This window comes from Microchirus variegatus, assembly GCF_963457635.1.
Source record: "Microchirus variegatus genome assembly, chromosome: 7".
Classification (NCBI taxonomy): domain Eukaryota; kingdom Metazoa; phylum Chordata; class Actinopteri; order Pleuronectiformes; family Soleidae; genus Microchirus; species Microchirus variegatus.
This window is the reverse complement of record NC_139808.1, coordinates 25,119,443-25,191,531: the sequence shown is the minus strand read 5'-3', so window position 1 is coordinate 25,191,531 and position 72,089 is coordinate 25,119,443. Positions and strand designations below refer to the sequence as shown.

Sequence of the window (72,089 nt, the reverse complement as noted above, 5' to 3'; positions counted from 1 at the left end):
TACTCTTGGTATAGATTACACCCAGACCACCTTTGTCTGTCTGTCTGTCTGTCTGTCTGTATGTCTGTCTATCTATCTATCTATCTATCTATCTATTAAAAGCTAGCTTAAAGTTAGCCAAAACAATTGCTGTTTATCTATTTACTAAAAGCTAGCTTAAAGTTAGCTAAAACAATTTCTATCTATCTATCTATCTATCTATCTATCTATCTATCTATCTATCTATCTATCTATCTATCTATCTATCTATCTATCTATCTATCTATCTATCTATCTATCTATCTATCTATCTATCTATCTATCTATCCATCCATCTATCCATCTATCTATCTATCTATCAGCTAGCTTAAAGTTAGCTAAAACAATTGCTGTCTATCTTGCTAGTTAGCTATCTATCGGTCTGCCTGTCACCCGTGCCACAAATGACACTATTATCGCTTCTGTACCGATGTACTATCTTATTTATGCGTGTATATTATTTTAATTTTGTATTATATACACTATGTAAATTGATTTTTAAATAAACAAATAAAGAAGAAATTCAGTTTGAATATGAAATCAACTTCATATATCTAATTTGTCTGGTGACCTCTGCTGAAGTCTACGATCCAGATTAACGCCATCATTAGTCAATTATACCCTTAGGCTCGTCAGTATAATATTATGAATGACCCTTTAAGTTGTAGACTTGTGTGTCTGGAAGCATCACTTGTAGAATCCTTGTGTAAAATTGCACAGGATGTCTGAAGAACCCGTCTGCTTTGAGGATATTCCCCCACTTGCTTATTGTCTTTTATCCATATTATTGCATGTTATTGCTTTGTGAGGCACGGATAAATCCCTCAAGTGCTGGTCACGGAGGACGAGCTGCAGTGTTTCGTCTTATCAACACAAGTTTTCTACCAACCGCTAAGTTTCTTTTCACTGTCTGCAGCAACTGAAGAGGGAACAAAAGCCATGTTTTATAACAGTCGTCGTCTATATCGCCATAAAGTTTTTTTGGGGGGGAGTGCAATGACTGCGCTCACCGCCTGCCATCTGTCGAGCCCAGCACACACCCCTCGTTTCACAGACTTCTCGCTTACTAATCAGAGTCCGACTAAAAATAGTGAAGTTGACACGAAAACAACATTTTCAATCAACAACATACAAGGTAAAGGCGTTAAAGGTGCCATATGCAAGAATGTGGCTAAAAACGGCTACTACATTCAAATTCAAAATACAGAGGTCTTTAAGGTTTCGTTTTCTGACGTAAATGGCAACCCATGGTTGCTCAGCGACTGAGACTCTACTGACTGCAATGACTGGTAGACCACGGTAGGTGGCGCCACATGCCAAAACATGATTTCAAAACATAAACGTGATTTGCAGTCTGCAAAATTTTTTTTTTTAATGCAAATAATGTGGCTGTACTGTTGTTGGTGAGTTCAGTTTGTCATATGAACATTATTCCTGAGTCTCTGTGACATATTAGGAGGATTTTATGGCCAGTTGCTTTAGATTTATTACATAATGCACCTTTAAATAAATAAATACGGCTGTTATATTGATTAGGTGATGTTAAATAATAAAAAAAATGGTGGGAATAAACATTAGGGCTTTTTGTTTTCTTTTACAGGTGTTGTTTTTACTTAATATTAAAGCACTTATTGTCCACAGGCTTGATATAAATCCTCCACAGAAAAACCTCTACATAAACGCCATTAATCACAAGTGATAAATGGACAACTGATGATTATGAGCAACTTTAAAGGATTTAAAGAGTTCAATGTAAGAGTGATGTTTCTTATTTGGCAAATATAAAGCAGTGGCGGCCTCTACTGGCTGTATACGCTATGAATTTATGTTATATATTTAATGCTTAGTAAATCAGTTATTTTACATACACGACTCCTCTTTTATTGGGTCAGAACAGCAGCAAGAGGATGAGTATCAGTTAGTGTTAATACAACTAGTATTGTTTTTAAATCACTTTAAGCTATAATCGCATAATTACTGGCATGATTCCTTTAATGAGTTACACGCATGTGAACAAATTCACTTTTAGGAAGAAAAACAAACCGACTCCCTGTGTTATTTTCTCCAAACAACTTTCTCCCTCTCTGTTGTTGTTGATGTTGTGCTGAGTGGTTTCAGATGTGTTCACGGTCTCTAAAAAACTAACCCCATGGCGCCCTCTACCGATATTTTATGGTACAGATGAAAATAAATTGTATTTTTTATTTGATATAGTATAAGAAGAGTGAGTATATGAACGAATGCAGTGCTGTTACACAAGGAAAATCTAAATAAATAATTACAAAGCTTCAAAAAAAATATGTACAAAATCTAAACATTGTTATGCTTATTTATGCATTTAAGGAGAATTTTGATTGATATTTGTGATGGATTTCTATAATTTGAGATGTTTAACACACTATTTTGTGGTCGGGCTGAAAAGTTCATAGGCTGAACTTGATCGAATTTGACCAAAAATAATTTTATTTATTTTATGTCTGCATTTAATAAACATGCCGTGCTTTTATTCTGAAGGACGTCACCCGGAAGTGTCAAACTGTCGTTGCCGGTGTTACGCCGAGTTCTGCGCGCCTGCCGGGAATTGCATGCCTCTGACGGTTACGCGCACAGCTCCGAGAACACATAAGCTAACTAAATAAAAACGTAATAAATGATACAATTATATGTATTCTTGTAAAAAGAAACTTGACTGTACAAATACAACATACGTAGGACGTTGCTAATTAAATAATAATGAAGTGATGCTACTAGCATAACACTAATGTGAACCTCTATAGTCTATAAAGTACAAACGGAGATTAAAAAAAAAATTAAAACACACAAAATATAAAATAAAACATATACAGAACTTGTGCCCTCGCCAGACAGGATCTAAAACACAAAAAGGTGCTTAAGACTCGTAAACAGCCTTAATTGCTAGTACATTTCCGCTCGTTTCAAACTTCCGGTATTTCTACCCTTTAAAAATAAAATTCGTATGAAGAAATGTTTGTAAGAAAAACGTTACTATCGTCCCCAAGTAACAGAAACCACATTATCATTAATAAACCCCCAAAAAGTATGCACTTCAAGTCATAGTTTGCCATAAAAGAGCATCATCTTTCTCGAAGCTTCAGTTGTGCGCGTTCCCGTCAGAGGGATGCAATTTTTCCGCCAGGCGCGCAGAACTCGGCGTAACACCCGTAAGCGGAAACCACGTGCTTACACACACGGGGAGACAGCATGAGCAACTGCCGAATGAGTCCAGATTATTGACCCTTTTGAGACGGTTGTCAGACTTTGGCTGCTCGGTGAGCTCCAGTACTTACTCGCACATCATCGCGCGGCAGCCGTTTCATTCATATACTGCGTCAGTAGTTTCAGTTTGCGCGAGTTTTTCCTCGTCGTATCCAACTTTTTTAGCTGCCGGAAGCTAACGTTAGCCAGCTGAGACTGCCGGTAGCATTCACTTGTAGCTGGTTGTGTTGTTCTTACGTGCACTCGGGTTTTAATCACGACCAGGGTCTTCCGTAGTGCGTGAAAATTATATTAACGATTTATTTTCTTACAATGTCCGCTTATTTTCCATTTCCATTCATTGTAAACGAGTCAAATACGGAACGTAAACCCGAGCACAGTGGGAAAAAAACTGTCTGTCCTCTCAATCATCAACACCTGAGTAAAGTGACAGGTGATTTAAATAATGACCCAGGGCTGGTGTCAGCCGCAGGCAGATTATAGGAAATTAAATATAGTCCCCCTAGTGGTTGGAGGGGGAACTCACAAATAATAAAGAGACATGGCTCCCTACAGTAAACAGTTTAAAACTGTGATTTACTAATGACTTTCAATGTGTAAGTGTAAAATACTAAAGTTTGAACACCTCTATCTCCCAGGTGACTGAAGCTATTGTCACGCCCATCACCAGGTTACAGGTGTGTGAATTGAGGAGCCCACACACACAACACAGACACCATGATGTCCTCGCGTGGAGACGGGGAAGCAAAACAAGGCGCCGAAACGGCCGAGTCATCACCGTGTCCCTGCACCGACACTGAAACTGACGCTGACACTGACGCCACCAGTGCGTCAGACGTCTTCACTGTCACTATAGGAGCCACCGTTCCCACAGGGTTCGAACCCACGGCAGCAGAGGAGGTGAAGGAGAAGATCGGGGTGGATGCAAGGATCAGCAAAGATCGTGGTCGTATATATTTTCCAGTGTCAACCGACAAGCTTTTCCAGGTACGATACAAAAGACTCTACTGGGGTTTTTTTCATTGTTCTGCTGCTGATCTTCTAAAACCAGGGTAGATGTTGTACTGACTCACAAGCATTTTCCAGGTTTCTGTGAATAAAAATGTCCAGATTCACAGACTCTCTGAGTGTGTAAAGTGTATAAATGCACAGATACTCTGTTTCTGCTCCTTTAGGTTCATCATCTGAAGTCTGTGGACAACCTGTTCGTCGTGGTGGAAGAATATGATCATTACCAGTTCAAGGAATCAAAGGTAATCCAGCTCATTTTTGGACCATGATAATCCTACTGTTGACTTTACTTTGGAAAAGGCCATATTTAAATTGTGTTTACAAGGGTTGCTAACAAAATATTCATTTCGTATTCCTGTTTATTGGCTAAGTTGTATGTTAATGACTCACATGTCATTCACTGCTACTAAAACTCAAAGAGGACGCTAGTATTTTGATTTATACCCCACATTTGTTAATCTGATTATTGCTTATTGTACACTACTGTTCAAAAGTCTGGGGTCACCTATACAATTGTGTGTTTTCCATTAAAAGTCTCACTTTTATTCATCAAAAGAGTAAAAAAAATATATAGTCAAGACATTGACAAGATTAGAAGTAATGATTTTTATTCAAAATAATCATCTATTATAATAATAATTCGCTAGTGCTAGCATCATTGCACAAGGGTTTTCAAGGGTTTTCTAATCATCTGCCATTAGCAAACACAATGTACCACTGGAAATGGGCCTCTATACACCTACATACATATTTAATTAAAAACCAGACGTTTGCAGCTAGAATAGTCGTTTACCACATGAACAATGTATAGAGTGTATTTCTGATTCATTTAATGTTATATTCATTGAGGAAAAAGTGCTTTTCCTTCAAAAATAAGGACATTTCTAAGTGACCCCAAACTTTTAAACGGTAGTGTATGTTAAGATCATGTCAACATGGCAGAATATATTATATTCTGCCATGTTGACATGATCTTAACTAACTTTTGTCTTAATTGGGTTAACATCAGAATGTTGCTGTCCATGTGTCAGAGCCTCAAACTTTGTTGTTTTCTTTTTAAAATACAGGAAGAGGCATTATCTGACTTTATGCAGCTCGCCTCCAAGCTTCCCTGGACGAATGCCCTCCAGGTCTGGAAACTAAATGGCGCTCTAAAAAAGAAGAAAGGACACCGAAAAGGAGGGAGTGGCCCCAAAGTAAAACCCAGCGGTGAGACCAGCGACGCCGCCGCCACCGCAGTGGCCAGCGCTGAGCAACAAGAGCCACCTGAGGCGGCGTCCGCCGCTGAGGGCCAGATAACATCTGAGTCCGGCACACAAGACACTGAAGAGGCGGCCGCGCCCAAGGCCAAACTCATTAAGTTTCGTGTGACATGCAACAGGGCGGGCGACAAGCACAGCTTCTCCTCCAACGAGGCGGCCAGAGACTTTGGCGGAGCCGTGCAAGATTTCTTCCAGTGGAAAGCGGATATGACAAAGTTTGACATTGAGGTAGGCGTTTGGAAGGGGGGACTGACGCAGAAGTGAATTCCACCGCAGCAGCAGCCAAAAAAAACCCAGAAGGGAAAACCAAATGCATAGTTGAGGGAGAATGACAACAAAATGACAACTTGGCTGCGTCATATTTTCCAAAAGAGATAAGTTTTTTTTGTCCACATGTGCGCTTGTTTCCCCTTAATTAAAGACTAGAATAGAGAATGTGACCGTTGCTGAAGTCTATCCATTATTGTTTTAGCTTTGCAGTCTAACAACAGCTTTTTTGGTCAAATATATTAAATTTTTCTTTCTTCATTGACTTCAATCTGTCGATTATTTACTCGTTTAGTCCATAAAATGTTAAAATCATTGATCAGTATTTGTCAAACCTGTCTTTTTGATGTTCTCGACTGTTTTGTTTTGTCCACAAACCAAAATTATTCAGTTTTAATGATTGCTTTGTTATGTGGAGCAAAGAAACAAAGAAAATATTCACATTTAAGAAGCCAAAACAATCAGAAATCTTGTTTTAATCATGAAAAAACTTAATAGTTGACAATTAATTTAGTTTCAGCTCTACTTTATTTATCATATTGCACTGTGTGTGCTTTTCTGCTGGCAGGTTTTACTGAACATCCACAATGAGGAAGTGGTGATTGGCATCGCGCTCACAGAGGAGAGTCTACACAGGAGAAACATCAGTCACTTTGGACCCACGACGCTGCGGTCCACCCTGTGTTATGGCATGCTCAGGTATTACTAAGTATTACTGGAAAAACACTATAATGACACTTTACACACCTGGTCAAAGTTATGGAGCGTGGAGCACTCAAGACAAGAATTTAAAAAGCACACATGACCGAGTTAGGCTTGCCCTGACTGAATACTGGAGTATCCGATATCACCGCACATGCCAAGAAAAACTGTTCTCTGTCTCACTGAAGTATTTATTTTAGGGATTAAACTGAAGGAACGTACGAAGATTTTCCATGAAGAAAACGCAACAGCATGACGAGTTAATAATTCCATAGATAATAATAGCATGAGAGATTATATCGAGGTTTGACGATGTTTTAATTTGACTTTTGAATGTGGCAGACCACATCCAAGCAGAAAGGGAACGTGGCGTGTGAGCGAAAGGTTGCTAGTTTAAGACCCTGCCACGTCAAGGGTTGGTCTCTTGTGTCGCATTGTGATTAGTCAGTGTGTGGAGAAGTTATACGGCCACTTCCTGTTTGTAGGCGAATGGTCCCAATGGTTGCCATCGCCAAACCCTTTAAAATCCACAAAACCTTTACGATAAAGTTTTTTGATGATGAATTTGTACATTTACGAAGCGAGTTATGGTGCTACTTCCTGTTCGTTGCTTGCATACATGTTTGGGGCGTTCCGCTGATCTCACATATGAAGTTTCAAGTAGATTGGTCAACGTACACCCAAGTTACAAGGCACTTCCTGTTTGGTGGCGAATGCTCCAAATGGTTGCCATGGCCGAAACCTTTACAATAACGTTTTGTTGATGATGACTTTGTACATTTACAAAGCAAGTTACGGTGCTACTTCCTGATCGTTGCTTGCATACATGTTTGGGGCGCTCCCCTGGTCTCACATATGAAGTTTCGAGTCGATTGGTCAATGTACGTCCAAGTTACAAGGCACTTCCTGTTTGGTGGCGAATGGTCCTAATGGTTGCTATGGCCTAATCCTTTTAAATCCATAAAAACTTTACGTTAACGGTTTTTGATGACGACTTTGTACAGTTATGCAGGGAGTTATGGTGTTGTTTCCTGATCGTCGCTTGCATACATGTTCAGGGCGGGCCCCTGGTCTCACATATGAAGTTTCAAGTAGATTGGTCAATGTACAGTCAAGTTACAAGCCACTTCCTGTTTGGTAGCGAATGGTCCCAATGGTTGACATGGCCAAACCCTTTAAAATCCACGAAACCTTTACGATAAAGTTTTTTGATGACGAATTTGTACATTTACGAAGCGAGTTACGGTGCTACTTCCTGATTGTCGCTCGCATACATGTGTTAGGGCGGGCCCTTGGTCTCACATATGAAGTTTCGTGTAGATTGGTCAATGTGCGGCCAAGTTACTAGGCACTTCCTGTTTCAGCAGCTAAAACTAGCCAAAATTCCCTTTTAAATCTGGCTCAGCACAAGAGAGAAACATGCTGGGTGCCTATGAGAATTGATTGATCCTGTATTCGGACATTTTTCATTGTTTTTTCATTGTCACAGGCTGTGTAACCCCCAGGCATCTGATGTAATAGTCGATCCAATGTGTGGGACTGGAGCCATTCCTCTGGAGGTGAGACATAACATCCAACCATGACCGAGACTGAATAACCATAAGGTGTATATATATGTAAATCGCTCTTTTATGACCTTAATGTTTATACAACCCAAACAGTGTCACAGAAACCGGAATAAAATAAATAAATAAACAAAAAATAAGCATCGTGTCATGATGACTTATCAAAATATAGACGCACCCACCAGACGTTGCATGGCTAGTTTTCTTTGGATAAAACACTGAGTCACATCTGGAAATTTCTTCTCTATTATTAAATTACATCTGATCCAAAAAATCTGATCCAACCTTGTATTCAGTATTTGCCAAGCTCTTGTGCAATTTCACCCATGCACAAAGCAAGCGTCAAAGCCTGGCCCAGTCCCAGTCATATACCTGTGAATACCCAAATACCCTGATTACTGGGTATTTTTGCAATTCTGGCTTCTGAGGAAGTGCATTTCTTCAAGAGGGTTTTTAATGATAATAATAATGACTAAGCCCATGCCACTAATTGCGTAACGCTTGTGCCATTTACCCAGGGAGCCATTGAATTCAACAGTGCGTTCTACATCGCTGGCGACAACAACGACATGGCGGTGAAACGCACGGTCAATAACGTGTGTCACATCCAGAAAAGGAGAGCAGAGAAGGGCAGGTGAGAATGGACAGATTAACATCTGGTGGGGCTCTGTTCTGACCCGGGATGATCCAGATTGTTTTTGAACTGGGTGTCAGACCTGTGTCTGTCCTCCTCCTCCTGGCTCCTTTGTGCCAAGAGCTAGCATAAGGCAACAGGATTGCTCTTATTAAAGACATTAAAAATGCAAACTGCCAACAAAAATGTTGTTAAACCTCTAAAAAACATGTTAAACAAGTTAATACCAGGTCTGAACAGAGTCATAAGGGCTTATTTTCACTTAAAAATAAAGCGAGCTGACGATCATCATCACGTTTGATATGTTTTTGGATTCTTCCAGTGTGTCTGCGTTGCCCATCGACACGGTGCAATGGGATTTATGCAATTTACCCATACGGACCAGCTCTGTTGACATCATCATCAGTGACATGCCCTTTGGCAAGAGGTACTGTAACAGCACATTGTTTTATGAGTCTCTGCTTTTGGACTGCAGGTCCAACACAATGCACATTTCTCAACTAAGTTACTTTATTCTAGGGCGGGGCACGTTAACGTGTAAACAACAGTTAACGTTGAGGCCATAGCGCTGCTAACGCAGCTAACAGAGCTAACTGGTCAAGTCCAGGCTAACGGTGCCTGGACTTGACGTTAACATTGGTGCCCAGCAATACTATATTCCTTATGTTTTTATAACGTTGACGCTAAAGAGCTAAAGCAGCTAACAGAGCTAACTGGTCATGTCCAGGCTAACGGTGCCTGGACTTGGCGTTGTTAACGTTGGTGCCCAGCATTACTTTATTCCTTTTGTTTTTTTGCAGAATTGGCTCCAGGAAGAAGAACTGGGACCTTTACCCATCCTGTCTGAGAGAAATGGCTCGCGTGTGTCGACCAGGCTCTGGAAAAGCCGCCCTGTTGACGCAGGACAAGAAATGCTTTGCCAAGGTAAACCTTATTACAGGTGGCAGGAATTTCAACAAAGGTATTACATAGTTTCCAGTTTCCAGAGAAGTAAGAAGTAAGATAACGTTACATGGGGTTGGCATTAATCAAGTGTGTGCTGACAGCCCTCCTAATGTGTGTGTGTGTGTGTGTTTTGTGTCTAGTATAAAGGCTCACCTTGTCAGAACCAGTCTTTACAACAAACACTATTGTTTGAAAACGGCACTGTTAGCTGGAGCCGGAGAGGCTGCCGTGGCTTCACATGTCGAAAGAGTTGAGCGAGATCGTATTATTTAAACAAAGATTGACTGGTATCAATGGGTCAAGTTCGCTGAATCACTGTTTCCACCACAAGCCCGGACGACTGGAGCAGCAAGGAAAAGCACAGGTGTTGCCGATCACATGATCAGTGGCTCTGTTCAAGTTAGGACAGCGAGGAAGTTAAATGGAACTCAGCCATCATTCATTTGCTTATTTACACTTGTAATTTCCTTCACAGTCACCTGTCAAAATGACTGCTGTACAAAGGGCCCATTGTGTCTCCTGAGATGATTTTTTCTAATCACCACCACATCTGTGAGAGTGATCAAAGATGTAAAAGCATTTGAGCTTGTTTACTTCACAATGGAGTGGCCACATTCCTGTTCTGCTTAAAAACAAGTGCCATTCTTGAACTGACTGAAATTCTCCACCGGTGTTTGGGGTCATGGGTCTCAACTTATCCTGAGACAGGTTTACTAATAACCCTTGTAGAATATTTCAAAATAAGCTGTTTAACCCTTCGAACACAGAGCATTTCGGCTGCTTTTTACCCATTACTATGTTTAAACATACAGTATATACAGAGGGTATAAGAATGTGCAATATAGAGTTTCTTATACCCTTTTTTTTTTACAGAAACCTAGCCAAAAAGTACTCAAAATGTTTAAAAATCGCATTGAATTTGTAAAATTTTGGAAATTCGTCACAGTTCAAAGTTTAAATGATTAAAATGATAACCATCATTTATAAAGTTGCGTTTTATTATGAAATGTTGGCTTTATCTGCCATATTTTGAAGTTTATGTGCCCTCTAATCAAGTCTTCTTTTGGCTTCTCCCTTCAGGAGTTGCCACATTGCTCTGTGCCTGGGGTGGTTGGCTGTAAATGAGTCGTACTGAGCACAGGTTGCTCTTCCAACTTTCTGGTTGGCTCTGCCGGAGTGCCCTTGGGCAAGACACAAAACACCAAACTGTTGCTGTTGCAGGTGTGCCAGCAGCGTGTCAGTCCGAATGATAGATGTGGGAAAGAAAAAGTGCTGCATATGAATCTGGGTGTGAATGTGTGAATGGTGCTGCAGTATAAATATAGCCCATATAAATATCGGCCATTTACGAGTCTGTTTAAAAGAATCTGTTTACCGTTTAGTCGTTTAATTAAATAAAACCCCTGTTTGCACTCTGATGCTAGTTGAAGTAGTCAGACGTTGCGTCACGTAAAGCGACGCGATTGTCTACGCAGGAAATCTCGTTTTACACGAAAACAGATGTCTCATTTGTTAGTTTGATCTGACAAGAGTGATGCATCCACAGGCTATTTCCAGGATGGGAGGACTGTGGAGGAAGCTGTTCACTGTTTGGGTCAACGTCGGGGGTTTACACGCCGGCGTCTACCTTCTCAAGCGGACGGGGGCCGTGTTTGGCCAAACCCCCGAGGACGTCTATGAATCACGAGGGACAGTTGATACACAGGTGGACGAGAAGCAAGAAAAGGAGCTCTCGTAATCTTCACCCACTCACCCCCCCCATGTTTACATTCTGAAAGTTTATTTGAGGCCGTGTATGATTATCAATGTTTTATTTTCAAAGCCGCAGCTTTGGTTTATAACATTTCGTATTTCACGTGTGGTGTAATGTGACAAAACGGCTTCTCTAGAAGACCGAAGCCTCGTGTTGAGCAGCAGTTCAATGGTTCTCACGCTGTTCCGACTAGTTTATTTGTGATGCTTTGTGTTGCTGGCTAGAAAACCCCACCGAAGTTTTCATTTCAGCCCTCAGGTCTGCCGTGTTGTCTTCACAGGAAGTTCATTTGTTCTGATTAATAAAGATTCTAACAAATTGTCAGTGTAAACGTTCACTCGGTCGCCGTGTGACGATGACGCACTCGCGTCGCAATGCCGAGAAGACAAGGGTGTGAATTTCAGCCGATTTGAAAGGAAAGTAGGTGAAAGTCGCTCAGTGCGAGTGTGTTCTTTATCTTCATGTTTTTGATGTCATCTTTCACACCTTCATATTTGGCATTCAACCATTTCAGACCCCGGAGACTAATATCAGCTGTCAAAACAGAAATATGTCTCTCTCTGTGTGTGTGTGTATAAATATTAGTAACTCAATCAAAGTGTCATATTTATGTCATCACATGCAGGCAGGAGTATTTTGAACTTCCTGTCGCTTTAATGAGAATAAGCCGACACACCCAATACCACACACAGGGTATTTCCAAGCAGGAAAAAAAAAAGTGTTGACAGACATGCTTCCCATCACAACAAATAACCTGTCAATCATTCTTGCAAACAAATCAGAGGCAATTTATTGTGTGGTCGAGGTGACCGACATAAACATGGGATGTTAGACTAAAGACGTTCAGATTTCTGAAAAAAACGAACAATAAAAGTAAGATACTTGAAGACGAGAGCAAACGTTAAATGCAAATAAATATGAAATTTGAACAGAAATACAAACATTCAAAACACCAAAAATATAAAGTAATTTCAAAGAGTTCCTCACGACACAAATGGACATCTCTGAGGATGAATTCCAGAAGTGAGGACATGGATATGTACGCAAACTATTATCATTTAACCTAATTGTCTGTTTTTGGAAGTGTGTCTTTTAGAGCTGAAACAATTACTCGATTACTAAATGAACCGTCAAATATTTTGATAATCGATTTGAAGCTTTTTTCATCATTAAAACAAGATTTCTGATTGTTTCAGCTTCTTAAATGTTTTTAATTTTCTTTGTTTCTTTGCGCTATATAACAACAAAGTCATTCAAAAACTGAATAATTTTGGTTTGTGGACATTCGGGAACCTCATAATTTTCCTCACGTAGCTATTTGAAAATATGAATCATAAAAACACAAGTAAGTCGAGTGAATTGAGTAAAATTGCAACCTTACATGTAATGTTTGATATAAAATAATAAGAGTATTATTAATATCTGTAGGTTTGTACAAATTATTTCCAATTTTCAGCACGCAAAACTATAGTCTTCCTATCTTAACGTGAGTAAAATACAAAACTTTTATTTATATTAATGTGCAAAAATAGGAGCAAATTATATATTTTATTAAATTGTCAACTTGAGTTAATGAGCTAGTACTCACGCAAGCTAGCAAAACATTTTATATTTCAATCTCATAATACTGAGGTTTTTTGTTATATCATCACTTATAAAGATGTTGTTTGGTGCAAATTTTATTTATATTAATGTACTAAGATAGGAGCAAATGAAAAAAAAAATTGTCAACTTGAGTTAATTAGCTAGTACTCACACAAGCTAGCAAAAAATGCTATATTTCATCTCATATTACCGAGGTTTTTTAGTTATATCATCACTTATAAAGATGTTGTTTGGTGAAACTTTTATTTATATCAATGTACAAAGATAGGAGCAGATGATTAAAAATAATAATAATTGTCGACTTGAGTTAATTAGCTAGTACTCGCAGAAGCTAGCAAAAAATGCTATATTTCGTCCCATATTACCGAGGTTTTTTAGTTATATCATCACTTATAAAGATGTTGTTTGGTGAAACTTATTTATATTAATGTACAAAGATAGGAACAAATGAAATAAATAAATAAAAAATAATTGTCAGCTTGAGTTAATTAGCTAGTACGCACACAAGCTAGCAAAAAATGCTATATTTCATCTCATTTTACTGAGTTTTCTTTTGTTTTGTTATTTCATCACTTATAAAGATGTTGTTTGATGAGGAAACAGTATTGTTACTCATAAAACATTAGGGAAACTACAGAATACTGAAATTGGTGTAAAAGGTGCAAGAGGTGCGACCGTAAAAACGAGCCAAGACGACTCATCAATCACGTACTTCTGCACAGAGGAAGTGAGCGGAGCTGAAGATGTGACGGTGCCCGAGTATCGTCGGTCGTCTACCGGCAGGAGGGAGGGACGGATGGGAGGGGAGACACCGAACACTGTTCGGCGAACAGTGACGGAGAGCGTGGGTGAGGGAAATCCCTTAAAAGTCATAGGAGAGGCGGGTGGGGACAACACAACAGTCTGCGGAGCCGGAGAGAAATCACGCGAGATGATCTGGACCGTTTTTCTGCTCGTCCACGCCGTGCTGCTTTATTTCATCCTCACACACAGAACCAGGTATGTCACCACCACATACACACATTAAAATCTTACCCTTCAACTTTAACCACCTCCTCAGTTATTACTTTCTACTTCATTAGAACCAGGTTTTGGTCTTCATGTGGACTCATAATCAGTGTTTATGTCTGAAAAAGTACTCAGGAGTTAGCACACGCATACACACACTTTAGCATTAAATAGTCAGCACATTTAAGCTAGGCACGCTTGCATTTTATCCCCCCCAAAAACGCACTTATACGTATATTTACGTCATAATTAACATGTTTTTGATGTATTTATTTTATATTTATTAAGTGTGACCCTTTCTCAGTCTTTACTGCTGACAATGTGTCATATATTATTAAGTTATTATTCGTTAAGTTGTCGTTCATTGCTGTTTTGCGTTACCATCAATTAGCCACTGGCTATAATCTTGTATATTTACATGAAAATTGTCTAGTAATAGTATGCCTGGTCCCTATTTTAAATAAATAAAAACAACACATACAATGTCATGATAATGACAATAATAGGCTACTAACTGCGTGAATGCAAGGTGCACATTTCATATCGCCACACCTGAGCGAACCTATTCTACTTTTGTCAGTTTGGTGTCCTGCAGTCTGAGGAGGAATGTGGTCCGACGAGAACATTGTGTCTTGCTCGTGTGGATACTTTTAAATTAGCCTACTTCTGAAAAATTAAAAACAGAACAGTGGTGTAAGAGGAATCTAATGATGATGCACTTATTATAAATAAGTTCATAAACACAGGTTTGCGGTCACGCAGTGAAGAGTTCAACCTGACCGCAACAGCAGCAGGAAGAATAAGCAGGAAGAATAAAAACATCCTTACTGTAAATGACAACACAGCATGTAAATTAAGATTATTAGCGTAACTGTCCTGGAACTGAGTGTTCAGTAGTGTCGGTGTGTTCTTTTTAACAATCGGGAGGAAAGAAGGACAACAAATAATACCACAAGAACCTCTAAAGATAATTATTTGATCATTTAAAGTTCACCTATATACAATTTCTTTTTCTTTTTAGGTCAAAGAGTGAGCCACCGCTTGACAAAGGAGTTATTCCATGGTTAGGCCATGCTCTTGAATTTGGAAAAGATGCGTCCAAATTCTTGAATCGAATGAAGCTGAAGCATGGCGACATTTTCACAGTGAGTAGAGGGAACGTAATGATGTTTATTTTGCTGAATCTGCAACTTTGCTCAATTTAGTCCTCACACATTTACAACTCTGAAAATACTATATATATTATATATATACAAAAAGGTTAGACAGAAATGTGATTTCTATTAGAGAAATATATGTAAATAGTGGGGTCACACAAACTCTCTGTTTAATTTCTGACAGAAAGTGCATAAAAGAAACAAAAACAACACATGTGAAGCCCCTAAAACAAATAAAATAATAGAAATAGGTCTTCGTATGACAAGAAATCATAATAAAGTATTAAAATAAGGAAGTTACAGCTACAAAACACAAGTGATATAAAAGTCCCCTTGTGCATAGGAGACACACCCTTATAAACAAAAGTCCCACATGTTTGTCGAGTAAAACAATGGGCAGCAAAAATAATACATGTACATATAGATAAATGCAGCTATAGAGCAGCCACTGAATGGCCTTTGTGTTGACATGATTATGTTAAGGCCAGATCCTTCAGAACATTGTTTTCCTGTTTATAGATTTCATGATGCAATCAAAAATGTACAAAAGATAGAAGTTGAAGTCACTTATTTTTTATTTATTACTTAAAGGGACACTATGTAGTATTTATGGGTTTATATAACCCAAAATCCACTTTTTTATACATATTATGTGCTCCTGCATTGTCTAGTCGCTATATAATAGTTTTTGTTTCATTTTCGTAGTGTTTCAAAAAGTCATGTAAAATAACACGGTCGCGGACCGCGGTTGCATAGCCACTGTTAGCAGCGAGACGCCATGTTTCTACGGGAGCCTGAAAGGACAAACGCGAGAGAACAAATCAAGCGTCTCTTTACTTGTAGCGGAAGTCCCACCTCCTCTCTCTCCGCTTCGTCTGCTACGGCCGCGGTAGCTCGCCCTCTCCCTTGCCTCACGAACCTCATCTGCTGACACGGAGAAAGACGACGAGTTCGACATTTGACCGGCTGCGGATACCGTAGCGCTCAGGGAAGGGAGGGGGTGAGCAGAGCAGCAGGTCTTTGTTGTAAATTTCAGCCTCTCCTCTAGATGACACTATAAACTACTTACTTCACCTTTAAGTTAAAGTCTTAAAGAATATGACATTTACTGTACTTTTTTTGGGGGGTATAATGCATTGTAGCACTATATAAATTATATATACAGACCATTACCAACTCTTCTTCTGATTTTATTTGGTAGTAGTGAGTAACTAAGATAGTTAGGGGAAATGTAATGGAGTAAAAGTACACAATTTATGACATTACAACACTGATTTAGACAGACACTTTGTTCTTATGTGCGACAGGTTGGAGTTGACTTGCTTTCAAGTCATACGATCACACATGGAATAAGACAATGAACCTTATTTGTTATAAGCATCGAAAACATGTCAGAGCTCAGAGACTGGAATGTAATATGCATGTAACGGCTTGTTGAAAGTCTTGTTACGCTGCATGAATTTGCATCAAAACACATTGTGATTCTCAGTTATATACAGAAACTAAGCACGTACAATAGTTGCATTAAAAAAAAAATTGAGTGCAGAAAACTTTGCATGAAAGAATAACTTCATACATACAATAATATAATGTCAATGATCACAGGTGCGTGCAGCTGGACGTTACGTCACTGTGCTGCTGGATCCACATTCGTATGACGCCGTCATCAATGACCCCCAGTCCCTGGACTTCACGCGCTACGCTCGCGTGCTCATGGAGAGAATCTTCAGCCTGCGGCTCCCACATCACCAGCCAAACACAGCCAAAGCCATGATGAGAAAGTATGTACTTGTTTATTAATTTATTTATTTATACTTCAAACTGAAAGGCTGTCCCGAATATTTTCATTTTCATTTCACGGTAATGTGAAAGCGAAATTGGTTTGTGAAAAATCACCTACTTTCCCCACATTTAGAAATGCATTCTTACAGCATCTTGTTTTCTTATGACTCTGTTGTTACTGATAGTTTTTACATTATTCATTTTGGTTTTTTGAACTGGGAAACAACATATTTTGCATCTCCCCAACTCATTCTGTTTTATTTCGGGGTCCAAAAAAAAAAAAATATTCGTCTTTCTTTGTATGTGTTTGAGTGAGAGTTCAAGTCACCGAAGAAGATTAGAAAAAGTCTGAGTCATGGTATCATCTTCTGGATTACAGTTCAGACAAATGAAGTCCTGAAATTGAGGATTTAAAGTGAAAAATAAACAAATGTCTCTTCCATCGAACTGTTGTCAAATTCACACAAATGCTGATTAAGCCGATCGGCTTAAACTGTGAATCACCCACGAAAAGATTCCTCCTAATCCTCATAATCCAGCCTCGCTCTCTCAGAAAAACCAGGAAAACTACCTTTAGTGTCTTTGATTCACTGCTCGACTTGTTCTACCTGCGTCTGAGCACATTTTTAATGTTATTTAAACTGAAAAGAGGAAAAACTAGAAATAAGGCAGTGATTCAATAAAGATTTGACCTGAGGCACAACCAGAAAATCACTCTCTGAGGACCAGAGAGGTCAGAACTAATTGGTGATTTAACAACTCACAGGCGTCGTTTGAAATGACTTGAGATTGCAGCACTGGTTTGGGCACTCGGCCCGACTTTGGGGTGGAATCCGTGTCGTGTGTTTACAGTTTCTCTGTCTCAGCGCCTCCCTCCTTTTGTTGTCACAACAAACGACAATCAACGCGACTTGATTTTGTGCGGAATTTTCACCCTCGTTCTGTGTTTTTCCGTCAAAACCTTTCCTGTCCGCAGGCACTTCATGGGAGTGAGTTTAACCACCCTCAACGGCACCATGAGCCGACACCTGCAGGCCCTCCTGAAAGCCGAGATGCCTCCCAACCAGAAACACTGGAAAGACGAGGGACTGTTCAACTTCTCATACAGCTTACTCTTCAAGTACGAAAGAAGGAGCCCACTCCATTTCTCTCTCTCTCACGCACACTAAACAGTTTACACACACTGGTCACTTCTAACATCTGCTGTTTGTCAACACAGCCGTGATAAATGTAGTATCTGTTAACCCTTGAGTTCAAAGTCACCTTTCCGGTTTGTGCGTGCACATAAATAACTTTTTGGCAGAGTGGATGTGAATGTAACCGTCGCTCTCTTTCTCTCGCTCTCATGATAAGATTCAATTAAACAATGCCAAGAAATCCTATATGACAGCTCTGTTTACGTGCTGTGTGGAAAACTACCAGCACAGAGCGGATTAAATAAACGAGTGGGCCGATTATCTTTCCATCAAGACAGAATCTTTCACCAGCCAGGGAGTCTCTCACGTTCTCACACCTTTGCTTTGTCTGCAGGGCGGGGTACCTGGTGCTGTTTGGGGGAGAACAGAACAACAACAACAGCCCAGATCCGTCCAGGGTCTACGAGGAGTACAAGAAGTTCGACGGGCTCTTAACCAAACTGGCGAGGGGCACACTGAAGCCAGGTGATGACCGGAAAACTTAATTTCTCAATTCCAAACTTTTCCATGACTCCTGAAATTACTCAAAAAACGTCCATGAGAAGTTTCTGAGGTCAGAGTAGCAGTTGTCGATGATGTAAAGTATTGTTCATCATCAGTGATACAAACCATGAGTCAGGGAAAACTTGTGCGTCTCAGCAAACGTGCCCTTACATCATCTGCTGTATACATGTTGTCTGGTCACCATGGTGACTCACACTCTGTCAGTTGGAGTGTGTTGGTGAGAACGTGGTGCGATTCGTCGCCCAAAACCCGATGTAATGTAATGTAACACTGTCACAGCACGCTCCCTTATGTCATGTCTCTGCTTGTGTGTCATTGTTTATCGTTTGCGCTCTCTGTTCCACCCAACACGAGACAATGGGTCCTGCTTCAATGTGCAACTCACCATTGTCCGTCATACCTGAACTATTGTTTGTCCTCCATCTGTTGCGCACGATACAGTAATATCTGCTCACATGTCCAGGATTTTATTTATTCGAACCCTTTAACGCCGAGAGTATCGCAAATGACACGTTAATTTGTTACTAAAGGGTTTGTGCTATCGGAAAATTCCAGCAAAATCCTGAAGGCTGAGAAGTTGCACGTCAAATCTAACGTGTGGTTATTACGGTAATTTCACTCACAGCGTTGCAGGAATCCGGGGAGTCAGCCAAAAAAAACGACTGCACATAGCTATTTTGTGACAACGAATTAGTATTTCATGTGCATGTTTTACCTATTTTGTGGGAACTAATTAGTATTTCTTATGCACGCTTTACCCAATCATGGGAACGAATTAGTATTTCTTGTGCACGTTTTACCAATTTGGTGGGAACGAATTAGTATTTCTTAAGCACACTTTACCTATTTCGTAGGAACAAATTAGTATTTCTTGTGCACGTTTTACCTATTCTGTGGGAAAAAATGTGTATTTCTGGCACATCCATCCTGTTTTTACACATTTTACACGCACAAACTGTTCAAATTTAACATTTAACAATTAAAAAAAAAGAATTTAATTGAGTTTTTCTTCATTTTAAACTGTTAATACACACGTACATGCAGTAAATTGTAAATAACAGCCAGATATTTAAAGTTATTCTTGAAAAAAACGGGCAAAAACACTTAGTTAGCTGGTATTTTTATGGTTAAAATTAGCAAAAAAAGTCCAGACAACAGCTTAGGTGTTAAAGGGTTAAAACATGTGAAGTAAATGATTTTAATGAGCCTTAATGTGTATTTAACCTATTTAATAATTGTTACTTGTTTACTTCATTACCTTTTATATCCATTTTTATAAAAACATGGACCCGTTTTAAACTTTATTTCTTTTAAAGCGCCTTGTACTTCTTGGCTTCGTAGTCTTCTTTACAAACAAAGTCGACTTGACGTATGTTTTGCCAGTGACTCACTCACTTACTGATGTTTATCTGTGCGTCACAGAGGAGAAGAGGACGGCACACAGGGTTCAACAGAGACTCTGGGACCTTCTGGCTCCAGCAGGTCTGACTGAGGACTCCGGCTCAAACCCTTGGCTTCACAGCTACAGGCAGCTCTTAAAGGAGGAGGGGGCGGACGAGGACGCGCAGATAAAGGCTCTGCTGATGCAACTCTGGGCCACACAGGTGAGAAAGAAGCATTCTGTTTACACATGAAGCAAGAATGTTTTTTAGATTGTTTGTAGAGATTAGACAAGTTTTCCCTGTTGAACTTGAGATGAACCTGATGTCACGTCACGTTTGTGCTGCACGTTTTTACCTGAACTCCTGAAGGGACCAGGTTAGAAATATTATACAGTCCCTGAGGCGCAGTACTCTAGTTTGGCACACGAGGGCGCTGTTCACCTCTGCTATCGCTGTTGTTAGTTTATGTCAGTTTTTTGTCAAGTGCTGATGGGGATGCATCATTTCAAGATCATAAAAAAAGAGCAGGAAACACTTAAATAAATAATAATTTGGTAATAATTTTGTTTAAAAGGGGTAATATTGTGGTAATACCATCTTATTTTGGTCATGAGATAATATGACAGTAATGCTATGTTATTGTGAAAGTGATAGCATGGTAATAATACTTTTTAATACAAAAATACAAATAAAACAGTAAAATACACCACAGGGTGGAATAAAATTGGAAAATGCTCGAGTCAAGAGGTTAAAACCCTGTTTAAACTTTAAAATAAACGAATAAACACAAATAAAACACAACACACTCTTAGAAATAAGGGTTCCAAAAGGGTCCTTCTACAAGGGCCGAGGTTCTATCTGGAACCATTTGCTTCTGAAAAACCCTTACCCCAAAGAAAGGGCTTTTCAAGGGTTCTTGGTAACACTAATGGTTCCATTAAGAACCATTTTGATCCAGAGAACCCTTTAAAAGCCCTTTCCTGAATAAATGGTTTTAAAAGGGTTCCATGTGGAACCTTTATAAAAAGGTTCTACCTGGAGCCAAAAAGGGTTCTCCTATTAGGACAAGCCAAAGAACCTTATATGGTTCTACTTAGCACGTTTATTTATAAGTGTACACACTGGCTCCCTTTAACATTTAGAGCTGACTTTAAGCTCCTCCTCCTTGTATATAAAGCATGTCATGGGCTAGGAGCTATATTGCTAACTCCGTTGTTAGCTAGATATTATACAAAAGACTTAAAGCTTTTTTTCCCGAGCCTTCTACTCACTACTTTTTATTCCATCATGCACTCTTAGAAATAAAAGTGCTAACTGGAACCATTAGTGTTACCAAGAACCCTTTCAGAAGCAAATGGTTCCAGGTAGAACCTCAGCCCATGTAGAAGGACCCTTTTGGAACCCTTATTTTTAAGAGTGTAGCAGCTAACAGCTAAGACTTGGACTAATATGCTCTCTCATCCTGGTTCTGGTTAATAAACGAGCAGCAGAGTATTATATTATTTATGCCCCACACGTTGTTATTTACCCTATATTATCATATTACTGCCCTACAACAACAAGTAGGAATATACTGTTACCGTGTGTTATTTTACTGTAAGATAAAAGTGTTGAGCACAGAGCCACTGATTTTACTTATTTATGGTGGTTGGACTTTCAAGTTTTATTCAAAATGCTTTCATCCTTGCTTTAATGTATATTTTAAGGTCCAGTCATGGATCAACATGCTCTTATTCACCACTTTTACACCTCCTCTGTAAGACAGAGGGAGAGAATCCAGATGGTCTTGTCTAAATGAGGACTAACTCTCACATCTACCTGTGTACAATATTGAATCATTCAGTATTTCTGCAGCACAGCTGGGGGGTAATGCTGTACTCTGCAGAATGTTGAATCATCCTTTTTTTTTGTACCCTTGTTGCTGTGATCTTGTTGAAGTTCTGAGATGTAACTTCAAGCTGTTTCAGAGCAAATTATTTCAAACATTACAAAGAGAATAGATAGAAATCCACATGCACTATTAGAATCTGTATGAGGTAACTTGTTGTTGGCGTCTTTTAATGGATACACAAGTTCGCTCAGCAATGCTTATGCTTATATGAGTAAACAAGTGCTTGCACTTTGTCGCAACTTCGTAGGCAATTTCAGGATGATTTATTCTCCATGTTGTGTTTCCGTAGCGTTGGCTACTTTGTGTGTTTGTGCTGCTGGCTCTGACAGCGCCGCGGCCTCGCCATAAAACTTAATCGCTTTAGAAGACGTTCTGGCCTTGGATGGAGGCACATGGCAGCTTCCAGTGGCTTCTCCTTTTTAAGTAAACCATTATCGCACTGTGCGTTTGCCAGGAGTGAAACTATCCAGAGCGCGACTGCCCTCGTTCCAAACACGTGGAAGGAAGACGCTCTTCTGTGTCTCATCAGCAGCGCCGGAGATTCATTTGTCTTTTTGATTTAACTTTCATTGAATCACACGCTCCGTTTGTCACCAAACAACCTGTTGCGGCGTCACTATGCAACAGTGCAGTGTCAACTTTATTAGCAAGCGTATTCATGTGAGTCTTCTGTTTGTTTCCAGGGTAATGTTGGTCCTGCTGCATTCTGGCTCTTGGGTTACTTGCTGACAAATCCTGAAGCTCTGACGGCCGTGAAGGAAGAATTCAGCCGTATATCACAGACGGCGGCATCAGAGACTCCGCTCCTGGACACACCTGTCGTCACTCCTGTCTTTGGTAAGGAAGTTTCAGAAAAATCACATGATACATGTAGATAAACTGTACTGAGCATGAACTGTTAACATACTGCAGCTTTAACCCTTAAACACGTCACCTAGACGCATTTTTGTGTTTTTGGCTTTTAATTTCTAGAATATTTTATCCCTTTCTGTGCATATTGTTAAAAGTTTATGCCAGGTTGTGGGTTTTTGAGTATTCTCAACATTATTTTTCATGCATTTTAAAATTTTTAGTCTATTGTAAACAGCGTTAACTAAAATACTCACATCGAAACCTGTTCAAATCACTATTTTTGACGCATGGTGACAAAAACATTGCAATTTAAGGGTTAAAAACTTTAAAAATTCATTAATGTTTGATATGTATGATGAGAACTGATAATAAATATCTATTTATTTATTTTATTATTTATTTATTTTGGTGCTCTAGGTGTACCTAGGCACCTGAAAGGCCTGATCAACGATTTAAACAATATTTTAGCAATAGAGCAAAAGATAAGTGTTTGGACGATTAAAAGCACAAGAAAACATTAGAATGACATTATATACAAGTACCAAACATCCTGCTATATGTTTGGTCATGTGTATCAAGGATAAGTGGTGCTTACCTTTTACGGTAATTTATCTATTTATCTTTTTTTGTCCCCTTTTGTAGATAGTGCTTTGGAGGAGGCAATGAGACTCACTGCTGCCCCCTTCATCACCAGAGAGGTGGTGCAGGAAAAGACCATCCACCTGTCTGACGGCCACGAGTATCTGCTGAGGAAAGGAGACCGGGTGTGTTTGTTCCCCTTCATCAGCCCTCAAATGGACCCTGAGATTCACAGTGAGCCGCAGGTTTGTTGTGCTGACTTGTTCAAACAAGAGCTCCCATGTTACCAACCTTTCCACTCCACCCCCCCTAGTGCTGCCAGTATTAACAGGAGTAATTGTCCTAGGGACTAGTTGGAGGCAGACTTGAGTGTAATTAGCATTGGGGGATATTTATGTAAGGCGGGATCAACGCCTACACACAGCTGACCCTGCATTACCCAGTGAAAGGTCAAACCCAGAGCTGTAGACCAATGAGGGATTAGCCGAGCGGAAGGAACAGAACCACAGATAATAGCCGTGGGAAGGACACTGCAAGGCTCCTTGAAAATAAAGTCTGCCCAACAGACGCTAAACAAAGAAATAAACAGTTATTGCTTTCATTTCATTTCTGTTGTTAACCCTTAGTGATCCCTGACGCGTGAGCACCCATGGTAATTTGCCCTGGAAATAACATACAACTCCTTATATGGACATCCTGGGGGTGTGTGTTTATAGGTCACATATTCAGGTTTTTAAAAAATGTGTTTGTTTTTGAGTTTTGAGTTCTTTCCTACGAAATAGGTAAAACGTGCGCAAGAAATACTAATTTGTTCCCACAAAATAGATAAAATGTTTGTAAGAAATACTAAATAGTTCCCACAAAATAGGTAAAACTTGCACACAAAATACTAATTAGTAGAAATGATAAGACAATAAGTAGAAAAATAAGACGTGTGTAAGAAATACTAAATAGTTCCCACAAAATAGATAAAATGTGTGCAAGAAATACTAATTTGTTCCCACGAAAAATGTAATACGTACGCAAGAAATACTAATTAGTAGAAATGATGTGCGTAAAAAATACTAAATCGTTCCCACAAAATAGATAAAACGTGTGCAAGAAATACTAATTTGTTCCCACGAAAAATGTAAAATGTGCGCACGAAATACTAATTAGTTACAACAAAATAGATAAGACGTGTGTAAGAAGTACTATTTAGTACCCACGAAATAGGTAAAATGTGAGCAAAAAATACTTTGTATCGCACATTCTTATAGCCTCTGTATATACTGTGATCTAATTGTTAATAAAAATGCGTTTCCTTTTTCGCAGAAGTTCAAGTACGATCGCTTCCTGAACGACGACGGATCAGCGAAGAAGGTTTTTTGTAAAAAAGGGAGACCATTGAAATATTACTCCATGCCGTTTGGCGCGGGGACCAATGGCTGCGTGGGGAAGAAGTTTGCCCTCCACACCATTAGAGAGTGAGTGTCTGAGAAGACGTTTAAAAAATGCTCCACAGGAAGTTGCTTTGTTCTCATCTTTTTCACCTGTGTTTACAGGTTTGTTTACCTGATGTTGACTCACTACGATTTGCAGCTGTGCGACCCAAACGCTCAAATGCCCGAGGTGAACGCCAGTCGTTACGGATTCGGGATGCTTCAACCGGACGGAGACCTGCGTTTCCGATACAAACCGAAGCTCACGGACAAAAACTTTTCTTAAAAAAGAACCAAAAAAACAACCCCAACTCTGTTTGTTTTTTGTACATTTCAGCACTTACATGTTGTCAATATGCCCTTTTGTACTTTTATATTCTGTATTTATATTTTACAGTATGTAATATTTATGGAAATGTGTAAATAATGATGCATTTTGTGATGATGTTTTGTTGTTAATATCTTGCCGTTTGGTGGTTTAACGGCCACAGACGCATGGTGTTTTAAGAGTAAAACTGAAATATTGTGACTACAGTCATCAGTGAGTGTGTTTGTTAAAAACAGAGCGAGAGCATAGTGAGGAGGGGGGCGACCTGTAGTGTAAACAGAGCGCGCACACACACACACACACACACACACACACACACACACACACACACACACACACACACCTGTTGTTTGCAGAGTGAAGCTGAGTGGAAAGTTCACATATATAGTAAACTGTGTCGTATGAAAAGCAGCTGATCACTGATGACGAGCAGGAGCGACTTCACTGCAGATGTTTTGCAGGTACAAAAGAGGTCAAAATACACAGGTGAACAGGGAAAACACATCAGGGCGGCCAGCTAAAACTCTACAGGAAGCAAAGACACGGAAACGAGAGGCAACGGTAATTATTTCAAAATAAAACAGGAAAACAGAACATAAGATTACTCAGGATGTTACAATGGGAGAGGGAAAAATAGGGACCATATTTCATGTTTGCCACGCTGGAAAAGAGGTCAGAACTTAATTAATCCGACCCCTTGAACTGTATTATGGTCTGTCTTGGACCCCAATATCTATATTATATTATATTATATCTTGATATTCACAGTTGGCATATAAATAATTATCTATATTATCTTATTAAATTATTATTATTAACATATACTACAAACACAGACAAGTGCTGAGTAACTTTCCCACTGAACCTGAATGTGTCATAAAACTATCAAAACTGAATTATAGAACGTTTATCTTTAAACAAAAGTATTTCCCAGTTTAATAAGCACTTACTGGCAGCCATGGTAAAAACTAAGATAAATAGATAGATTTCAGCAGATTTACAACATAGCTGACATTTGTTGTGTTGCTTTTGAGGGCATTATGAGTTTTAAAACACTGCAGATTTGCATTATTACACATTATTGTGAAAGATGCTGACTTATATGGGATGTGATAACATATATCATATGAGTGTGAGGTGGATGTGGATGTGGATTCCTGTGGTGCAGTGAGAGCTGTGTGTGGCTCGCTGGCTCTGTGAGGGTTAAACCCACACAGGCTGCGCAGCTCGGAAGGAGCCTCAGTGAAATGAGCTCCTCCAGGATCCCGCACACACTTCCACACACACACACACACACACACAGGCTCAGGCTCAGGCTAACACACACACACACACACACTGAGTGACTGCAGGTGGAAGAAGAAGAAAGAAAGAAAGCGAGAGCCTCTCAGAAGTGTGGACTTGTTGATTCACCGCTGGAGACACACAGTCATATTCGTTATAAAGCAGTTGGTGTATTATTATTATTATTATTATTTATTTTTTTCGACATGTCGCTGTAGGAATCTCATGATCATGATGCTTCATCATCACCGGACCCGAGACTGACGCGGACCTAACCTAAGTTATGTTGCTGCTGCGCGTCCATGAGCTGAACCTGGAGATGCGGGAGATGCGTATGTATCACGTTTATTATATTTAGCTTCTGACGTGTGGGATGTGTCTGTTTTTGGTGCGTCCTGTGGACACCATTTCGCGATTAACTACCTGCTATAGATATATATAACCAAATGTAGATAACTTTATATATCATTATATATATATGTATAAAAAACACTTTTAAAATAACGCTACCACGAACTTAGTTAGCACGTTCTCACGATATAACGTTTTATTTTGGCTACGAGTCATTAAAGAAGTTTGTTCAGCTTATTGTTCCTGGATCGATAGCTGTCCCACACGATCTGAGTGAGACGTTTCAGCACCGTGAGTCCGTGGACAGCGACAGTGTGAGTGACGGGGAGACTGACAGGGAGACAGACAGGGTTTCAGCACTGGACAGCGCTCACCATCAGTGCAGTCCACTTAATCAACTCTCTCTCTCTTAAATTCAAAGTCAAAAACAGTCTTTATTGGCATTGGGAAACACGTGTTTACATGGTCATAGCAGAAAAATAAAATACATGTACATATATTTACATATTATTGACATAAGTGAATGTACATGTATTAAAAGAATAGAAATACAAGTCGCTTCAGTTTAACCTGAAGAATAAAGTAACATAAACATAAAAGTGTCTGGTTTCCTGGTGGTTTCAGACCGTTGGCCGGTCCCCTCCCTCCCTCCCTCCCTCTCTCTTTCCGCTCTCTCATCCCCGTCAGCAAGAAAAGCGGCTGTGCCTCTTTAAAGCTGATTAAAATATCTATTTGCTTCTCTGATGAGTGGATAAACCACCTGACATTGCTGCTGTAGGACAACGAACGGCCATGCTGTTCCAACAACAACAGCACCAGTAGCAGCCATAGTGAGGTGCTACTAATACCATAACTGTTTATATAGTTATTATATAATTATTATTATATCTGTCTCACAGTGTGGAACATAGTAGACGCGCAAAGTTGGCTGTTCCATGTCCACGTTGGCACCTCATAAGGTTGACATTCTGCCTGATATTGGAATCCCCGAGGGTTTTTCCATGTTTTCCATGGAGGCTTTTTTCCAGCCGTGTTTGCCCACTTTCCAGCAGCCCAATGCTCACTTAGTTAGCACCTTTTTTCCAGGCTTCCTGGTTACTAAGTGAGGACGTAAGTGGGCTCGAAGTTGGCGAATTATGCAGGTGCCTTGTGGGAGGAAGCCCATGTGGGCTGGAGCCACCATGGAAACCATGGACTAACCCACTTGGGAGCCATATTGCTCAGCCAAATATAAACCATATGGAGGCCTAATTGACATGGGAAGTGTTAGCATACTACTAGTACTACTACTATATATATATTTATTCATATACACACACATCAAAAAAACCCGAAACATTTTATACAAAATTACAGTGGAATGTGTACTTATACGATACCATATATCGTAGGCATTTTATTGTTTAAAAAAAAGCAAAAATCTGTAAGAATACTAAGTTCTTTCTGTAAAATTACATCACTTTTTATGTAAATGTGCATTTGAATGTGAAATAGATATGTTAAATTACCTTTAAAAAACATAATAATAATGTCATATCATATTATGGTTAAAGGCGCCATATGTAAGAATGTGGCCAAAAACAGTTACTACACTCAATTTCAAAATACCGAGGTCTTTTAGGTTTCGTTTTCTCACGTAACTGGCAACCCGTGGTTGCTCGGCAGCTGAGACTCTACTGACTGCAATGATTGGTAGACGGCGGTAGGTGGCGCCACATGCCAAAAACATGATTTCAAAACATAAACATGATTTGCAGTCTGCAAAATATTTTTTTTAATGTGAATATTTTGTCTGTACTGTTGTTGTTGGTGAGTTCAGTTTGTTATATGAACATTATTCCTGAGTCTCTGTGACATATTAGGAGGATTTTATGGCCAGTTGATTCAGATTTATTACATAATGCACCTTTAATTACTTGTAAATCTTTAAATTACTGCTAGTGTTAATTTACAGTTATTACATTGTCTTATGGAAAATGGTCATAAACATGTAAAAAATACAGACAATTGTATGTCAAATTACAGTTAAAGATAACATAATATTAACCTAATCTTACTGTAATTTTAAACATAAAACCTATAACATTTCATTGTTTTATTGGAAAACAGTCAAAATATGTTAAAATTTACATAAGATTTCCTGTAAAATTATTATTTTTTTTAAAAGTATATATGTTTAGTGTAACTGTTCTTATTCTACACTTTAAGACACATGTTCTCCTTCAGTTTCAGCCTCAGAGACGGTGCTGGGACCCTGACGTGGTCGTCTCCAGGGTCATGTCCTCTTAATCAAGTCGAGACTGTAAACTCCCGGTCCTTTCCCGTGACCCTGTGACCCCGTGACCTTCAGGAAAAGATGATCAAAACAGGATTTCGCTCGACAAACGCGTTGCCGCCGGACACAGTGGACATCATCCAGGCCAAGACCCACACCCGCCGGGTGAGGCTGAACGTCGGGGGCCTGATCCATGAGGTCCTGTGGAGGACTCTGGACCGGCTGCCCCGCACCAGGCTGGGCAAACTCAGAGACTGCAACACGCACGACTCCATCATGGAGATCTGCGACGACTACAGCCTGGACGGCAACGAGTACTTCTTCGACAGGCACCCGGGGGCCTTCACCTCCATCCTGAACTTCTACCGCACGGGGAAGCTGCACATGATGGAGGAGATGTGCGCGCTGTCCTTCAGCCAAGAGCTGGACTACTGGGGCATCGACGAGATCTACCTGGAGTCCTGCTGCCAGGCCAGGTATCACCAGAAGAAGGAGCAGATGAACGAGGAGCTCAAGCGGGAGGCGGAGAACATGAGGGAGCGCGACGGAGAGGAGTTTACCACCACGTGTTGTTCCGAGAAGAGGATGAAGCTCTGGGACCTCCTGGAGAAGCCCAGCTCGTCGTTTGCTGCCAAGGTAAAGTCAACCGCGGGGTGAACGATCCCGGGGGCTGAGGGTCAGACACGTGTTACACAATCGTCTCAACATCACACTCTCACATAGAGCTGAAGCTTTGAAGCTTTTTTTCATGAGTAAAACTAGATTTATGATTGTTTTAGCTTCTTAAATGTGGATATTTTTCTTTATTTCTTTGCTCCACATAACAAAGAAATCATTAAAAGTGAATCATTTTGGTTTGTGGACAAAAACAAGACGTTCGAGAACATCGTTATTTCCAGGTTTGACAAACGGTTTTATTAATTTTATGGACCAAACGATGAAATGACAGATTAATCGATTATGAAAATAATCGTTAGTTGCAGCTCTGCGCTCACACAATCATCATCTTCTCTTATTTCCACCGTGAACACAAGTAGGAAGTTGTAGAAGAAGAGGAAATTAGAGAAATTAGAATGTAAATATACATATTTTTGCCCAAACCAATAGAATATACTGTATGCACTACATATTTACCATATTTAACAATCTCAACGCATAGATTACAGACAAAAATACATAAATATATGAGAATAAAAGAGTTTTAAGGCAGGATTTAAAAGTCTCTATAGTTCTAATTTACTTTAATTATGTTTTATAGTGTTCGAATTTCAAAATTAAGACGCAAAATCTGGTGTTCGTGCACAACTACGGTGTGTTTTTCAAAATAAAACTCCTTGTTTCTGTTAATACACTACTTTAACATGCAGTGAATTGTCAATAACTGCCAGATATTGAAAGTTATTCTGGAAAAACGGGACCTTTTCTGGCCCCAAATCCTGACATTTTGACGCTTGACGTGATAAAGGGTTAAGTTTTAAAGTTTAGGAAACAAAAACAAGAGCTCAACAACATGAGAAACTCAGCTGATCTTTCCTGTCTTGATCTGACGCTTGAAGCTTTTTAATCTGTCACATTCAGCAGCAGGAGGAGTAAAAGAAGGAGGATGAAGGAGATTCACCCAGAGGTGAATGTCAGATTTGTTGATGTTTTTGCTGATTCATCAGCGTTCAGAACAAAGCCAGACTTTGGGAAAACGACTCTTTTTATGAGTCGGAGGCATAGACGTAAAACCTTCCAGAGAGTCAATTAAAACCTTCCTCCTTTTTTATTGTGTTTTTTTAAATGACTCCACGACAGCCTTCACTTGTCTCCGTGTTATTGGCTTCACTCTGATCATTTTTTTCCCTGACCTTGTTACTGTGTCTGCAGCACGAGTCTCTGTGGAGTCAATGAATAGAAGTTTGTTTTCCACGGACAGCCCACGTCACAGAGAGAGAGAGAGAGAGGGTGAAGGAGTGTGTGTGTGTGTGTGTGTGTGTGTGTGTGTGTGTGTGTGTGTGTGTGTGTGTGTGTGTGTGTGACACCTATTGTTTGACTCTATTTTTGGACTGTCAACTAAACCAAACACACACACACACACACACACACACACACACACACACACACACACACACACACACACACACACACACACACACACACACACACACACACACACACACACACACACCGTCTTCATTAACCGCCCTCGCCTCATTTCCACCGCTCATTATCCAGGAACAAGAAATACTTCACTTTGCTGAATCGAATATATATATATATATATATATATATATATATATATATATATATATATATATCTAGGGCTTTTTTCTTAATGAATTAACTCTGCAAACGATGTCACTGGGTCAATATTCTACTCATTGTGTGTGGGAGTCCTTCATGACTTATTCAACTCATGTATTCATCGCTGACTTTGAGTAAAGTGAGACTCTTCTCTTATATATTCCTCATTCCTCGTTGCTTTAAAGGGACACTGTGTAGTATTTATGGGTTTATATAACCCAAAATCCACTTTTTTATACATATTATGTGCTCCTGCATTGTCTAGTTGCTGTATAATAGTTTTTGTTTCGTTTTCGTAGTGTTTCAAAAAGTCATGTAAAATAACATGGTCGCGGGCCGTGGTTGCATTGCCACTGTTAGCAGCGAGACGCCATGTTTCTACCGGAGCCTGTAAGGACAAACGCGAGAGAACAAAACAAGCGTCTCTTTACTTGTAGCAGAAGTCCCGCCTCCACTCTCTCCGCTTCGTCTGCTACGGCCGCGGTAGCTCGCCCTCTCCCTCGCCTCACGAACCTCATCTGCTGACACGGAGAAAGACGACGAGGACGACATTTGACCGGCTGAGGATACCGTAGCGCTCAGGGAAGGGAGGGGGTGAGCAGAGGAGCAGTTCTTTGTTGTAAATTTCAGCCTCTCCTCTAGATGGCACTATAAACTACTTACTTCACCTTTAATCACACACTGGAGTTTTTACAAGTAAATGAATCATGTGACCGAAGGTTGTGGGTTCTATTCCCTGCTGATGTGTCCTTGGGCAGGACCCTCAGGCGCCACGTTGATAACCTGACGACTGAGCGTGTGAATGGGCATGAAATATGTGCATGTGGGCATGTGTGAATGGCAAAAACTGCAGCGTGAAGCAGTTCAGAATCATGACGTGACATTTTTTAAGTGCCGACTCATTGCACACGATTCAGCTGCAGGTAAACATTTGCTCAGGCTCTGCTGCTCCTCACTGTCAATTATTAATAAAGTTCAGGCCTGAACGAACGTGACAATCATCCTTATATATTGTTTATTTTTATGATATGAATGTGTACACTCTTAGAAATAAAAGTGCTAAGTAGAACCATATACGGTTCTACGGCTTGTCCTCATAGGAGAACCCTTTTTGTCTCCAGGTAGAAGGTTCTACTTGGAACCCTTTTGGAGGGTTTCACCAAGAGCCCTTTTAAAACCCTTTATTCAGGGTTCTTTGGATCAAAATGGTTCTTACTGGAACCATTAGTGTTACCAAGAACCCTTGAAAAGCCCTTCTACAGGAAAGGGTTTTTCAGAAGCAAATGGTTCCAGGTAGAACCTCAGCCATTGTAGAAGAACCCTTTTGGAACCCTTATTTCTAAGAGTGAAGGCTCTGGACATAGCTCTGGAGATAGATAAGAAGAAATCTCTGACAGAACCAGACTCAACGATGTGCGGCCATCTGCCCAGACAGGTTGGGGTGAAATGACAAAATGGGGGGACCTGATTGTCTTGATGGTCATAAGTGGATTAAGCTTTAAGTTTTTCAGAAGCAAATGGTTCCAGGTAGAACCTCAGCCCTTGTAGAAGAACCCTTGTTTCTAAGAGTGTATTTACGTTCGTGACTGTGCGTCTTCGCTCATCTGCCATTGAACTCGAACACACAGTCAAACGATCCGTGACCTTCCGCCGCGCTCATGCTAGCAACGCCAACGCCGCAGCTCTGTGTACAATTAAGAGAGCAAAGAATTCTGTTATGAAAGAGACGGGGGAGGGAGTCGGCCTTTGTTTGACACAAACCCCCCTCACTGTTTATTTTCCCCTCGTGATGTAGAGTAGAGCAGAAACATTAATGTCAGACGTCAGATGCTAAATGGCAGCGGTTAAACGGGCGCCGGCTTCTTGAAGTTTAATTAAAGCGCCTCGCGTCTGTGAGAACGGCTTGATCACCCCCAAAAATCATTTACATTTCAGCGCTGATGAAACTTTAATGGCACGTTAATGACGCTCGGAGAGAACGAAGGTCTGACATGGAGTATCACGGAGCACCTGGACTTTGTGGAGTTACTGTATAACTTTTCCCACCCTCAAAATACAAGCTGGCATCAAGCAGCAAGTCATCATTCATGTCAGAGCATCAGTGAAGGACACGGCGGCCGCGTGCCGTTGCATTGAGGCAGAGGTGATTCTAGAGTCTGTAAGGGCCCTAAGCAAAAATTCCCAGGGGGCCCTTCCTTCCAACCAGTGTTCATCACTATTATGTTACAAATAATCTGACACCAACGAAAAATGTATGACTTCAAAATATTATTTTTTCCCGAAATAACATGGAAAAACCTTGTAATTAAAAAGTATGTGAAAATATAAATGTAAAAATACTGTAAATAGCTTTTAAAAAACTATATAAACTTAGTAAAAAAAAATACATTACACTGTCAAGAACCCACATTATAAAACAATATAAATATATAGAACAATAAAATACTGTAAATAACTGAAAAAAAAACCATATAAACTGAGTAAAATAGATATGCATTACACTGTAAATAATCCTCTTCATTTTCCAACTTGCAGAACGATAACTTCACACAGGTTAAAGTGAGGTGGGGCCCCTTTAGGGAGGTTTCCTACTGAGATGTCATTGCAAATTGCCCATTGTTGTTTAAGGGGGACGGGGGGGGGGGGGGGGGGCGGCTGGTCACTGCACATTTCAGTAAAAACAGCCCTCAGGCTCCGAGTGTCGGGGGGGACCCTATCGGCTCGGGGGGCCCCAAGAAGTTGCCTGCTTTGCCTGTTCACAAGCTGCGCCCCTGCATTGAGGGTGTTACTGGATCATTTTAAACCCACTTGAGTCTTGTGCGTTCCCAAATGTGGGCTTGTTCACTCAATTATTCAGCCTCGACAATATGGGCACTCTAGGAAAACACGGGGGGAAAAATCTGCAGGTAAATCACTGCATCAATAAAAGATCAGCGGCGATTGATGCAGAATTTGCTGAACGTCCACATTGGCCTTTAAGTAAGTGAACGCAGATTATGTGAAGTAATGCAATAATCAACTCTCTATAAGTCTGTTTCTCCTGAAGCTTTTTGGACACTCAGCTGTGGTTTCTCTTTTTTCTGAGGCTCTTTGGACTAATTGCATGGAAACGTCTCGTCTCAGTGAGACAGGCCGTGACTGCAGGCCGTGGAGCCGCGTTAGCTCAGATTTGCCATGTTGATTTCCCTGTGAGCACTTTGCTTTGTTGCTCGTGGAGAGTCTGAGATCCGCTGTGTCCTGTTCACTCGCTGCACACTCACTGTGTGAGCCTGGGACGCTGGTTTTATTCTGACAGTGTGAGGAAATCTGTGTGCAAGAAGACATTAACCCTTAGAACACAGAGCAATTTGGCTGCTTTTATGTTAACCCTTTAACACCTAAGCCTAAAAATGTCTGTCTGTACTTGTTTGCTTATTATAACTGTTAATATCTGGCCGTTATTTAAAGGTGCCATATGTAAGAATGTGGCCAAAAACAGTTACTACATTCAAATTCAAAATACTGAGGTCTTTTAGGTTTCGTTTTCTCACGTAACTGGCAACCCGTGGTTGCTCGGCAGCTGAGACTCTACTGACTGCAATGATTGGTAGACGGCGGTAGGTGGCGCCACATGCCAAAAACATGATTTCAAAACATAAACGTGATTTGCAGTCTGCAAAATATTTTTTTTAATGCAAATAATTTGTCTGTACTGTTGTTGTTGGTGAGTTCAGTTTGTTATATGAACATTATTCCTGAGTCTCTGTGACATATTAGGAGGATTTTATGGCCAGTTGCTTTAGATTTATTACATAATGCACCTTTAAAATAGTGTATTATCAATTTCAAATGAAGGAGAACACTGTGTTTGTAGGGGAACAACAGGTTTTGAGTGTTAAATTTGAAATGTGAACAGTATAAAACACATTTGTCTGAGATTTTGTCTCAATGTACAAAAACAGGCTACGTTTTTCCAACTCTCTGGTGATTTAGACGCTGATTTGTTGGCTTCCTGCAACAGATTGAGGGAAATTACCGTAATAACCACATGTTGGCGTTGATGGGCAACTTCTCAGCTATTCAGAAACTGCTGGAATTTCTCAGATAGCACAAACCGTGACGTAATTACAGTCATTCAAAGTGCGTGACGTCTGCGATACAATCAGTTATGGGGGTCAAATAGGGGTCAAAACGTACAGTATATTCAGAGGTTGTAAGAATGTGCAATATCGATGGTCTTATATCCTTTTTTTCAGCACAACCTAGGAACACAAGTGAGCAAAAAGCACTCAAAATGTTTAAAATCGTATTGGATTTCAGAAATGTGGAAATACATCTCAGTTCAAAGTTCACTTGGCTCGTTTTTATGGACAAAAAGACAAGAAAAACACTCTATTTTGTGTCACTTCTGCACAATTATTGCTACTTTATATCATGACTAAAAATGTGATCTAAAATGAATCATAAATTAAGACTCAATAAGACGAAAAAACAGCATTTTTAAAAGCCTGAATATGGGGCCTATAAACACACCTTATATGGACACCCAGGATGTCCATATAAGGAGTTAAGTATTATTCCCACGGCAATTGACCACAGATCCCTGCCATGTGAGCACTAAGGGTTAAGATGTAAAGCTCGGGCTGAGTGAGGACACAGTCTGTGCAGCCATTAGCGAGAGGAAGAGTGTGTGACTTCCTGCTGAGGACAGAGAACAGTCACTCATGCTAATACAGTACAGTGATGTTGCAGGGAGTGCAGTTATAGGAGGATGTGACCGTGCATTAGCTATGATTTTACGGTCTGTGTTGTTATTTACAGTGCATAAGATTCCTCTGCGTTAGCCTTCACTCCACTCCCCACCCCTTTTATCACCGCCCCAGTGTTGTATTTATCACCACTTTAGGAATCTTTTTTTCTGGCATAAACACTTGACTTGTCAGGACAAGGAGTCCTCATAGAGAGCAAAACCTGGTCCTAATGAGGCAGAAACTCATTTTGTGTGTACTATTAAACTGTAGTATACTAAAGTAAATGTAGCATCCAGTCAAAGAAAGGGGGAGCCATTACTGACGGTCCAAAAGTTTAATTGGACTTGAAAACGCAACATAAAAACACACAACATTAGCATTTCCGTGGCTAATAACATAGCAGTGATAGCACCACTGAGTAAGCTAGCAGACATAGCTAGTAGCCATTAAATAAATTACAGAAAACAATATTTAACTTGTTGCCACATATGACAGGTGCTAATAATCTTTTAACTGTTGCATTATCTACTTAATGTTTGTGATATTTGTCACCATATTCTTCGGAATTTAGCGATGATGAGTTGCATAAAAAAACACAAATACAGACTTAGCAGTGTTAGCACCACTGAGTAAGCTAGCAGACATAGCTAGTAGCCATTCAATAAACGACACAAAACAACATTTACCTTGTTGCCACTCTTGACTGCCACTAATATTCGGTTATCTGTTGCCTTATTTACTTAATGTGTGTAATATTTGTCACTCTTTTCCCCGTTTTTGACATACTTTTTTGCTGTTAATTTGCATTAAAACACAAATACAGACTTAGCAGTGTTAGCACCACTTTGTAAGCTAGCAGACAAAGCTAGTAGCCATTCAATAAACAACACAAAACAACATTTACCTTGTCGCCACTCATGACTGGTGCTAACAATATTTTAACTGTTCCGTTATGGAGTTCATTTTTTGTAATAGATTGTTACCGTTTTTCTCGTTTTCTTCTTAATTTTTCCGCTGTTCACAACACAAATACAGACTTAGCAGTGTTAGCACCACTGAGTAAGCTAGACGTAGCTCATAGCCATTAAATAAACAACACTTTTTCCCGTTTTCGTAATAATTTTCCGCTGTTAAGTTGCATCAAAAACACAGATGCAGACTTTCAAAATAAACTTCCTGTTAAACCGGAAATGGTGTAGTGTCACGTCGACGATAGCTAAAAACAGCTAATTTGACATATTAACAATGCTGATAGTCCTTTACACTAAAATAGCAATCTTCATATCACATAAAACCTTTATAGAAACTTTATTTCATTTTAAATCAGTGTCTCTGAAGTACAATACTGCAGTATAACTTTGTTAGTCTTTCAATTTTTAGTTTCATATTTCGTCATATTTCCTGCTTCACATTGTGTGCAAACACAAACACACACACTCTGATAAGACTAAACTGAGACAGAGACGTTAGCATCACGGATTTAAAACAAGCCTTTGATGCTGTGTGATCAGCGCGCAACACGTACGACGTGAATGGAAAACGCAGGAAGAGGAACGCGTCGTCGCCTTCACAGAGGAAACTAATCAATAGAGGGGAAAATCTGTCCATCTGTGAAGAGCAGCAACACACGAGGATTAAATTGTTTTTGTGTAACGGTTATAGAGCGTTTTTTTATACCACAAATCCATCAGGCTCAGCCTTTTCAGACGATTTCTCAGAGACTTCAAAAGATTCACACTCTCTCGCACATAAGAGCTTCCTCGTCCACTTTGCATTCATCAGGTTTTCTCCTCATCCAGTGTGTTGACATTCTGAAGAAATGCACTGGTGAATAATCAGACACGCATTAAGAAGAATTGACCAATAAAAAGACAGGATGTATTTCCTGTGCTCTCCTCAATTCATGGAAGTGTTTAATTATATTATATAACATATATTATTATTATTATTTATGTCCATGTAATGTCATTTCCATTCAGATGTGCATTTGACTGATATACAGATTTAACCCTTGGGTACAATACACAACTCCTTATATGGACATCCTGGGGGTGTGTGTTTGTAGGTCACATATTCAGGCTTTAAAGTAGCTATAATTGTGCAGAAGTCGCTAAATTAGAGCGTTTTACTTTACTTTTTGTATATTTTGAGTACTTTATGTTCAGGGGAAAAAAGCATATAAGACGCCCTCTTATAGCCTCTGTATATAGTGTATGTTTAAACATACCCAAAATGCTCTCTGTTGATAGCTACATTATATAAATTACCCACAGTAAACTACTCTTGTCACAGCTCCTCCAAACATGCAGTATATTTCAGGTTTTATTTCCTCTGTCCTTTTTCAGACTCTGAGAAACACAGCGTCTCTGCTCAGTTACGTTACAGCAAAAAGTTTGAGACTTTTTCAGTGAAAGAGCAAAAAAAAAAAATACTGCATAACTCTATATCTGCTTTTAAATAAGTCATTTATACGTATACTTTAATGGCTATTTTTTAAATTGTGTTTTATTGGTCAGGTTTTATGATGAAACAGGAAAAAACATGAAAATTCATGACTTATACTGTAGCTCTGCACGCACGCAGAATACACTATGACCCGTGAGGCGCATAATATATCTGAGATAACATGAGCTGACAGTGCATTTATCACATCCAGGCGCGGTGATTTTGAGCCCTTGGAAATTTACATATCGTGAAAACACATCAATTTCACCACAGTATAAATGGACTCACCAGTCCAAATCTGCAACGGTTTACTGTATATATACACACATTATACTGTAGTTCAGTGTTTAACCCTTAAACACAGCGCAACACGGATATTTTTCATTTTTTAGTCTATTGTAAACAATGTGAACTTAGAAATACTCACACTCACACACCTTAGGCCCAAAAATGTCCTCATTGAAACCGATTCAAATCACTATTTTTGACAAAAACTTGGCAATTTAAGGGTTAAAACTTTGAAAATCTGTTCATGTTTGATATGTTTGATGAGAACTGATGTTTAAAAAAAAAAAAAATAAAAAAAAAATAAATAAAAATATATATATAGTATATATACTGTATACAATGTGCAATATAGAGTGTCTTATATCCTTTTCTTTAGCACAACCTATATAAACATGAACAATAACTCCTTGAAATGTTTAAAATCGGATTGAATTTGTGAAATACTTCACAATACTTCACTTCTGCACAATTATTGCTACTTTATATCACGACTAAAAATGTGACATAAAATTAATCATAACTTTGACTCAAAAACACATATGAAGACGGAAAAAAAACAAGTTTTTTTTAAAGCCTGAATATGTGACCAATAAACACACACCCCCAGGATGTCCATATAAGGAGTTGTGTATTATTCTCACGTCAAATTACCATTGGTGAGATATGATGTGAATCAAAGACACCAAATGTGTTTTTCCTATAGTTTCAACAATCTAAAACTCAAACACACACACACACACACACACACACACACACACACACATAGAAAGTGTTGCCTTGTCGTTTCCATGGCGAGAGCAGGCGATCTAATATGCTACATTAGCTTATCACACCTGCCAGCTGGGCTAATAATCATATTACACATGTGCGCACATACAGTGTTTGACAGACCAGATAAATGCTTTATTTTTAGTACAACAAAGCCTTATCTGACTCCCCTGACTGTGATGTGGTGTGATGGCTGTGTAGAGAGGCCTTCACTGACACTGACATTTAAAAAGGGGTCAGAGTTCAGGGATAAAGACATGGCTACTTTGCCGCAGTAGAAGCTCATTCATTATTCAAAGAAGCCTGTCAGAAAGTGGAGAGAACATCACTCACTGTAGAGTGGTGGTGGTGGTGGTGGTGGGGGGGGGGGGTCACTCAGGGAAGTTTCTGGAGAGTTAGACACTTGAATCCGAACACTGTCGCGCACACACACACACACACACACACACACCACAACGACATATTTCATCGGGCTGGAGACTAAAGAGGTCAACTTAAAGTTCTCGAGTATGTGATTCATCTGCATTCATCTCTGAACGTTCACAGATTCATCTTCACTCGTTCACCTATGTAACGTTTAAGTATGAACACATAAGCTCCACAGTCCTAATGAATAGTAGGAAACGTTTAGAAATAAGGGTTCCAAAAGAGTTCTTCTACAAGGGCTGAGGTTCTACCTGGTCACATATGCTTCTGAAAAACCCTTTCCCCAAGAAATTGAAACACTAATGGTTCCAGTAAGAACAGAGAACCCTTTAAAACCCCTTTCCTGAATAAAGGGTTTTAAAAGGGTTCCAGGTGGAGCCTTTATAAACATTTTTTGGTTAGTTTTTGTTAGTTTTAGTGTTTTAGGAGTATTTGCAAGATTCCAAAAAGGTCATAATAATAAAGTGTCGTGTCTCAAATAAAACCTTTCCAAACTAAACACACTTCATATGAACCGAAAAGGATGTGGTAGGAAATTAATTTACAAAGACGAGAAATTAAGCACATTTTTACTAACTAATTCTAATTAATTTTTGAAATTCAGGAAATGATCCATTTGCCTTGATGCACTTTGACAGTGAGCTGACTTTCCTCACAAAAATAAAAAGTATCTCGGAATGACTTGAAATTTACCATCATAATAGTCGGCATCGCCCTGAACAAGGATCCGTTGAAAATATTTGCAAACCTCTTAAGGAATAATTTTAATGCATTTTTGAAATTCCGGGAATGATCCACTTGCCCTGATGCACTTTGACAGTGAGCTGACTTTAGTCTACAAAACAAAAAGTATCTCGGAATGACTTGAAATTTACCATCATAATAGTCGGCATCGCCCTGAACAACGATCTGTTGAAAAAAATTGCAAACCTATTAAGGAATAATTTTAATGAATTTTTGAAATTCAGGGAATGATCCATGTGTGTGCTCTGTATAATCTCACTCATGCTTCTTATTTGAGCTGAGTTTGGTCACATGACACACGGTGGAAGATTACATGGTTCAGGACACAAATTCAACTCAGTCCGTCTCAGTCCGTGAGCTTATTGTCATTCATTTCTGCTTCGTCAGGAGGTTTTCTGAAAAGACGATTTTACAATACAATAAAAAAAACATTTATTCATAACTACACAATGTTGTGGAGAGTCTAACACAACATTGTCTTGGATTAAACGTGTTGCCGCTGTCGCACTGAGGAACTGTAATTACCTGAATCTGATACAGAACCCAACACCTGATAAACAGTCAACACAAGAGTGTTCAATTAAAGGTCTAAGATCAGCGTCAGTCACTCAGTGTGAGGTCATCACGTCTGTCACGGGACGCCATGCTGGATTAAAGAATGCTTCAGGTTACAGGTGCGGCCCAGTGTACATATCATCCACTCTCAGGTTAACTGTACATTGTTTAAAAAGCTAATTTGTTTACTCTCCAGTGAGTGAAGTGTGTGCACCTGACAGAGAAGCTGCTCCCGAAACCAAGTGAGGCAATAATATGATGAAGTGAAGCTCATTGTGCGAGTGAAATAAAAAAAACCACCTCAGCAGGAATGGAGGCAGCAGATGGGGAGGTGCATTGTTCATTCAGCAGCCGCCGCTCTTGAGCAAACACAGGGCAGGACACAAAGCAAACAGCAGCCACGTCAATGTGATCTTCTCCTGTTACTTTGCTCGTATTCGGGAAAGAAATATTATTCCCTGCGGCGCGAGGAAGTGGAATTCACGTCGTTCCGACGCTAATGCGCTAATGTAACGCTTGGTTCTACGAGGCACGTGAGCAAGTCCCTGTGTGGTTTGGTTTAGCCGAGATAATGCAGCAGCATTGACCCCCTCAGGGTTTGAGGTTTGGTTTGAGTGGGAGTGAGGCGAGAGGTTTGTGTGTGTGTGTGTGTGTGTGCGCACCCACCTCTAATGATCGTCATAGATTAGTGTAATCTTCTCAAGGGAGAATCTGGATCAATGTGTCCGCCCACTCTCTTTAATTCTTCTGGAACACAATGACTCATTTTAAACCGACCAATCAATTCCAAGAGAGAGAGAGAGAGGACAACACACACTCTTAGAAATAAGGGTTCCAAAACGTTCAATCCTTCTACAAGGGCTGAGGTTCTACCTGGAACCATTTGCTTCTGAAAAACCCTTTCCAGAAGAAAGTAGTTTTTCAAGGGTTCTTGGTAATATTAATCGTTCCAGTAAGAACCATTTTGATCCAGAGAACCCTTTAAAACCCCTTTCCTGAATAAAGGGTTTTAAAAGGAACCCTCAAGGGTTTTAACACCTGGAACCCTTAGTGCAGCCAAAATATTTGCATAAAAAAAAAATATTTTGCAGACTGCAAATCATATTTATGTTTTGAAATCATGTTTTGGCATGTGGCGCCACCTACCGCCGTCTACCAATCATTGCAGTCAGTAGAGTCTCAGCTGCCGAGCAACCACGGGTTGCCAGTTACGTCAGAAAAACGAAACCTAAAAGACCTCGGTGTTTTGAATTTGAATGTAGAAACCGTTTTTGGCCACATTCTTACATATGGCACCTTTAAATAAAGCTGTACTTTTACTGGAGAAGAACATTTCAGCAGTCCTTCCACCGCTCGTGTCTAGTGTACCTAATAAAGTGGCTGCGGGTGGATTTTCAACAGCTACCATGCCTCTAAGGAGTTGTGTTGTTTATATATATATACTGTATATATGATTAAATATGAGTCGTTTGCACAATGACAGGATGATGAAGAAGAAGAGGTGTGGTTGGTGGTTGTTAATATCACACAGTGAGTGTTGCTCAACCTAATGAGACACAGACCCGCGATGGTTGATGAAGCGTCGGTGTGACACACAGCGCCGCAACACCATATCAAATCGTCTACCTTCGTGCAGGGATGGCATTCCTCTTCTCCCAAGAGGCTTCTATAAATAAACCTGCCATATATATATATATATGTACTGTATATATATATATACACACAAACACACATGCATGTCCTAACTTGCAAGTTTCACCATCCAGTCTCATCCAGATTGTTATTTTTTTCCATTCATGAAGCGTGTGCACACACACACACACACACACCCCCCCCCCCACACACACACACACATACACACACACACACACACACACACACACACACACACGCATTGATGATGTAATTTCTGAGCGTGTTTGTGATTGAACTTAGCCAACAGTCAACTGTCAGAAGCACAGGTGTGTTTTTCTTCTAAATCATCAGAAGGTGTGGCAGAGATGTTTCTCACACACACACACGCAGGCACGCACGCAGGCAGGCACGCACACACACACACACACACACACACACACACACACACACACACACACACACACACACACACACACACACACACACACAGGAGAGGGTGGGGGCGGAGTCAGTTCAGTGTTTAACCCTTAAAAACATCACTTAGACACATTTGTGTTTTGTTCTTGGCTTTTAATTTCATAATAGTTATTCTATTTTAAACAACGCAAACTAAAAATACTCACACTAACACACCTTACGGCCAAAAGTGTCCTCATTGAAACTCCTCATTCAAATCACTAATTTTGATGCTTCAATTTAAGGGTTAAAAACTTTAATAATTCATTAATATTTAATATGTATGATGAGAACTGATGTTGGTTTATACAAATTAAAAACAATAATAACGATAATTTATACAATTTTTATGAGCACATTTTGGTGCTCTAGGCGTGTTAACGTGAGTATTTTATGATCAATAAATAAAAATACTAACGTATATAAACAAATGTTTCTGCTAGTATTTTACACACACCAGACCGCAACAATCAAACCAAAAAAATAATCCAGTTTGCATGAGTATATTGAAAATAATTTAATTTATTGTGTTTTTAGACCTTAAAATGAAGGTGCATCATGACAAAAACTTGGCAATTTAAGAGTTAAACATTTAAAAATGAATTAATATTTGATGTATGTAAAGGACTGATGGTTTAAAACATTCCAAAAAAAATGTTTTAAATAAAAATCTATATAAAAACAGGTAGATGTGAGAGCAGCAGGTCTGGTATGAAGGTTGCCGGTTGATATTTACATGTAAACGAGAGTCATTTCCAAACATTTTTGTGTAATACACCTATTTTTCCTTGTTGTTTTGTTAAGATTTATCCCCCACTTGTATCTGCATGCAGGATCTAACAGGACAGCACGAGTGTGGGATCAATGATCTCATTTGTTTCTTGTGAAGAAATGAAGTGAATCCGTGTGTTTCTTTGAAACCACTCCTAAAGTCAGCGTTTAGTCAGTGTTGATCCTCCTGTGCTTGTTTGTGCTTGTCGCTTAACAACTTGTGTAATTACTCAAATCTGTGTTTCATTTACACTTCATGGCACAGAAGAAAAAGAACTCAGGAGGAATCCACAAAGTCTCTGGTGGGACAGAGACAAGAGATATTTTAAAAGACCATTAAAGGTCCAGTGGATCAGAATTATAAACCATTCCCACTTATACAAAAAAAACTAGTTTTTACGAGGTTTAAATGTCAAATCACTCTGTAATACACATGGGGTTTTAATACAGGGAATATAATACCTGGGTGAACAATTCATTTTTTTTTGCTACATTATGACATGCATACAGCTGTTAGCGTATAGCTGTTAGCATAGTCGTTAGCATTAATTTTTGCTGCAAATCCTCAATTTTTTTTTAAATGAACACGACCAATATCATTTCTTTTAGGTCTCAACAATATTCTCACAATAATAATAATACTAGTAAAAGTAATAATACATTTATCACATTGTTAAATGTATTAAATTCAAAATTAAATTGAAGATAATATTAATATAGTCCAGTGTATGAATAACAATTGCCTCATTAATCAGTTCTTTTTGTGTGAATTATGCATAAAAATAAACACTTTTACTTTGAAAAGCGTTAGCAATATCATCCTGGATATTTGAAATTAGCTAGATTATGATGGATTATCAGGATAGATTTTAAATTTTCAAACAGTTAATTTTTGACCAGCCTAGAAGTTCACTGGCCTCCGGGTCATTTTGACTTTAAAGCCCCTGTCTGTTGTGCTTTTATTTTGTAAAGCACTTTGGTCAATTATACATTCTTTATCATTATTAGTATTATTTTTTTCTATTATCTGTAATAATCTCAGATTACAGCACCTGTTGCCTGTTGCACTACACACTGTATAATCTACTGCATTTAAATTCATATTCAAACTATATGGGTCTCCCTCAGTGAGTGTGAATGAGACAGAGAATTTGACTTTATGCGCAAGAGAGAAACTTTTCTGGGTCTTCTATTTAAAACTGAATATAAAGGACATACTTTTCCCTTTTTTCCCCCACTTTTGTGTTGGAGAAGAAAAGCAAGTTTTGGCTCCTCTGCCACTCAACTGTGTCGTACTTTATCCTTCAGGGTGGAAAGTTTCCGTCGTTATCCTGAGACGTAAATGGGGTCAGCCAAACGACGTGATCTCATACGTGAAAGTGAACGTGTGCTGCTTTAATGATGTGTGTGTTTATGTTTGCGGCGATCGAGGATTAAATGTCATTTCCCTCTGCAGCGTTTGTACCCAGAGTGCACGAGAAAGTCCTGCAGTGTTGTTTTCATGTGTTCAGGAGTCTACGCTACACGAGACGATGGATGGATCACCTTTGTTTGTACTTGACTCCCTGCTCCTCCTCGTAGATCACCCTGAAACCTGCGGCAAATTCTTGTTTTTAATTGAATTGTCGTCCACATTGTGAAAACAGAGTGTGTGTGTGTGGGGGGGGGGGATTGTGTAAGTTTCAGTTCCACTGTCCCATTAATATCTCCACAGTCTCGGTCCCAGGAGTGGCTGTTTTTTTTCCCCTCGGTTTACTGTCAACGCTTCCTCTGCCTATACTCGCTCGCTGCTCTCATTTCCTCTCTTCCCTATACGTGATGATAACCATGCACCAGCATCGCCTTACCTTTGTCTGGTGTGATATATAGGCCATGGAGGTACAGCATTCAGGAGAGGAAGAGATGGGTCACAGGTTGAAGGGTATATGGCTGTGGATAGATTATAGGCCGCTAAGTGCTATTAATATTAGCCGTGTAAACAGTCCACCACTGTCCATCAACTCTGACTCTGTAAGGCAGGGTCTCAAACTGGTGGCCCAGGGGCCACATGCAGCCCCCCGATCAATTACATGCACCCCCGCCCCCCCCCCCCCCCACACACACACACACACATGGCCCACGACTTCACCGTCTTTTAAACACAGTGTGTTGCTAATATAATATATATTTGCTAGAAATATTTTTATAACAGTAATAATAAGACATTTGGTCATAATTATCACATTATTAACTGTATCATATACAACATTCAATTACATACACACAAACATTATTTATGTCATTTAAAATAAATGTCTGTTTTTGATATTCATTTTGCATCATAAATAGTATTATTAAAGGTGCATTATGTAATAAATCTAAAGCAACTGGCCATAAAATCCTCCTAATATGTCACAGAGACTCAGGAATAATGTTCATATAACAAACTGAACTCACCAACAACAACAGTACAGACTAAATATTTGCATTAAAAAATATATATTTTGCAGACTGCAAATCATGTTTATGTTTTGAAATCTTGTTTTGGCATGTGGCGCCACCTACCGCCGTCTACCAATCATTGCAGTCAGTAGAGTCTCAGCTGCCGAGCAACCACGGGTTGCCAGTTACGTCAGAAAACGAAACCTAAAAGACCTCGGTATTTTTAATTTGAACGTAGTAACCGTTTTTGGCCACATTCTTACATATGGCGCCTTTAAGTATACGTGTGATATCATGATGCAATACTGTGAACAGTTGAACTTTTTCCTGACTCCTGCTGTAAGGCCTCTCCTTTAAAGGGGACATATTGTGCAAACTCAACTTTTTATATCATGTTAATACTTATATTTGGGACTCTGGAGGCCCTATGAGTCGGCAACGTGTGAAGAAAGATGACTCAGTCAGAATCTCCATGTATGGCAGCGATTGGCTGCACTAGCATAGCGATGCTTGACTGTGGGCCAGTTTACAACAGGAAGTGTGTGAAGCGTCAGCCTCCAGTCTGACATGTGTTTAGTGTTTTTTGATTGTTTCTTCTTCAGTGAGTGCAGCTCAGAGCTCCACTATACTGTTTCTCTGTGTGTGTGTGTGTGTGTGTGTGTGTGTGTGTGTGTCACAGTTGGTTTCCTCAGCTCGTCTAATCTGACCAAAGAGCAGCTCTAGCGTCTTTCTCTCCTCTCGCCTGTTGTCTCAGCAGCATTAAACACATCCTATTACACGTTAGAAGTTTTGTTCCACTTGTAAATCATAGCTATTGTCAAGCTCCACTTTATACAACTACAGGACGTAAACTGTTGATGTCGGATTTGTGCCAAGCTTTTGACACTTTCACCTCAAGGCCCTGGTATACACTACCGTTCAAACGTTTTGGGGTCATATAGAATTTTTGTTGTGTTTTCCATTAAAAGTCACACTTTTATTCGTCAAAAGAGTTGGAAAATGAATAGAAAATATAGTCAAGACATTGACAAGATTAGAAATAATCGTCAAAGAACCAGTAAAACTGTTTTCAGCTGTGCTAACATCATTGCACAAGGGTTTTCTAATCGTCTAATAGCCTTCTAACGCCATTAGCAAACACAATGTACCATTAGAACACTGGAAATGAGCCTCTATACACCTATGTACATATTCCATTAAAAACCAGACGTTTGCAGCTAGAATAGTCGTTTACCACATTAACAATGTATAGAGTGTATTTATGATTAATTTAATGTTATATTAATTGAGGAAAAAGTGATTTTCCTTAAAAAAATAAGGACATTTCTAGCTTTTGAACGGTATTAGGATTATCAAATCCTTTCATTCTTTAACCTTTAACACCTGCAGGTAAATCAACAGTAAAACAGTTGAAATAGTCTGTATTCCAGAATGAAGTTTGAAGTTTTAGTTAGTTTTGCTGTGTTCATTGTCGTTTTTATTTTGATTTCAGTTCACTAAATATAGTTTCTGTTTTATACTTAAAGGTGCCATATGTAAGAATGTGGCCAAAAACGGTTACTACATTCAAATTCAAAATACCGAGGTCTTTTAGGTTTCGTTTCCTGACGTAACTGGCAACCCGTGGTTGCTCAGCAGCTGAGACTCTACTGACTGCAATGTTTGGTAGACGGCGGTAGGTGGCGCCACATGTCAAAACATGATTTTAAAACACAAACATGATTTGCAGTCTGCAAAATATTTTTTTTAATGCAAATATTTTGTCTGTACTGTTGTTGTTGGTGAGTTCAGTTTGTTATATGAACATTATTCCTGAGTCTCTGTGACATATTAGGAGGATTTTATGGCCAGTTGCTTTAGATTTATCACATAATGCACCTTTAACTATAATAACCCTGGTATGTCAGGCCCTTTAACCCACACCCAAAAACAACTTGTTGAAAAAAAACTTTGAATCGATGTGATTCACTCTAATTCACTGCTAAGTTACGAGTTCTGATGATGGTGATGATCTAGAGCAGGGGTTCTCAGTTTTGATACCTGAGGGCCAATTTAGGAACCCAACATTGGACTGAGGGGCCGCCAAAGGAAAAAAAACAAGAAAAAAAAGCAGAAATAAATCCCATTTGTAATAATTTTAATGACCAGATTGCAGTTCTTTACACTTATTGGTCTGTATCCAGTAATGTCCAATAAACATTTAACAAGCTTAGCAGCTCCTTGATTAAAACTATCAACTGTAATTCATTGCGGGGCCGCCAGAAATGTTTCTGCGGGCCGCCATTGGCTCGCAGGCCGCACTTTGAGAACCAATGATGTAGAAGCTGTAGTTTTTTTCCCACTCTGTGCTTCAGGATGAAGGCACACATCCTCTGCATCCTCTGCATTTTCTGCATCCGTTATGCAAATGTCACACAAAAAGCCCCGACGTCACCATGGAAACTATAACAGCTGAGCTGTACAGCGGCGCTGCTGCAGTCTGAGTCTGACTGTGTCTGCGTTTCCTCTGTCTGTCGCTGCGCGTATGTGTTAGAGTGTTTGCAGGAGGGAAAGAAAGACGTGTGAGAGGAGAAGAGGAGAAGCCTGTGTTTTCTCTCCTCCTCCGCTCTCATTATACGATGACAGTTCATCCCTCTGTTTGTGATCATCCGTCTGCAGATCCTGGTTCGCTCGCATCACGTGTCCTCCGTCGCACACTGACCATAATGTCAGCTGGACACGCTGCTTTTACAGTGTCACACCATTCACCTGTCCACTTCTTTGACTGAAAGAAGCTACGCCTAAATACAGACACTCAATTTGTCGTATATTATTCTTTAAAGGTGAAGTAAGTAGTTTATAGTGACATCTAGAGGAGAGGCTGAAATGTACAACAACGAACTGCTCCCTCTGCTCACCCCCTCCCTTCCCTGAGCGCTACGGTGTCCTCAGCCGGTCAAAAGTCGTCCTCGTGGTCTTTCTCCGTGGTGCGGGCGTACGGTCAGGTACTGGTGTTCCTTTATCCGCTGTAAAACACGTGTGCTCCTCCATTCTAAACGCGTAAAAAGATCCGCTCTCAGCCTCGTCTCGGCGCTTGATTTGTTCTCTCGGGTTTGTCCTTACAGGCTCCCGTAGAAACATGGCGCCTCGCTGCTAACAGTGGCAATGCCTTTTTGAAACACTACGAAAATGAAACAAAAACTATTATACAGCGAGTAGATAATGCAGGAGCACATAATATGTATAAAAAAGTGGATTTTGGGTTATATAAACCCATAAATACTACACAGTGTCCCTTTAAAGCTTTATCACACAGATTAAAGGCCCAGTGTGACAGAATTAGTGACATCTACTGGTGACACAGTGTCACAAACACTTGAGGATAATTGGACAGATTCGGGTCCTGATCTGACAAACCGTGGGACAGATTATGTGTCCAAAGTGTGAGGGATTATTAACAGACACCATTGATTTTAACATGTATTTAACATGTTTGTGCCGATTTGAACCAGACGTACCATCTGTAGCGCGGTTGATTTCCGATCTTCTCAGCATTCATGACTTCATGCACATTTTTTTGTGTTTCTCAGCTATTAACTGACGATGCTGAGAGTCCGCCTCCATGTCTGTAGATATTCTGAAGTCACGTTTAATCTCACGATTCAATATCCCAACATACAGCGTATCGCAGGCAACACGTTTGCATTAACGTAGGAAGTTTGGCGAATCAGCGTCTTTGTTTTTCTTCATTTTAAATTGTTAACGCACTATTTTAACATGCAGAAGATTTTTAAAGTTATTCTGGAAAAATGTGCAAAAGCAAAAACATGTGGTTAAAATAAGCAAAGAGTTAAAGGGTTAAAAGAAAAGGAAAACAAGACTCAGGGTAATTTCTTTCCCTGTACGTTCAATTCCATCATCACAGATCCTTCAGATAAACTACATGTTATAATTAACCATTATGTCAATCATCCACGTCTCAAAGAGCAAATATCTCCACACTCGAGTACATGAACACACACACACGAGCGTGGTGATGATGGTGATGCTGCAGAGAAAACAAACAGATTCTGTCAGACGGTGACGAGCGCAGCACTTTCTATAATTGCAATCTGGTAAATTTGTCGCCATGGCGACGCTGAGCAGTGGCCTCCTGTCGCACTGGGACCAGGTCGGATCATGTGATGCATTTACAGCTTCACAGGCACAGAACAGAAGAGAAGAGAGAGGTGAGATGTTTGTCTGCCGCTGCTGAGGTCACTCACTCAGCTCCAAGGAATGGAATTTCAGCCCTGAAGTAAACGGCAGATACACGTCGTTAAAGTCTGTGAAAAGCAGATTCTTTTCACACATTATATATATATATATATGTATATACACACACACACACACACACACACACACACACACACACACACACACATATATATACACATATATACACACATATATACATATACACGTATATACACATATATATATATACATATACACATATATACACATACATATACACATATATGTATACATACATATATGCATATACACAAATATATACACATACATATATACACATATATACATACACATGCATATATATACATACACATACATATAAATACACACATATATACATATACACGTATATACACATATATGTATATATATATACATATACACATATATACACATACATATATACATATATGCATATACACATATATACATATACATACATATATGCATATACACAAATATATACACATACATATATACACATATATACATACACATGCATATATATACATACACATACATATAAATACACACATACATATATATATATATACATACACATACATATAAATACACACATATATGTATGTATATATATACACATACATATGAATATACACATATATAAGGATTTTAGGATTTTTAAGGCAGGTCTAAAAAATGGCTCGATGATGCGTCAGAGCCAGAATTAGATTAACTCCTCCTCAAACACAATAACAATCGTAAAAACCCTTTTATCAGTGGTTTAAAGGCTTCACTCGTGCACCTGCGCCTGACTTTGTCCTGTAAATGAGTCTCATCCTCAATGCAAAAACCTCACAGAAAGGCTCTGCCGCTTATGTAGAAAAATCCCCCGAGGATGAGGAAATGAAGTATAAAAGAAGAAGAAGAAGAAGCAGAACGAAGAGCAGGGTCCTGCTGTGAGGCTGCAGGTATACGGCTTATAAAAGACAGAGAGATTCTTTAAACTGTGAGCAAAATGGTGAAAAAGGCCGCTTCTCTTCATATTTAGTAATCAGAGGGGTTTGATAGTGAGAGTGTTTCATGTTTATATTCCGTACAAACGCCGACACAAACAGCCCTGAAGTGTATAACGCAACTCTGGGTTCTCATATACACACTTTAGTTGGGACCAAAGCAGGTGAACGACACGTTAGCTGAACACGTTCTTTGATACCAAGTGATTTTACCGTCATTTTCCTGTGGTCAGAAGAAAAAATATCATTGTTTTACACCTGAACAATCAAAAAAAATTGCAGTACGTCTCATTTGTTGAATCTGCTAAGAGATGTTTTTGTTATTTCACACATCAAATTTTAAATAGACATGTGAAATAAGCTTTGGAGATGCTTAATAGTTTAATGATGATGAGTCAGACTTGCTGTTTGCCCTTGTTTTAAAGCTGAAATGGACCACTTTTGTCTGAAACCTGTTATTTTTTCAATACTGAAAAAATGGTAGCTTAATTGACAGAGCATGCAATTTACAATCATCGTCTTTATGATCCAGTACGCAGAAGTGCTTATTTTGACTCATCTGAGTCTTCTTGCTACTGCAGCAATAAAAGGTTTTCTGTGCTTTAAAGGTGCCATATTTAAGAATGTGGCCAAAAACGGTTACTACATTCAAATTCAAAACAACAAGGTATTTTAGGTTTCGTTTTCTGACGTAACTGGCAACCCCTGGTTGCTCGGCAGCTGAGACTCTACTGACTGCAATGATTGGTAGACGGCGGTAGGTGGCGCCACATGCCAAAACATGATTTCAAAACATAAACATGATTTGCAGTCTGCAAAAGATTTTTTTAATGCAAATATTTTGTCTGTACTGTTGTTGTTGGTGAGTTCAGTTTGTTATATGAACATTATTCCTGAGTCTCTGTGACATATTAGGAGGATTTTATGGCCAGTTGCTTTAGATTTATTACATAATGCACCTTTAAAGTCTCAATGCTACGCTAACAGCCTCGTGATTAATATGACAATTGTGTGAATTCTGCAGATCAATTAATCACAATATGAGCTATGAGAGAGAGGGCTATTCTTTCAACTGTCTGTTGACCAGCAGAGTACAGTCGTACCTCCTTCATTTAAACGCATCAGTCTTGAATGTCATCCAGTGTCTGTGCTAAAGCTGAAGCTAAACCCGCCGTGTACAGCTGATATGGCGTCATGTTAGGATTACAGGCGACGGCCGGGGGGGCTTCTCCTGTTTCAGGTGGTAAACAGAACCAGGTCATTCTCTCCACTCTCTGTGTTGACACTCAATCATTGTCACTGGAACCAGATGACCTGCGCCTTTTATGGTAAACACCGCGGAGGAGAAGTCACCCGAGACGAAAATTAGCCAAACATTAATTAGCTCTCGGCAGACCCCGAGATCCATAAAAGGTATCTCGTTTGTCTTCGTGTCTACTGTATACGTGACCTATAAACACACACACCCAGGATGTCCATATAAGGAGTTGTGTGTTATTCCCACGGTAAATTAACATACCGCGCGAGTAGAGCTGCAACTAATGATTATTTTCAGATGAATCATACTGTGAAAGACCATATTTGAGATCAAAATGTGTTTGTGTATGTGACCCCTGAACTAAACCCCTGGTGTAGTGGTTCACACTCTTGTCTTCGCGGGACAAGAAGAAGACTCCTCCCACAGCCAAAAAAACATGCAATATGTAGTAGCAGTAGCATATTAGCAATAAAATCTTTCACATCTGGAAAGAAGCACCACAAAGAATGTACCTCTAGGGTCATTCTTTTGAAATTAGCCAAGTAAATTTCAAAATGGAAAATGGCCGCCATTTTTAAAGATGGCCGCCATTTCCAACCATCTCTTACATCAGAATTTGAATTCATATAAAGGAAGCTTCATAGCCTCTCCAGTATAATAAATCTGACTTCTCTGTCGTCAAAAATGTATGATTTGATGTCAACATCATACCTATGAGGCAATTTTATACAAAAAATAGCCCGAAAATATAATTTCAGAGCTTGAATTTGGTGGCCATATTGTAAAAAAAAAAATACCATCCATGTTGATTTTTGTGTGGCTAATGGGTTTTTTAACAAAAGAACAATCCCCAAGGAGCATTTGTGCCAGTTTTGGTGCCTCTTTCCACAGATTTTACTGAAAAAAATGCAATAATCTGCTCTGCATAATGGGGATTAGATCAATTGGACGCTCTAAATTTGACCGTAGGTGTGAGAGTGGGTGGTTGTTTGTCTCTTTCGCCCAGTATGTCAGCTGGGATCGGCACAGCGCCCCCTGTGACCCTCATGTGGAGGATAAAGTGGTAGAAGATGGACAGACGGATGGATGGATGATGTCCACTTTCCAATAGTCATTCTGCCTGATTTTACTCTGCTCTGGAGGTGATGTTGAGCAACCAGAGACATCTGGAGCTCCAGACAGAAACTAACATCGAGAACAAAGCCAGACTTGACTTGGAGTGCTTGTCATTTTCAGCTGGGTGTGATGTTTCTCTGGGATGTGACTGTGCAGGAAGCCTCCGAGTGTTGTTTTACAGCGCACATCTCTACAGCACAGATAGATGAGCTGTTCCATTCGTAGGCTGCAGACGTACAGTACAGTACAACCTGTGAGGAAGATCAGCTGTGTTGATTGACTTTATACAAAAGGGTCTCTGCAGGTTTCAACAAGTCGAATTTAAGACTTTTAAAGACTTTTTTAAAGACCATAATGAATACAATTTAAGACCCATTTCAAATCCATACTGGCAAAAAAGTACAAACGACATGAAGGAAAAATTGGAGCCATAAATTGTTGAACTTGCAATTCAGCTTAGCTCTGGGCTTTCATTATTTTTCTCCGCTGCTATGCTAAGCTGTAACACACCGCGGCGGCGCGCATACCAGCTAGCTAGTGTTGCTCGATAAATTCTCCCCGGGCAGCACAGGTGGCCTACTTTAGTTCCGTGTTGGAGTTATAGATGTTATCGCATCCTCAAAAATAGAAACATTTCAAAGCGAGACTGAAGTTTATGTTATGTTTTAAATAAAAGTAACGTTAAGAGATTTAAGGAGAATTTAAGGCATTTTAAGGCCTTAAATTCAAATTATTAGACTTTTTAAGACCCCGCGGATACCCTGTATAACTGTATACACTTCATTATTTAAGCATATGCAGTCATTTTGATTTACACCAAAAGGCCTAAGGGCTGAAAAAATGAGTCGAGGAGAATGACAAGTTGATGATTTGTATAATTTAGTAACTTTTTATCCTCATGGAACCGTCATTCTGGAGCCCTTTGGAAAAGAAATTGGTCCCAAGTGGAAACAAAATCTCAAAAGGCCACCTTTACCATTTCATGTGTACACAACAATAATGTCACAGCTCCACCGTTCTCTTGCTCTTTCGCTGTCGTCTTTGTCGTCCTTATATTGTTGAGAGTTTGTTCAGTCACTTTTTATGATAACTTTTATTTTCTTTCCTTTAGTCGTCCTGGATTCTTCACTCTGTCTCTGTATATCTTGTAATATGTACTTAAAAAAGAGGTTTGCATATATGCTCCAGGTTCTTCTCTGAAGGACACAAAAAGGACAAAGATCGTATAAAGTTCTGTGTGGATATAAAGCCCAAGTAAAAGAAGAAAATAAATAAGTTGATATGCATTCTGTAAGAAACAGTTATTTCAAACTTGTACACAGTGATATATTCTACATTTCCTCAGGGGAGAACTAACAGAGAAAAGAGAAAATGCTTCATATCACAAAAGAGCCCATTTGCAGTGACCCTGGTGCTGCATGTGTTTCCACTTTCACGTCCATAATATCTTTGAAAATAAAAACGGTGGCATCACTAACAGGATGCAGGAGATTACTGCCTAATAATCTAATAATCTCAGATCAGTCGTTCATTTCATGCTTAATTATGAAACGGCTCTCTGGCAGATGAGTCTGCAGCAGCAGAGAGTTCTGCTCTTTAGATTCGTCTTTAATAACCAGCACGTTCAGGATCCCTCAGCATGTATTAGTCAAAGCACACTTGAAAAGGCTGATGGTGAAATCACAGACAGGTGTTTTATCAGAGAGGTTCTCACTCTCTGGACCACGAGGGAGACTTCACTCTTTCTCTCTTTCTTTGCCTTCATTTTTCACAGTCTGCACCTTTACTCTCCACCTCTGACCTTCCCCTCGGTCAAAAACGTCTCCAAAGATACCAGCACACGACTATGACCTTGAATTATTAAAGGAGCTGTATGTGAGATTTGTATTGTCCATTAATCAATCAATCAATCAATCAATCTTTATTTATATAGCCCACAGTTTACAAAACATAGTTTGTCTCACGGGACTTCACAGGGTTGGTAACATCCTCTGTCCTTAGACCTTCGACCAGGGTAAGGAAAAACTACCAGGGAAAAAAAAACCCTTGTAAAAGGGAAAAAGGGTAGAAACCTTAGGGAGAACCACAGGTGAGGGATCCACTCCCTGGATCCCTAAGCTGATAATAAAACAACAATACAGTCAGTTAATTTAAAAAGAAAAATCTGATCATGTTTTGTTGTACCTCGTAGATCACTTTTTTGGTTGCCAGGAAGTTCCAACAAACTTCCTTTGGGTTACTTAAACTCTAGTTGTATATCATTAAAACACAAAAAACAAACACATTTGCATGCATATTCATTTCACAATCACAGTAACGACAATCAAACACTTTTATTTAAATAATACACAAGAACTTAAACTGAACATAATCTCACACACATGTACTTTCAGCCACTAGGAGTCTCTCAATCTAAACAACATCAGTTTGATGACATTGGTCATAGCGAGAGAATCAAGTCGTAATATTAAAAAACACCATGTGTGCCATAGTTCCACTTTTTTTTGGAGAAATGATCAAACCTCCTTGTGATACCTTGTGATTTCTTTGAAACGCACTCAGTTTCTTGCACAATCTGTGGCAAAAGTATGAAATATTCCCTTAACGCGCTAACATTAACGCATGACGCGTTTCCATGACGACTGACCGGAAAAAGACGCGCGTGACGTCATGTTTACATGACTCCCGATTGTTAAAACGAGTCTCTAAAGTAACGCTAAACTTTATAAACAGACCACTCCAGTTCGACTGTAGGTGCGCTAACTGACTCTAAAAGGGAGCTAATGCAGCTAACAGAGTTAACTGGTAAACGGTGCCTGGACTCCGTTGTCGCGGCACATAAACATGACGTCATGCACGTCTTTTTTCCCGTCAGTCGTCATGGAAATGCATCGTGCTAACACCTAGTGGCTGGCATTACTTTGTATATTTTAATATTCTTGCAACAAGAACCGAAACCACACACAGAGACCTATGGATTTAAAGAGTGTTGGAAATGTTTGTTTGTACACTACAAAAACAAAACCTAGATATTTCTAGATTCATCTCTACAATCAAAACAGCTCGTCATCTGAGCGTGACGGTCGTGCATGAAGGATTCACAAGACCTCAGGTAGATTTGGTAAAAGACCTCCTCGTGTTTGTGCGCTTCACCATTTTAGCACCACCTTCACACACTTTCTAAAAAGGACACATCCTGTGCTAGCGTAGAGCACTGCGAGCTCGGCGATCCATCTCCCTGTCACCTCTGTGGCACCTGGCACCAGGATTGGCACAGGTTTAAAAAAAAAAAAAAGGTGGAACGGGATAAAGGTCGTGAGGCAAGGTGAAACAGGTCCAGACGAGAGGCGTACGGCACATCTGCTCACACACACGGGAGGTCCTTAAATGTAATTAATAATGAAAGACTTTTATAGAACTAGCATGTGTTTGACACCCCGAAGAACTACAGATTAAGCTAACATTTAAGCATTTAGCAGACTTTTATCCAAAGAAGAATAAGCTACATAGAAGAGGAAGTCTTGGAAAGAACTCCACGAGATACGAGGGAGCCGTGTCTTCAAGAGCTTCTCGAAGAGACAGGGACGCCGCCGTGTTCTGCTAGCGCTCACTAGGTCATTCCACCAGCGTGGAGTGACGCACAACAATCCTCTTGCTGAACGGAGTAGTCGAGGGCTAACATTAGCCTTTATGAGAGTGTTCAAGTAGGTGGGAGCAGACCCCAGGCTAGCATCAGTGATTTGAATTTGATGCTAACAGCTAACGGTAGCCAGTGGAGCTCACAATGAACAGAGGAGTGACATGTGGACCTGTAAGGCTGATTGAAAACCATCTGTAGTGGTTTCACAGCACAGGTCTTTTCAGCAGTGTTGTTTCTGACAACCATCTTAGATTTAGTCTTAGTCTTTTGGACGAAAGTACTTATTAGTATTAGTCACATTTTAGTCACTTCTATATCTGAGTTCTAAATCAATTATTGTCATGTCCTGCTTTCTTTCTGCCGCTAAATAATTCATCTGTTTGTTGTTTGCTAACACGTTAGCATAAAGATCGCTAGCTTAAAATGCTAACGAGTCCACTTACATAGCAGAAGTGTCTGTGTCTGTCTCCGTCTTTGTTAAGAAGTACAGCCACAGTTCAGTCGTTCAGTGGGTTTCCTTATCGATCGTCATTCAACGGTGAACACACACCACTAACCCTAACCCACAATAAGCAGAAATGTCATGCGTTCTTAACGTCTGACAGACCACCCACTAACATTTTCGTCCATTCTCGTCTCGTCAACCAAAGCTCACACAAGTCTCGTCATGTTTTAGTCATCAAAGAGCCATGTTTATCTCGTCACCGTCTCGCTACCGTCATAAAAAAGAAGTGGCGTCAACGAAAAGATTTCGTCAACGAAAAGATTTCGTCAACGAAAAGATTTTGTCATCGTCGACGAAAACAACACTGCTTTTCAGTAGTCGAGGCGGGATATGAGTCAAAGCCTGTACGAGGAGCTGGGTAGCCTGTTGGGTTAAGCTGTTAGCTAAGCTGTTAGCGCCATACGAGCCTCTCTGTTTCTCTAAGTACAGCAAGCCAAGACAACACTGCAAACATGTGGGATTATGAGTGAAAACATAAAGAAAAGTCAATTCCACTGCCCCTGTGCTTCCACTGTATACAAACAAAAGCTCCCTCAGTCTGCTCAGATTGCATCGTACAGATTCAGCATATAAATAATGTTCCGTTGTTCAAGTTTCACGACCGTACGGAGGCAGAACAACGACGCGAACAACAAAAGCACACGAGCGAGCGTCAGCTGACTTCTCCGTGATCTTATTCTCGCTGGTTTGTTTGTTTTTCTAAAACCCTCCAGCGAGCTGCGGCCTGCAAAAGTGACTCAAAAGATAGGCGGTGACGTACGAGCATTGTTCAAAAACCACACAACTCTATTTTCAGTTCAGATGGGAATTCAAAAACAAACATGTCAGGCGTTATTTATAGAGGGCGACGCGACACGAACAAGGCGGTTTTGAACAGTTCCGTTTTCGTAAAAATAGTCCAACTTGAGAATTCTTGGACGCAGTGTGCGCACATAGGGATTTTCACAATCAACACATCCTATGATAATATCTGTGCAGCCAAACCTCATGATTATCTGTTGTTAAAAATAAACAATGAAAACACACCACTGAGAGAAATATCCCTGATTGGTGTCGTCATGTGGAACGTTTCCGACGTGATTCTGTGTTTTTTTGCGGCTTCTCTGTTCCCCTTTCTGTTTCATGACTGGGTAATTCCATCAACTCATTCCATTAAAGATGATGCAAAAATACAAAAATAATAACAGACACTGAGGAACAGCAGTCATTTTTGGTAAAAAAAAAAAAAATTTAAATCGTCGTACAAAAGCAGAAACAGAAAATAAAGTGAGTGAGTCACCGTCCGTCGGACATAATCCCTCCATTGATTTAGCTCGTGTGACAAACCCACTGGTGATGAAGACGAGCCAGAAGAACCTGAAGTGAATCAACATTTCACACTTTCACACACTCTGAAATGTCAGCCTGGTGACGACAGCAACAAAGGCACTTGTTCTCAGAGCCAAATGTCATTCCCGTGTCATATTTCTCTCCTTATTCGTTCGCTACTTCCTTCAAGTCTTTGTCGAACTCGCTGCTCTGTTGCAGCTGCACTCTGATTCTATATATCTTAAAGGTGCCATATGTAAGAATGTGGCCAAAAACGGTCACTACATTGATATTCAAAATACCGACGTCTTTTAGGTTTCGTTTCCTGACATAACTGGCAACCCGTGGTTGCTCGGCAGCTGAGACTCTACTGACTGCAATGATTGGTAGACGGCGGTAGGTGGCGCCACATGCCAAAACATGATTTCAAAACATAAACATGATTTGCAGACTGCAAAATTTATATTTTTAATGCAAATATTTTGGCTATACTGTTGTTGTTGGTGAGTTGTTATGGACAGTTGCTTTAGATTTATTACATAATGCACCTTTAAATCATATGGAAAAGTATCTTTAATCTTAGTTTTAAATTTTAGTTCAGCTGTCACATACAATTTGATCTCAAGTTGGCCGGACCAGTAAAATAATAGCATAATTTAAGTATTTTTTTTTACAAAAACGTGAACATTTTTGAGGAAGAATAAATGAAATTTCAACAACGTTATGCAAAAGTTTAGCATTTCCACACGTGCGTAACAACGTACAGATCACAGTGGATCCACAAAGGCACAAAACATTTAGTCACAGGTGTCTGAAACTGACAAATATAGTATTTCACAGTATGATTAATCATACTGTGAAATTTTAAGAAATTCATCCTGTGGACTGGATTGGAGCCTTAGGTGGGCCGGTTCTGGCCCGCGAGCCGTATGTTTGACAGCCCTGATTTAACCTCAAAATGTCAATCCAGACTTTTTTGCTTATTTTAATCATATAAAGGACCAGAAATTGTCCTGTAACTAAGTGCTTTTTTCCATTTTTTTTACAGAATAACTTTCCACATCTGGCAGTTGTTTATGATTTACTAAAGTAAAAATACTGTTTTAACGATTTAAAATGAAAAAAAAACAAAAACGAGAAAAAACACTGCAGTTGTACACAAACACCAGATTTTGAGTGGTACATTTTAAATAAGAACAGTATAAAACATATATTAAAAGGAACATTTGTTTGAGTCTTGGAAACATGCACAGGCAACTCTTTCCTCTATGGTGACAAAAACTCTGATTTGCCGGCTTCCTGCGACAGCTGTGAGTGAAATTACCGTAATAACCACACGTTGACTTTGAAGTGGAACTTCTCCGCTTTCAGAAACCGTTGTAATTCTTCGGATAGCACAAACCGTTGCGTAATTACAGTAATGCAAAGTTTGCCGATACGCTCGGTGTTAAAGGGTCAAGTCCACTTTGCGACCCTCGACTTCCTTAAAAGCAAAAACAGATTTAAATTCAACAGGATCAGGCGGCTTAAATTGGACGACGGGTGCTTTATTGCTCATGTAGGCTGAAACAGACGCTTTTATTATTATATTATATCGAGTGTTTTGATAAAACGTGGTTCGGAGAACCTTCCAAAAGTCATCGTTTCCCACTCGTCGCAAAAGAGCAGGCAGTAATATTATACAGATACAATCTGTGTCTCTGCAGCAGCGCTGTTTTGATCCAGCCGCGGAAAAAAAAGCAGAGCTATGTGACTTTGTGTGGTGAAAGCAGTGTGAAAAAAAATAGGCTAACTCTCTGTACTGTGCACTCTGAGCGCCCCCATTCACACACACACACACACACACGCACACGCACACACACACACACACACACACACACACACACACACACACACACACCTAGCACTTCAGGAGAAGGATATTAAATATTCAGTCTCCTGCCTCTTGGCCCCGGGGGGAAGGTTGGTTTGGGGCTAATTACTGAGCTGGGAGTAAATATATAATGTGTGTGTGTGTGTGTGCGTGCGTGCGTGCATGTGTGCGTGCGTGCGTGTGTATGCTCACACACACACAAGTGAGGGCGTATAGCGCCCCCATGACCTCACTGCTCGTCATTAAGAGCTAATGAGGTAATACAACTCTAACAATAACCCTCTTAAGCCGTGTATCTGTGTCTAAATGTGTCTTAACCTAAAGCCTCCACACACTTTACTCAAATTCTCTCGCTCACCAATAGCCCTTTTTTTTTTTTTTATACCACCCCTGCTTACACATCATCATCATCATCATCATCATCATGATGTTGCCTAAGCGAGGAAAATCACAAATTCCTGTTTGGACTGTGTTTGCGACACTTCCTCTGTCTCAGATCTGTCCACAGATGTCACTTCCTCAGATCTGAGCGAGATTAGTCGACGAGTGACTTCCACCGGTGCGTCCAATTTTGAAAAATCAGGCACTCATTCGTCGTGGTCGTTTCTCCTCAAACGTCACAGCGGACACAATTATGGATATAAAGTTGTGTTAACTTTTCCAGCAGCTCCTAATTTCGGGTCCCCTGGCAACCTGAATCAGACCTCCGTGTCCTCATAAAGGCTGAAAATAGCAGCTGTAACTTCAACCTGTTACTATTACGGGGACCATCCTGTGTCACTTTGACATTAATTGTGATTATTTTTGTGATAAATCTGCCTTTAATGGGTTGCAATTGAGCGTTTCCATCCATCATCGGTGTCTCTCGGGACGCGGAGCAGAAGGCAGGCTGTTTTACTTCGTTCATGTTTGCCCTTTAATTCACTCTCACTGTTAAAAGTCATTCCTGGAAGTTTTTCCTTTTTTTTTTTTACCCACAGCAGAGTTTGGGCCAATTCCAATTCCTAATTCCTTGCTTAACCCTCAATCTCAAAAGTGCTGTCCCGAATCTCAGAAAAATTAAGTTGAGGGGCAAGTTTAAGGGCTGAATCGCCCTCAATATTGAGATTTTTCCGAGACCACCCTGGGAGCAAGGGCTACCCAGAATGCATTGCGTGTTTTGACAGAACAAAGATGGCGTCGAAAGCAGCGAAACGAGTACGCTACAAATGAAGTATTTTCTTTGTTAATAGAGATATAAAAATGATGAAAACCATTGTATTATCTTAGTTTAGGCCCATATTATTGATTACTTAATGAGGGTTAAGATAGGAATTGGAATTGGCCCTTAACCCTCAATCTTAACCCTCAATCTTAACCATTAATCTCAACCCTTAATCTTAACTGGTCCTCAAAACCAAGTGTTGAGGGTTATTTTGTCACTTAGAAATGGGACACTCCTTAAATGCAGATGTTTTCAGACTGTAGGGGGCAGAATAGCACGAAAGCTGCGTCCAGTCTGTCAACTCCAAAAAAGAAGAAGAAGAAGAACACATTTACGTCAGGATTATTTATTACGATCTGTTTCTCAGTCAAGTTATTAGGTTGTCAGTTAGTTATTAGATTATACTCATACAAATACCACAACCACGGACATATTCAGCTGACAGTTACCACACACCACGGCTTATTGAAAAGTAAACCATAGCAAACGATCGCTTGTCCGCACCGGCCGGCTATTGACAAAAGATCGTAAAATAAATGTTACGCAACAATGACGTCAGTAATCCATAATATGGGCCTAAACTAAGATAATACAATGGTTTTCATCATTTTTATATCTCTATTAACAAAGAAAATACTTCATTTGTAGCGTACTCGGTTCGCTGCCTTCGGAAACACGCAATGCATTCTGGGTAGCCCTTGTTCCCGAGGGTGGTCACGGAAAAAATCTCAATATTGAGGGCGATACAGCCCTTAAACTTTGTCCCTCAACTTAATTTATCTGAGAATCGGGACAGCACTTGCACTATTGGGAGCGTTTTTGAGATTGAGGGTTAAGCAAGGAATTGGAATTCACCCTTGCTCTGCTTTTAGTCTCTCTCTTTCCTCAAAGGCCAAGACAGGAGGACAGAACAGTCTCCTGTCAGGATTAATAAAAGCTTACGGTCGCTGATTGGTACCCAGGTGAATAATCCCGCTCACGACTGGCTCCGCAGTGACCTTGTGTTGGATTTCACGCCGACTCCGGGGCAGGTATAATAGGTGTGGCACACCTGCACATGCCCAACGCTACGTGGGCCCTCTTAATCGGTCAGAATATAGAGCAGACCCGGTTGTACTCAGCAGATTATGTCGTTAGTCGGCCGCTCGGTGATTCAGAGGTTTTCCAGGGCTGTCTTTAAAGCGCACTGACCGTGTCAGTTGTGCGTCGTAACGCGAGTAATGCTCTGAGATTCTCCGCGTAGCCTCAGGCGCTGAAGGTTTGAAGCGTACAAAGCAGAAATGGAGAGATGAACAGGGTCCGGAGCTTTTTTTAAAAATAAAAAAAAACAATCCCTAAACGACCTCGACCTCCTCACAGCTCGACCGCAGGGAAAACACCACATTATCTCTGACCCGATCTCTCTTTTGTGTTCGCTGACTTTGCATTTCATCATGAAAAAAGGAGCTGAAAATCCCAAAAAATTTACTTACATGAACTGAAAACCTGGGGTAGAGGCATTTTTGTTCAGTCAGGAAAAACAGTTTAAAAACCCATCAAGTGATGGGATGATCTGATTCCTATGTCTTTGAGTTTATGTAGATCAGTGCAGTGAGTCTTACAATGTCATACTGCCTTTAGCCTACTTTACTTTTCAATGCAGCAAATGAAGCAAAACTCCCTTAAATTAATGTTTTGTCGCACGTGATCACACACAAAAAATGACCACTTCTTTTGTTGTTTGCTGTGTTTACGGCAGTGTATTTACTGAGATATAGACTTAAAAGTGTACAGCTGCAATTAGAACATTAAGATCTGATGATTAAACTTTTGCTTTTTGTTATTTCAAAAAAAGATGAAAAGAACGAGACAGAGCAGCTCATTTGATGACAAAGTCAACAACAAATCCATGTTAGTAATTTGGCATCAAAAGCCCCAGGCTAAAATGCTAACAGTGACAAAGCTAGCATGTTTGGTCCTGAAACTGAATGACATTTTACTGAAAGCAAACACTGAAGGGTAAGTCACAGTGTTAAATGTTCATCTCTAAGGAAACATATATGTATACATATATATATATACACACATATATATATACACACAGAATATTATACTAAATATGCTTTCTAGCTAATATTTTTGCTTGCTAGCTAATATTTTGATAATAGTAATAACAAGATATGTTCAGTTGTGATTATCACGTTACTAAATGTATAACATCAAACGTTAAATTACATATAAATAAGCTTTTTTTGGTGTTTTAATTACAGATGAATTTCTCTGTTTTTGATATTCATAGGCTTAATTTGCATCATCAATGTCACGATTGCGAATTATGCATCGTTCAGTATCAAAACAAGCACTTTTACTTTGAAATTCAGTGAAATATCATCATGAAGATATTCATGATGATTATTACCTTGATTTATTTCTTTATTTTTATAAAGACCGGCCCCTTCTTGACCAGAACAATTGGCCTCCAGGTCATCTGAGTTTGACTCCCCTGGTCTAGACCTTACAGGAAAACCAATCAACTGATGAAGTAATCCTTAAAACAAGGCATTAGATTGGGCTGCAACACTGGGATCTTAAGATTAAAGGTGCATTATGTAATAAATCTAAATCAACTGGCCATAAAATCCTCCTAATATGTCACAGAGACTCAGGAATAATGTTCATATAACAAACTGAACTCACCAACAACAACAGTGCAGCCAAAATATTTACATTAAAAAATTTTTTTTTGCAGACTGCAAATCATGTTTATGTTTTGAAATCATGTTTTGGCATGTGGCGCCACCTACCGCCGTCTACCAATCATTGCAGTCAGTAGAGTCTCAGCTGCCGAGCAACCACGGGTTGCCAGTTGCGTCAGAAATCAAAACCTAAAAGACCTCGGTATTTTGAATTTGAGTGTAGTAACCGTTTTTGGCCACATTCTTACATATGGCGCCTTTAATGTTCTTCTTTTGTTGTCCTTCTGTGTTTTCCAGATCCTGGCGATTATCTCCATCCTCTTCATAGTGTTGTCCACCATCGCGTTGTCCCTGAACACGCTCCCAGAGCTGCAGGACACGGACGAGTTCGGACATCCCACAGACAACCCGCAGCTGGCTCACGTGGAAGCCGTGTGCATCGCCTGGTTCACCATGGAGTACCTGCTCCGTTTCCTCTCCTCCCCCAACAAGTGGAAGTTCTTCAAGGGTCCGCTGAATGTCATCGACCTGCTGGCCATCCTGCCGTACTACGTCACCATCTTCCTCACGGAGTCCAACAAGAGCGTGCTACAGTTCCAGAACGTGCGACGCGTTGTGCAGATTTTCCGCATCATGCGGATCTTGCGTATCCTGAAGTTGGCCCGTCACTCCACAGGTCTCCAGTCACTGGGCTTCACTCTCAGGAGGAGCTATAATGAGCTGGGCCTGCTGATCCTCTTCTTGGCCATGGGCATCATGATCTTCTCCAGCCTGGTGTTCTTTGCGGAGAAGGACGAGGAGGACACCAAGTTCAAAAGCATCCCAGCGTCTTTCTGGTGGGCGACCATCACGATGACCACGGTGGGCTACGGTGACATCTACCCCAAAACCTTACTGGGAAAGATCGTTGGTGGTTTGTGCTGCATTGCTGGAGTACTGGTGATAGCGCTGCCCATCCCCATCATCGTCAACAACTTCTCCGAATTCTACAAGGAGCAAAAGAGGCAAGAGAAAGCCATTAAGAGGAGAGAGGCCCTAGAGCGGGCGAAGAGAAACGGCAGCATCGTTTCCATGAACATGAAAGACACGTTTGGCCACAATTTAGAGCTCTTGGACGTCATGGTGGAGAAATCGGAGGAAAAAAAGGAGAAGCTGCACGACAATCATGTATCTCCAAGTCCGCAGAAAGGGACACCCAAACTCAAGATCCACTCCGGCAGCCCCGTGAAGACTCTTGAGTCCAGCTACCAGGAGCAGGCCAAGCCCTCGAGCAGCCCTCAGCATCTGAGTGTGCAGAAACTGGAGGAGATCTACAACAAAATGACTCAGCCCGACCTCAACGGCAAGGAAAAAGGTCCGCCCTCCAAAAAAGCCGAGTTTGAGATGGGAACCATTGCGTCTGAAGCTGCCGTCCCAGGCAAAGCAGAGGTTGTGACAGACATGAGAAGCATCTCCAGCTTGGACAGCTTCATCAGCTGCACCACGGATTTCCCCGAGAGCTCTCGCTTTAGCCAAAGCCCCGTCAGCAACATACCGGGGAGAGTCAGCACCAACCCGAGCCTGGAGCCCACGCTGGAGAACGAGCACGAGGGACTCCAGGGCACGAACACGCCTCGGACAGGGGCACGAGGCACCGGACCGGGTCCACACAGAAGCCACACACTCAAGGTCAACTTCAGAGAAGGTGAGGACATGGTAACGGGGCCCCTCTCCGACAGCTCAGTGTACACGACGGCGAGCAGCAGGACGCCCACCAAGAGCCCGGAGAATTTACGACCCGGCGTCTTCACCTTTCACGACACGTCCATCAACAAGTTCATCGACGCCGACACCGACGAGGACGAGCACCTGCACGACGCCTCGGGCACCCGGAGGCTCCTGGACAAAGCCAGCCCCAGGTTCGGCCACCCCTCCGGCTTCCAAAGGCGGGGCTCCAACCACACCGCGGAGGCACTGCGGAGGAAGCTGGGCAACAGCGCGCTGCCACTAGAGGGCCAGGAGAACCACGTGGCTCAGGAACTTCAGCCACTTCAGGGAGACCAGAGTCACTCCAATGCTTGAAGTCACAATAAGTGAGCGACGACGACAGCGACGACAACAGGGGGAGGAGGAAGCACTGAAAAACATTAAAGAAGTAGAAGAACTTTGAGAATAAAAGATGGGAGAAAGACTCCCAAACTTTTTCTGCTGATCAAGAATCCAAACAATCCTCGCACCCTGGTCGTTTTTAGTATTTATACATTTGTTTTAAGGCAGATTATCTCTTTAAAACTGCAGCCTAGTTATGGGAAGATAGAATATTGTTGTTTTATATATATACGTATATGATTGAAACACCTATTTTTCTGATATTCCTGGATGAAGCCACGAGCAAAGGCGGTCCAGTCAGTAGCACAGAGGGCAGTGAAACACATTCAGCTGATTTTACTTCATATAAGTATGTTGTGGTGCGATATTTATTTTTTTTATTTATAGCGATGACTATAAAGATGAATAATTATAATTATTGTGAGAAAAATGGGTGGGGAATTTTTTTAATTTTTTTGGCTTCCTTCCTCAAAACTGGCCTTAGTTCAAGTCGTCGTGTTCTCCCGGTGTTTTACGTTTGTGTTTTTTGAGCGAGGTACGAGAGATAAGAGACGAGAGAGTCGGTCTCTTTGTCTTAAATATGTAAAGTTTGACATCTTTCTCGTTGATATTTTTTTTTTTAAAGAAAAACTGCACAGACAAACACACACAGAGAGACACTGTGAGGCTGCGTCCGTCCGTCTGTCCTCCCTTTGTGTCCAGCTGCTGACAAGAGAAAGCACCTTAACTCGAGAAGTATTTTTATTACGAGCACAGACATAAATAAGGAAACTGTATCTGTAATTTCTCTAATCTGTGAGTCTGTTTACTTATTTTTGTTTGTTTGAAAATGGCTATGTGTATGTGTGTGTGTGTGTGTGTGTGTGTGTGTGTGTGTGTGTGTGTGTGTGTGTGTGTGTGTGTGTGTGTGTGTGTGTGTGTGTCCGTCACATTTACAAAATTGTCTCACATGAGTCGTTGTTCCTACTGTACACTCTTAGAAATAAAAGTGCTAATTAGAACCATATAAGGTTCTTAGGCTTGTCCTCACAGGAGAACCCTTTTTGGCTCCAGGTAGAACCTTTTTATAAAGGTTCCACCAAGAACCCGTTTAAAACCCTTTATTCAGGAAAGGGCTTTTAAAGGGTTCTCTGGATGAAAATGGTTCTTACTGGAACCATTAGTGTTACCAAGAACCCTTAAAAAAAGAAAGGGCTTTTCAGAAGCAAATGGTTCCAGGTAGAACCTCAGCTCTTGTAGAAGAACACTTTTTGAACCCTTATTTCTAAGAGTGTACATTCTTAGAAATAAAAGTGGTAAGTAGAACAATATAAGGTTCTTCGGCATTAGTGTTACCAAGAACCTTTGAAAAACCCTTTTCTTCGGGAACAGGTTATTCAGAAGCAAATGGTTCCAGGTAGAACCTCAGCCCTTGTAGAAGAACCCTTTTGGAACCCTTTATTCAGGAAAGGGGTTTTAAAGGGTTCTCTCGATCAAAATGGTTCTTACTGAGAACCCTTTTGGAACCCTTATTTCTAAGAGTGTAGCTGATGAAAATGACTCGGTATCAGATTATGTACAGATTATGAGCGTCAGTGTAGCTGAAAGAGTGAATAAAGTACGCGTAAAAAAACTGAAAGAGTAGAATAATATATCAAACAGATACACGTTTATTGGTGCAAAATCAGAATTATTTATATTTTTTAACAAGTATTTTCTAACAGAACGAACTCATAGGCGTTAAAAAAAGACGTTTGGGCTAATTCTCCTTAAAGCAAACAGTTGCCGTCGTTAGATGATACGCCGCAGATAATAGATAGATAATCCCTTTGTAATCTTTGTTTTTCTTCTTTGTGCATCGTGAAGAACCATAGAACTGTTCTTTTACTGATAAAAGTATGTTTCAACCTTTTTTCTTCTGTAGCAGAATACGATATTTTTCAGGGAGAACCTTGACCTGCTCAATACGCGCGATGAGATTGGACACAAGGGAAATAAGCTAGTAAAGGAACCGCGTGATAGGAACATAAAACCACCTCACAACTACTCAGGAACACGAACAGCCGTTGTGTGTCCGTAGGCCACTTAAGATCAAGCATAATATCCGAGATCCTGCTCTCCTGTACGCACCCGACAAATCTTTACGCTTAAAAATATGACTCCTTTAACGGCCGTTTGCGACCATGACACGCGTGCTATGATTTAGACTGACGTCTCAATGTGCTGAATATTTACACTACCGTTCAAAAGTTTGGGGTCGCCTATACAATTGTGTCCTGTTTTCCATTAAAAGTCACACTTTTATTCAGCAAAATGAATAGAAAATATAGTCGAGACATTATCAAGATTAGAAATAATGACTTTGCTGAACCAGCAAAACTGTTTTCAGCTGTGCTAACATCATTGCACAAGGGTTTTCAAGGGTTTTCTAATCATCCAATAGCCTTCTAACGCTTCTATTAGCAAACACAACGTACCATTACAACACTGGAAATGGGCCTCTATACACTCTTAGAAATAAAAGTGCTAAGTAGAACCATATAAGGTTCTTCAGCTTGTCCTCATAGGAGAGCCCTTTTGGGCTTTTTTTTTATAAAGGTTCCACCAAGAACCCTTTTAAAACCCTTTATTCAGGAAAAAGCTTTTAAAGGGTTCTCTGGATCTTTCTTCGGAAAAGGGTTTTTCAGAAGCAAATGGTTCCAGGTAGAACCTCAGCCCTTGTAGAAGGACCCTTTTGGAACCCTTATTTTATTTTTAGAAATAAAAGTGCTAAGTAGAACCATGTAAGGTTCTTCGGCTTGTCCTCATAGGAGAACCCTTTTTGGCTCCAGGTAGAACTTTTTTAATAAAGGTTCCACCTGGAACCCTTTTGGAGGGTTCCACCAAGAACCCTTTTAAAACCCTTTATTGAGGAAAAAGCTTTTAAAGGGTTCTCTGGATCAAAATGGTTCTCACTGGAACGATTAGTGTTACCAAGAACCCTTGAAAAACCCTTTTCTTCGTGAAAGGGTTTTTCGGAAGCAAATGGTTCCAGGTAGAACCTCAGCCCTTGTAGAAGAACCCTTTTGGAACCCTTATTTCCAAGAGTATACACCTATGTACATATTTCACTAAAAACCAGACGTTTGCAGCTAGAATAGTCGTTTACCACATTAACAATGTATAGAGTGTATTTATGATTCATTTAATGTTATATTCATTGAAAAAAAAAAAAGTGCTTTTCCTTCAAAAATAAGGACTTTTCTAAGTGAGCCCAAACTTTTGAACGGTAGCGTACATGGAGAAAAAAAAGGACCCCTTGTTTCCATGGTGATTGCTGCGAGGACAGGATGCAAGAGAGTCACATCATGTTTTGTGCAGATTTGAGTCCTTAAAGTAACATGAAGACGCGTTCATTTATCTTTGTCTTTTTCGCTCCCGTCCCGTCATGAGGCTGAATCGACATTACGTAAGATTGACTGTTAGATTTCGTCATTAAAAAAAAAAATAGCATAAAAACTGCAGCGAAAGGCCTGAAAACACTGTGCACTCTCAGCTGCTTACTCCCATTGGAGAGAGTGAGAGTGAGAGTGAGAGTGTGCACGGAATAGGAAGAAGCCACGTTAGCAGTGTTTGACAGAGCGCGGTGCAGCAGCAGAGCTGTCAGCCTGATTACAACTGACATCTCTAATGATGGCAGCAGCGCGGCTCCTGCCATCTCATGTCCAGCTTCACCCCCCCCCCCCCACCACCACCACCACCACCACCTCTTTGACACCTCTTTAGAGCAGAGAAGACGCTCATTACAGAAATTGTTTCCGAGCACATCGTCAGCTATTTTCAGAGGGCAGAATATCTTTTTTCCAGGCAGGACCTCAGCGATGGGTCAGTGAGAAATTACAGTTTTTTTCCCCCCTTGCTGTTAGATACACTTTTCCTAATGGAAATCAGAGTTCAAATGTGATTATTTTGTGCATCGTTGTGTGACATGGGGCCAATTCCAATTCTTATCTTAACCCTCAAGCTCAACCTTTAATCTTAACTGGCCCTCAAAACCAAGTGTTGAGGGTTATTTTGTCACTTAGAAAATGGGACACCCCTTAAATGCAGATACGTCTTCAGACTGTAGGGGGCAGAATAATGCGAAAGCTGCATCCAGTCTGTCAACTCCTGACCCTGACCCTGACCCTGGGCCTGGTCGCTCAGGTCAGTAACCCGTCCTTGACCTTGACCTTCAAGGTAAGGTTGCAGATCCTGGAAAAAAAGAGTTAGAGCAGGCAATATTTTGAATTCAAAAGTCTGAGCCCTCTTTCTTCAGACTTCCCTCCGAAGCCACGCCTCCAGAGCACAGGAACGTGCAACGAACACAGATTCACGAGCACTGAGCAGCGTCGCTAACTTTTTGGTATTTTTCTGTGAAGTTTTTTGGATCAAATGACAACGTGATGATAAAAAACCACCATGTCATCACTCTGCAGCCCTTTCTTGGCTTTCAGTCATCGCTACCGCTAGTTCCAATCGCATGTGTACATTGGAGTGTGTTTACAGGCCTGTCCGCTCCACAGCGAGCATTTCTCATTTTTGTCACAGTGCATTAATTCATCGGTTAGAATCGGGTTGTGAAGAGGATTTTTAAGCAATAAAAACAGTAATAAAACGATCTCCCACTCGACCTTTA

General features: G+C 40.2%; 3 protein-coding genes across 3 annotated transcripts; all 3 read left to right on the top strand.

Moving 5' to 3' along the window:
* The first annotated feature begins 3,204 nt into the window (after positions 1 to 3,204).
* thumpd3 (THUMP domain containing 3) lies at positions 3,205 to 11,508 on the top strand. The gene is made up of 10 exons (XM_083892723.1): positions 3,205 to 3,308; positions 3,894 to 4,242; positions 4,431 to 4,508; positions 5,334 to 5,756; positions 6,364 to 6,494; positions 7,987 to 8,056; positions 8,581 to 8,696; positions 9,019 to 9,123; positions 9,497 to 9,620; positions 11,188 to 11,508. The coding sequence occupies exons 2-10, from the start codon at positions 3,973 to 3,975 to the stop codon at positions 11,377 to 11,379; spliced, it is 1,509 nt and encodes a 502-aa protein (XP_083748849.1). The 5' UTR covers positions 3,205 to 3,308; positions 3,894 to 3,972; the 3' UTR covers positions 11,380 to 11,508.
* A 2,422-nt stretch (positions 11,509 to 13,930) lies between these two features.
* On the top strand, positions 13,931 to 25,195 carry LOC310929361 (prostacyclin synthase-like; the record flags this gene model as incomplete). The annotated part of the gene is made up of 10 exons (XM_083892089.1): positions 13,931 to 13,998; positions 15,029 to 15,152; positions 16,770 to 16,945; positions 17,923 to 18,066; positions 18,477 to 18,607; positions 20,069 to 20,250; positions 22,603 to 22,756; positions 23,414 to 23,595; positions 24,665 to 24,816; positions 24,895 to 25,195. 10 exons carry the CDS (start codon positions 13,931 to 13,933, stop codon positions 25,055 to 25,057), a joined length of 1,476 nt encoding a protein of 491 aa, XP_083748215.1. The 3' UTR covers positions 25,058 to 25,195.
* Positions 25,196 to 29,090: 3,895 nt separating this feature from the next.
* LOC310929279 (potassium voltage-gated channel subfamily B member 1-like) lies at positions 29,091 to 67,426 on the top strand (the record flags this gene model as incomplete). The annotated part of the gene is made up of 2 exons (XM_083892002.1): positions 29,091 to 29,645; positions 65,663 to 67,426. The coding sequence occupies 2 exons, from the start codon at positions 29,091 to 29,093 to the stop codon at positions 67,424 to 67,426; spliced, it is 2,319 nt and encodes a 772-aa protein (XP_083748128.1).
* Positions 67,427 to 72,089: the final 4,663 nt, after the last annotated feature.

Bases quoted from the DNA above. Each gene is read 5' to 3' on its own strand.
- thumpd3 (XM_083892723.1), top strand. From the start codon at position 3,973: ATGATGTCCTCGCGTGGAGACGGGGAAGCAAAACAAGGCGCCGAAACG. The intron at 5,757-6,363 runs GTAGGCGTTTGG...TTCTGCTGGCAG, and splicing joins TGACAAAGTTTGACATTGAG to GTTTTACTGAACATCCACAA. The intron at 6,495-7,986 runs GTATTACTAAGT...TCATTGTCACAG, and splicing joins CTGTGTTATGGCATGCTCAG to GCTGTGTAACCCCCAGGCAT.